The sequence below is a fragment of the Ammospiza caudacuta genome, chromosome 10, assembly GCF_027887145.1.
Source record: "Ammospiza caudacuta isolate bAmmCau1 chromosome 10, bAmmCau1.pri, whole genome shotgun sequence".
NCBI classification, from domain to species: domain Eukaryota; kingdom Metazoa; phylum Chordata; class Aves; order Passeriformes; family Passerellidae; genus Ammospiza; species Ammospiza caudacuta.
Genome location: NC_080602.1, coordinates 609,020 through 679,765, shown reverse-complemented (window position 1 = coordinate 679,765; position 70,746 = coordinate 609,020).

Here is a 70,746-nt window from a genome sequence, read left to right as displayed (position 1 = left end):
GCCTAGGGCTAGGATTTTTGAAACTAGGAAGCCCTTAGCTCCAGGCACACTGCAGCTGTTCAAGGCATCCCAAGGGGAGTACAAAAGTGCAACAACATGGCAGCTTTCACAGCTTTTTCCTTGGCACCATCCCTATACCTAGGCTGATTTATCTGCCTAGGGTTAGGGTTAGGGTTCAGCCTAGGGCTTGGATTTCTTTAACCAGGAAGCCCTGAGTTCCAGGCTTACTTCATCTGCCAAAGGCATCCCAAAGGGAGTGCAGAAGTGCCACAACATGGCTGCTTTCACGGCTTTTTCCTTGGCAAGAAGCCTAACATCAGGCTGATTTACTTTCCCAGGGTTACTGTTAGGCTTAGGCCTAGGGCTAGGATTTTTGAAACTAGGAAGCCCTTAGCTCCAGGCACACTGCAGCTGTTCAAGGCATCCCAAGGGGAGTACAAAAGTGCAACAACATGGCAGCTTTCACAGCTTTTTCCTTGGCACCATCCCTATACCTAGGCTGATTTATCTGCCTAGGGTTAGGGTTAGGGTTCAGCCTAGGGCTTGAATTTTTTTTACCAGGAAGCCCTGAGTTCCAGGCTTACTTCATCTGCCAAAGGCATCCCAAAGGGAGTGCAGAAGTGCCACAACATGGCTGCTTTCACGGCTTTTCCCTTAGGAAGAACCCTAATACCCGGCTGATTCACCTTCCTAGGGTTACTGTTAGGCTTAGGCCTAGGACTTTTAAAACCAGGAAGCCCTGGGCTCCAGGCACACTGCAGCTGCAAAAGGCATCCCAAGGGGAGCGCAAAAGTGACGCAACTTGGCTGCCACCACTGATATTTCCATGAGACCATCCCGAACCATAGGTTGATTTTCCTTCCTAGGGTTAAGGTTTGAGTTACGCCTAGGGTAAGGGTCTATTAACCAGAAAGCCCTGAGTTCCAAGAACACAGCAGCTGCGAAGGACTAGCCAAGAAGAGCGCAAAAGTACCACAACATGCCTGCCTCCACAGCTTTTTCCTTGGGGACATGCCTAATTCCTGGCTGATTTGCCTTTCTCGTCTTAGGGTTGGGGTTCGGCCTAGGGCTAGGATTTTTAAAAGCAGGAAGCCCTGAGTTCCAGGCACACTGGAGCTGTGAAAGGCATCCAAAAGGGAGTGCAAAAGTGCCACAACATGGCTGCTTTCACGGCTTTTTCCTTGGCAAGAAGCCTAACAGCAGGCTGATTTGCCTTCCCAGGGTTACTGTTAGGCTTAGGCCTAGGGCTAGGATTTTTAAAACTAGGAAGCCCTGGGCTCCAGGCACACTGCAGCTGTTCAAGGCATCCCAAGGGGAGTACAAAAGTGCAACAACATGGCAGCTTTCACAGCTTTTTCCTTGGCACCATCCCTATACCTAGGCTGATTTATCTGCCTAGGGTTAGGGTTAGGGTTCAGCCTAGGGCTTGAATTTTTTTTAACCAGGAAGCCCTGAGTTCCAGGCTTACTTCATCTGCCAAAGGCATCCCAAAGGGAGTGCAGAAGTGCCACAACATGGCTGCTTTCACGGCTTTTCCCTTAGGAAGAACCCTAATACCCGGCTGATTTACCTTCCTAGGGTTACTGTTAGGCTTAGGCCTAGGACTTTTAAAACCAGGAAGCCCTGGGCTCCAGGCACACTGCAGCTGTGAAAGGCATCCCAAGGGCAGCGCAAAAGTGACGCAACTTGGCTGCCACCACTGATATTTCCATGAGACCATCCCGAACCATAGGATGATTTTCCTTCCTAGGGTTAAGGTTTGAGTTACGCCTAGGGTAAGGGTTCTATTAACCAGAAAGCCCTGAGTTCCAAGAACACAGCAGCTGCGAAGGACTAGCCAAGAAGAGCGCAAAAGTACCACAACATGCCTGCCTCCACAGCTTTTTCCTTGGGGACATGCCTAATTCCTGGCTGATTTGCCTTTCTCGTCTTAGGGTTGGGGTTCGGCCTAGGGCTAGGATTTTTAAAATCAGGAAGCCCTGAGTTCCAGGCACACTGGAGCTGTGAAAGGCATCCAAAAGGGAGTGCAAAAGTGCCACAACATGGCTGCTTTCACGGCTTTTTCCTTGGCAAGAAGCCTAACATCAGGCTGATTTACTTTCCCAGGGTTACTGTTAGGCTTAGGCCTAGGGCTAGGATTTTTGAAACTAGGAAGCCCTTAGCTCCAGGCACACTGCAGCTGTTCAAGGCATCCCAAGGGGAGTACAAAAGTGCAACAACATGGCAGCTTTCACAGCTTTTTCCTTGGCACCATCCCTATACCTAGGCTGATTTATCTGCCTAGGGTTAGGGTTAGGGTTCAGCCTAGGGCTTGGATTTCTTTAACCAGGAAGCCCTGAGTTCCAGGCTTACTTCATCTGCCAAAGGCATCCCAAAGGGAGTGCAGAAGTGCCACAACATGGCTGCTTTCACGGCTTTTTCCTTGGCAAGAAGCCTAACATCAGGCTGATTTACTTTCCCAGGGTTACTGTTAGGCTTAGGCCTAGGGCTAGGATTTTTGAAACTAGGAAGCCCTTAGCTCCAGGCACACTGCAGCTGTTCAAGGCATCCCAAGGGGAGTACAAAAGTGCAACAACATGGCAGCTTTCACAGCTTTTTCCTTGGCACCATCCCTATACCTGGGCTGATTTATCTGCCTAGGGTTAGGGTTAGGGTTCAGCCTAGGGCTTGAATTTTTTTTACCAGGAAGCCCTGAGTTCCAGGCTTACTTCATCTGCCAAAGGCATCCCAAAGGGAGTGCAGAAGTGCCACAACATGGCTGCTTTCACGGCTTTTCCCTTAGGAAGAACCCTAATACCCGGCTGATTTACCTTCCTAGGGTTACTGTTAGGCTTAGGCCTAGGACTTTTAAAACCAGGAAGCCCTGGGCTCCAGGCACACTGCAGCTGCGAAAGGCATCCAAAGGGGAGCGCAAAAGTGACGCAACTTGGCTGCCACCACTGATATTTCCATGAGACCATCCCGAACCATAGGCTGATTTTCCTTCCTAGGGTTAAGGTTTGAGTTACGCCTAGGGTAAGGGCTCTATTAACCAGAAAGCCCTGAGTTCCAAGAACACAGCAGCTGCGAAGGACTAGCCAAGAAGAGCGCAAAAGTACCACAACATGCCTGCCTCCACAGCTTTTTCCTTGGGGACATGCCTAATTCCTGGCTGATTTGCCTTTCTCGTCATAGGGTTGGGGTTCGGCCTAGGGCTAGGATTTTTAAAAGCAGGAAGCCCTGAGTTCCAGGCACACTGGAGCTGTGAAAGGCATCCAAAAGGGAGTGCAGAAGTGCCACAACATGGCTGCTTTCACGGCTTGTTCCTTGGCAAGACGCCTAACACCAGGCTGACTTACCTTCCCAGGGTTACTATTAGGCTTAGGCCTAGGGCTAGGATTTTTAAAACTAGGAAGCCCTTAGCTCCAGGCACACTGCAGCTGTTCAAGGCATCCCAAGGGGAGTACAAAAGTGCAACAACATGGCAGCTTTCACAGCTTTTTCCTTGGCACCATCCCTATACCTAGGCTGATTTATCTGCCTAGGGTTAGGGTTAGGGTTCAGCCTAGGGCTTGAATTTCTTTAACCAGGAAGCCCTGAGTTCCAGGCTTACTTCATCTGCCAAAGGCATCCCAAAGGGAGTGCAGAAGTGCCACAACATGGCTGCTTTCACGGCTTTTCCCTTAGGAAGAACCCTAATACCCGGCTGATTTACCTTCCTAGGGTTACTGTTAGGCTTAGGCCTAGGACTTTTAAAACCAGGAAGCCCTGGGCTCCAGGCACACTGCAGCTGCAAAAGGCATCCCAAGGGGAGCGCAAAAGTGACGCAACTTGGCTGCCACCACTGATATTTCCATGAGACCATCCCGAACCATAGGTTGATTTTCCTTCCTAGGGTTAAGGTTTGAGTTACGCCTAGGGTAAGGGTCTATTAACCAGCAAGCCCTGAGTTCCAAGAACACAGCAGCTGCGAAGGACTAGCCAAGAAGAGCGCAAAAGTACCACAACATGCCTGCCTCCACAGCTTTTTCCTTGGGGACATGCCTAATTCCTGGCTGATTTGCCTTTCTCGTCTTAGGGTTGCGGTTCGGCTTAGGGCCAGGATTTTTAAAAGCAGGAAGCCCTGAGTTCCAGGCACACTGCAGCTGTGAAAGGCATCCAAAAGGGAGTGCAAAAGTGCCACAACATGGCTGCTTTCACGGCTTTTTCCTTGGCAAGAAGCCTAACACCAGGCTGATTTACTTTCCCAGGGTTACTGTTAGGCTTAGGCCTAGGGCTAGGATTTTTGAAACTAGGAGGCCCTTAGCTCCAGGCACACTGCAGCTGTTCAAGGCATCCCAAGGGGAGTAAAAAAGTGCAACAACATGGCAGCTTTCACAGCTTTTTCCTTGGCAAGAAGCCTAACACCAGGCTGATTTACTTTCCCAGGGTTACTGTTAGGCTTAGGCCTAGGGCTAGGATTTTTGAAACTAGGAGGCCCTTAGCTCCAGGCACACTGCAGCTGTTCAAGGCATCCCAAGGGGAGTACAAAAGTGCAACAACATGGCAGCTTTCACAGCTTTTTCCTTGGCACCATCCCTATACCTAGGCTGATTTATCTGCCTAGGGTTAGGGTTAGGGTTCAGCCTAGGGCTTGGATTTCTTTAACCAGGAAGCCCTGAGTTCCAGGCTTACTTCATCTGCCAAAGGCATCCCAAAGGGAGTGCAGAAGTGCCACAACATGGCTGTTTCACGGCTTTTTCCTTGGCAAGAAGCCTAACATAAGGCTGATTTACCTTCCCAGGGTTACTGTTAGGCTTAGGCCTAGGGCTAGGATTTTTTAAACTAGGAAGCCCTTAGCTCCAGGCACACTGCAGCTGTTCAAGGCATCCCAAGGGGACTACAAAAGTGCAACAACATGGCTGCTTTCACGGCTTTTCCCTTAGGAAGAACCCTAATACCCGGCTGATTTACCTTCCTAGGGTTACTGTTAGGCTTAGGCCTAGGACTTTTAAAACCAGGAAGCCCTGGGCTCCAGGCACACTGCAGCTGCGAAAGGCATCCAAAGGGGAGCGCAAAAGTGACGCAACTTGGCTGCCACCACTGATATTTCCATGAGACCATCCCGAACCATAGGCTGATTTTCCTTCCTAGGGTTAAGGTTTGAGTTACGCCTAGGGTAAGGGCTCTATTAACCAGAAAGCCCTGAGTTCCAAGAACACAGCAGCTGCGAAGGACTAGCCAAGAAGAGCGCAAAAGTACCACAACATGCCTGCCTCCACAGCTTTTTCCTTGGGGACATGCCTAATTCCTGGCTGATTTGCCTTTCTCGTCATAGGGTTGGGGTTCGGCCTAGGGCTAGGATTTTTAAAAGCAGGAAGCCCTGAGTTCCAGGCACACTGGAGCTGTGAAAGGCATCCAAAAGGGAGTGCAGAAGTGCCACAACATGGCTGCTTTCACGGCTTGTTCCTTGGCAAGACGCCTAACACCAGGCTGACTTACCTTCCCAGGGTTACTATTAGGCTTAGGCCTAGGGCTAGGATTTTTAAAACTAGGAAGCCCTTAGCTCCAGGCACACTGCAGCTGTTCAAGGCATCCCAAGGGGAGTACAAAAGTGCAACAACATGGCAGCTTTCACAGCTTTTTCCTTGGCACCATCCCTATACCTAGGCTGATTTATCTGCCTAGGGTTAGGGTTAGGGTTCAGCCTAGGGCTTGAATTTCTTTAACCAGGAAGCCCTGAGTACCAGGCTTACTTCATCTGCCAAAGGCATCCCAAAGGGAGTGCAGAAGTGCCACAACATGGCTGCTTTCACGGCTTTTCCCTTAGGAAGAACCCTAATACCCGGCTGATTTACCTTCCTAGGGTTACTGTTAGGCTTAGGCCTAGGACTTTTAAAACCAGGAAGCCCTGGGCTCCAGGCACACTGCAGCTGCAAAAGGCATCCCAAGGGGAGCGCAAAAGTGACGCAACTTGGCTGCCACCACTGATATTTCCATGAGACCATCCCGAACCATAGGTTGATTTTCCTTCCTAGGGTTAAGGTTTGAGTTACGCCTAGGGTAAGGGTCTATTAACCAGCAAGCCCTGAGTTCCAAGAACACAGCAGCTGCGAAGGACTAGCCAAGAAGAGCGCAAAAGTACCACAACATGCCTGCCTCCACAGCTTTTTCCTTGGGGACATGCCTAATTCCTGGCTGATTTGCCTTTCTCGTCTTAGGGTTGCGGTTCGGCTTAGGGCCAGGATTTTTAAAAGCAGGAAGCCCTGAGTTCCAGGCACACTGCAGCTGTGAAAGGCATCCAAAAGGGAGTGCAAAAGTGCCACAACATGGCTGCTTTCACGGCTTTTTCCTTGGCAAGAAGCCTAACACCAGGCTGATTTACTTTCCCAGGGTTACTGTTAGGCTTAGGCCTAGGGCTAGGATTTTTGAAACTAGGAGGCCCTTAGCTCCAGGCACACTGCAGCTGTTCAAGGCATCCCAAGGGGAGTAAAAAAGTGCAACAACATGGCAGCTTTCACAGCTTTTTCCTTGGCAAGAAGCCTAACACCAGGCTGATTTACTTTCCCAGGGTTACTGTTAGGCTTAGGCCTAGGGCTAGGATTTTTGAAACTAGGAGGCCCTTAGCTCCAGGCACACTGCAGCTGTTCAAGGCATCCCAAGGGGAGTACAAAAGTGCAACAACATGGCAGCTTTCACAGCTTTTTCCTTGGCACCATCCCTATACCTAGGCTGATTTATCTGCCTAGGGTTAGGGTTAGGGTTCAGCCTAGGGCTTGGATTTCTTTAACCAGGAAGCCCTGAGTTCCAGGCTTACTTCATCTGCCAAAGGCATCCCAAAGGGAGTGCAGAAGTGCCACAACATGGCTGTTTCACGGCTTTTTCCTTGGCAAGAAGCCTAACATAAGGCTGATTTACCTTCCCAGGGTTACTGTTAGGCTTAGGCCTAGGGCTAGGATTTTTTAAACTAGGAAGCCCTTAGCTCCAGGCACACTGCAGCTGTTCAAGGCATCCCAAGGGGACTACAAAAGTGCAACAACATGGCTGCTTTCACGGCTTTTCCCTTAGGAAGAACCCTAATACCCGGCTGATTTACCTTCCTAGGGTTACTGTTAGGCTTAGGCCTAGGACTTTTAAAACCAGGAAGCCCTGGGCTCCAGGCACACTGCAGCTGCGAAAGGCATCCCAAGGGGAGCGCAAAAGTGACGCAACTTGGCTGCCACCACTGATATTTCCATGAGACCATCCCGAACCATAGGTTGATTTTCCTTCCTAGGGTTAAGGTTTGAGTTACGCCTAGGGTAAGGGTTCTATTAACCAGAAAGCCCTGAGTTCCAAGAACACAGCAGCTGCGAAGGACTAGCCAAGAAGAGCGCAAAAGTACCACAACATGCCTGCCTCCACAGCTTTTTCCTTGGGGACATGCCTAATTCCTGGCTGATTTGCCTTTCTCGTCTTAGGGTTGCGGTTCGGCCTAGGGCTAGGATTTTTAAAAGCAGGAAGCCCTGAGTTCCAGGCACACTGCAGCTGTGAAAGGCATCCAAAAGGGAGTGCAAAAGTGCCACAACATGGCTGCTTTCACGGCTTTTTCCTTGGCAAGAAGCCTAACACCAGGCTGATTTGCCTTCCCAGGGTTACTGTTAGGCTTAGGCCTAGGGCTAGGATTTTTAAAACTAGGAAGCCCTGGGCTCCAGGCACACTGCAGCTGTTCAAGGCATCCCAAGGGGAGTACAAAAGTGCAACAACATGGCAGCTTTCACAGCTTTTTCCTTGGCACCATCCCTATACCTAGGCTGATTTATCTGCCTAGGGTTAGGGTTAGGGTTCAGCCTAGGGCTTGAATTTTTTTTAACCAGGAAGCCCTGAGTTCCAGGCTTACTTCATCTGCCAAAGGCATCCCAAAGGGAGTGCAGAAGTGCCACAACATGGCTGCTTTCACGGCTTTTCCCTTAGGAAGAACCCTAATACCCGGCTGATTTACCTTCCTAGGGTTACTGTTAGGCTTAGGCCTAGGACTTTTAAAACCAGGAAGCCCTGGGCTCCAGGCACACTGCAGCTGTGAAAGGCATCCCAAGGGGAGCGCAAAAGTGACGCAACTTGGCTGCCACCACTGATATTTCCATGAGACCATCCCGAACCATAGGCTGATTTTCCTTCCTAGGGTTAAGGTTTGAGTTACGCCTAGGGTAAGGGTTCTATTAACCAGAAAGCCCTGAGTTCCAAGAACACATCAGCTGCGAAGGACTAGCCAAGAAGAGCGCAAAAGTACCACAACATGCCTGCCTCCACAGCTTTTTCCTTGGGGACATGCCTAATTCCTGGCTGATTTGCCTTTCTCGTCTTAGGGTTGGGGTTCGGCCTAGGGCTAGGATTTTTAAAATCAGGAAGCCCTGAGTTCCAGGCACACTGCAGCTGTGAAAGGCATCCAAAAGGGAGTGCAAAAGTGCCACAACATGGCTGCTTTCACGGCTTTTTCCTTGGCAAGAAGCCTAACATCAGGCTGATTTACTTTCCCAGGGTTACTGTTAGGCTTAGGCCTAGGGCTAGGATTTTTGAAACTAGGAAGCCCTTAGCTCCAGGCACACTGCAGCTGTTCAAGGCATCCCAAGGGGAGTACAAAAGTGCAACAACATGGCAGCTTTCACAGCTTTTTCCTTGGCACCATCCCTATACCTAGGCTGATTTATCTGCCTAGGGTTAGGGTTAGGGTTCAGCCTAGGGCTTGGATTTCTTTAACCAGGAAGCCCTGAGTTCCAGGCTTACTTCATCTGCCAAAGGCATCCCAAAGGGAGTGCAGAAGTGCCACAACATGGCTGCTTTCACGGCTTTTTCCTTGGCAAGAAGCCTAACATCAGGCTGATTTACTTTCCCAGGGTTACTGTTAGGCTTAGGCCTAGGGCTAGGATTTTTGAAACTAGGAAGCCCTTAGCTCCAGGCACACTGCAGCTGTTCAAGGCATCCCAAGGGGAGTACAAAAGTGCAACAACATGGCAGCTTTCACAGCTTTTTCCTTGGCACCATCCCTATACCTGGGCTGATTTATCTGCCTAGGGTTAGGGTTAGGGTTCAGCCTAGGGCTTGAATTTTTTTAACCAGGAAGCCCTGAGTTCCAGGCTTACTTCATCTGCCAAAGGCATCCCAAAGGGAGTGCAGAAGTGCCACAACATGGCTGCTTTCACGGCTTTTCCCTTAGAAAGAACCCTAATACCCGGCTGATTTACCTTCCTAGGGTTACTGTTAGGCTTAGGCCTAGGACTTTTAAAACCAGGAAGCCCTGGGCTCCAGGCACACTGCAGCTGCGAAAGGCATCCCAAGGGCAGCGCAAAAGTGACGCAACTTGGCTGCCACCACTGATATTTCCATGAGACCATCCCGAACCATAGGTTGATTTTCCTTCCTAGGGTTAAGGTTTGAGTTACGCCTAGGGTAAGGGTTCTATTAACCAGAAAGCCCTGAGTTCCAAGAACACAGCAGCTGCGAAGGACTACCCAAGAAGAGCGCAAAAGTACCACAACATGCCTGCCTCCACAGCTTTTTCCTTGGGGACATGCCTAATTCCTGGCTGATTTGCCTTTCTCATCATAGGGTTGGGGTTCGGCCTAGGGCTAGGATTTTTAAAAGCAGGAAGCCCTGAGTTCCAGGCACACTGGAGCTGTGAAAGGCATCCAAAAGGGAGTGCAAAAGTGCCACAACATGGCTGCTTTCACGGCTTTTTCCTTGGCAAGAAGCCTAACACCAGGCTGACATACTTTCCCAGGGTTACTGTTAGGCTTAGGCCTAGGGCTAGGATTTTTGAAACTAGGAAGCCCTGGGCTCCAGGCACACTGCAGCTGTTCAAGGCATCCCAAGGGGAGTACAAAAGTGCAACAACATGGCAGCTTTCACAGCTTTTTCCTTGGCACCATCCCTATACCTAGGCTGATTTATCTGCCTAGGGTTAGGGTTAGGGTTCAGCCTAGGGCTTGGATTTCTTTAACCAGGAAGCCCTGAGTTCCAGGCTTACTTCATCTGCCAAAGGCATCCCAAAGGGAGTGCAGAAGTGCCACAACATGGCTGCTTTCACGGCTTTTCCCTTAGGAAGAACCCTAATACCCGGCTGATTTACCTTCCTAGGGTTACTGTTAGGCTTAGGCCTAGGACTTTTAAAACCAGGAAGCCCTGGGCTCCAGGCACACTGCAGCTGCGAAAGGCATCCCAAGGGGAGCGCAAAAGTGACGCAACTTGGCTGCCACCACTGATATTTCCATGAGACCATCCCGAACCATAGGCTGATTTTCCTTCCTAGGGTTAAGGTTTGAGTTACGCCTAGGGTAAGGGTTCTATTAACCAGAAAGCCCTGAGTTCCAAGAACACAGCAGCTGCGAAGGACTAGCCAAGAAGAGCGCAAAAGTACCACAACATGCCTGCCTCCACAGCTTTTTCCTTGGGGACATGCCTAATTCCTGGCTGATTTGCCTTTCTCGTCTTAGGGTTGGGGTTCGGCCTAGGGCTAGGATTTTTAAAATCAGGAAGCCCTGAGTTCCAGGCACACTGGAGCTGTGAAAGGCATCCAAAAGGGAGTGCAAAAGTGCCACAACATGGCTGCTTTCACGGCTTTTTCCTTGGCAAGAAGCCTAACATCAGGCTGATTTACTTTCCCAGGGTTACTGTTAGGCTTAGGCCTAGGGCTAGGATTTTTGAAACTAGGAAGCCCTTAGCTCCAGGCACACTGCAGCTGTTCAAGGCATCCCAAGGGGAGTACAAAAGTGCAACAACATGGCAGCTTTCACACCTTTTCCTTGGCACCATCCCTATACCTAGGCTGATTTATCTGCCTAGGGTTAGGGTTAGGGTTCAGCCTAGGGCTTGGATTTCTTTAACCAGGAAGCCCTGAGTTCCAGGCTTACTTCATCTGCCAAAGGCATCCCAAAGGGAGTGCAGAAGTGCCACAACATGGCTGCTTTCACGGCTTTTTCCTTGGCAAGAAGCCTAACATCAGGCTGATTTACTTTCCCAGGGTTACTGTTAGGCTTAGGCCTAGGGCTAGGATTTTTGAAACTAGGAAGCCCTTAGCTCCAGGCACACTGCAGCTGTTCAAGGCATCCCAAGGGGAGTACAAAAGTGCAACAACATGGCAGCTTTCACAGCTTTTTCCTTGGCACCATCCCTATACCTGGGCTGATTTATCTGCCTAGGGTTAGGGTTAGGGTTCAGCCTAGGGCTTGGATTTCTTTAACCAGGAAGCCCTGAGTTCCAGGCTTACTTCATCTGCCAAAGGCATCCCAAAGGGAGTGCAGAAGTGCCACAACATGGCTGCTTTCACGGCTTTTCCCTTAGGAAGAACCCTAATACCCGGCTGATTTACCTTCCTAGGGTTACTGTTAGGCTTAGGCCTAGGACTTTTAAAACCAGGAAGCCCTGGGCCCCAGGCACACTGCAGCTGCGAAAGGCATCCCAAGGGGAGCGCAAAAGTGACGCAACTTGGCTGCCACCACTGATATTTCCATGAGACCATCCCGAACCATAGCTTGATTTTCCTTCCTAGGGTTAAGGTTTGAGTTACGCCTAGGGTAAGGGTTCTATTAACCAGAAAGCCCTGAGTTCCAAGAACACAGCAGCTGCGAAGGACTAGCCAAGAAGAGCGCAAAAGTACCACAACATGCCTGCCTCCACAGCTTTTTCCTTGGGGACATGCCTAATTCCTGGCTGATTTGCCTTTCTCGTCATAGGGTTGGGGTTCGGCCTAGGGCTAGGATTTTTAAAATCAGGAAGCCCTGAGTTCCAGGCACACTGGAGCTGTGAAAGGCATCCAAAAGGGATTGCAGAAGTGCCACAACATGGCTGCTTTCACGGCTTTTTCCTTGGCAAGACGCCTAACACCAGGCTGACTTACCTTCCCAGGGTTACTATTAGGCTTAAGCCTAGGGCTACGATTTTTAAAACTAGGAAGCCCTTAGCTCCAGGCACACTGCAGCTGTTCAAGGCATCCCAAGGGGAGTACAAAAGTGCAACAACATGGCAGCTTTCACAGCTTTTTCCTTGGCACCATCCCTATACCTAGGCTGATTTAACTGCCTAGGGTTAGGGTTAGGGTTCAGCCTAGGGCTTGAATTTCTTTAACCAGGAAGCCCTGAGTTCCAGGCTTACTTCATCTGCCAAAGGCATCCCAAAGGGAGTGCAGAAGTGCCACAACATGGCTGCTTTCACGGCTTTTCCCTTAGGAAGAACCCTAATACCCGGCTGATTTACCTTCCTAGGGTTACTGTTAGGCTTAGGCCTAGGACTTTTAAAACCAGGAAGCCCTGGGCTCCAGGCACACTGCAGCTGCAAAAGGCATCCCAAGGGGAGCGCAAAAGTGACGCAACTTGGCTGCCACCACTGATATTTCCATGAGACCATCCCGAACCATAGGCTGATTTTCCTTCCTAGGGTTAAGGTTTGAGTTACGCCTAGGGTAAGGGTTCTATTAACCAGAAAGCCCTGAGTTCCAAGAACACAGCAGCTGCGAAGGACTAGCCAAGAAGAGCGCAAAAGTACCACAACATGCCTGCCTCCACAGCTTTTTCCTTGGGGACATGCCTAATTCCTGGCTGATTTGCCTTTCTCGTCTTAGGGTTGGGGTTCGGCCTAGGGCTAGGATTTTTAAAAGCAGGAAGCCCTGAGTTCCAGGCACACTGGAGCTGTGAAAGGCATCCAAAAGGGAGTGCAAAAGTGCCACAACATGGCTGCTTTCACGGCTTTTTCCTTGGCAAGAAGCCTAACATCAGGCTGATTTACTTTCCCAGGGTTACTGTTAGGCTTAGGCCTAGGGCTAGGATTTTTGAAACTAGGAAGCCCTGGGCTCCAGGCACACTGCAGCTGTTCAAGGCATCCCAAGGGGAGTACAAAAGTGCAACAACATGGCAGCTTTCACAGCTTTTTCCTTGGCACCATCCCTATACCTAGGCTGATTTATCTGCCTAGGGTTAGGGTTAGGGTTCAGCCTAGGGCTTGGATTTCTTTAACCAGGAAGCCCTGAGTTCCAGGCTTACTTCATCTGCCAAAGGCATCCCAAAGGGAGTGCAGAAGTGCCACAACATGGCTGCTTTCACGGCTTTTCCCTTAGGAAGAACCCTAATACCCGGCTGATTTACCTTCCTAGGGTTACTGTTAGGCTTAGGCCTAGGACTTTTAAAACCAGGAAGCCCTGGGCTCCAGGCACACTGCAGCTGCAAAAGGCATCCCAAGGGGAGCGCAAAAGTGACGCAACTTGGCTGCCACCACTGATATTTCCATGAGACCATCCCGAACCATAGGTTGATTTTCCTTCCTAGGGTTAAGGTTTGAGTTACGCCTAGGGTAAGGGTTCTATTAACCAGAAAGCCCTGAGTTCCAAGAACACAGCAGCTGCGAAGGACTAGCCAAGAAGAGCGCAAAAGTACCACAACATGCCTGCCTCCACAGCTTTTTCCTTGGGGACATGCCTAATTCCTGGCTGATTTGCCTTTCTCGTCTTAGGGTTGGGGTTCGGCCTAGGGCTAGGATTTTTAAAAGCAGGAAGCCCTGAGTTCCAGGCACACTGGAGCTGTGAAAGGCATCCAAAAGGGAGTGCAAAAGTGCCACAACATGGCTGTTTCACGGCTTTTTCCTTGGCAAGAAGCCTAAAATCAGGCTGATTTACTTTCCCAGGGTTACTGTTAGGCTTAGGCCTAGGGCTAGGATTTTTGAAACTAGGAAGCCCTTAGCTCCAGGCACACTGCAGCTGTTCAAGGCATCCCAAGGGGAGTACAAAAGTGCAACAACATGGCAGCTTTCACAGCTTTTTCCTTGGCACCATCCCTATACCTAGGCTGATTTATCTGCCTAGGGTTAGGGTTAGGGTTCAGCCTAGGGCTTGGATTTCTTTAACCAGGAAGCCCTGAGTTCCAGGCTTACTTCATCTGCCAAAGGCATCCCAAAGGGAGTGCAGAAGTGCCACAACATGGCTGCTTTCACGGCTTTTTCCTTGGCAAGAAGCCTAACACCAGGCTGACATACTTTCCCAGGGTTACTGTTAGGCTTAGGCCTAGGGCTAGGATTTTTGAAACTAGGAAGCCCTTAGCTCCAGGCACACTGCAGCTGTTCAAGGCATCCCAAGGGGAGTACAAAAGTGCAACAACATGGCAGCTTTCACAGCTTTTCCTTGGCACCATCCCTATACCTAGGCTGATTTATCTGCCTAGGGTTAGGGTTAGGGTTCAGCCTAGGGCTTGGATTTCTTTAACCAGGAAGCCCTGAGTTCCAGGCTTACTTCATCTGCCAAAGGCATCCCAAAGGGAGTGCAGAAGTGCCACAACATGGCTGCTTTCACGGCTTTTCCCTTAGGAAGAACCCTAATACCCGGCTGATTTACCTTCCTAGGGTTACTGTTAGGCTTAGGCCTAGGACTTTTAAAACCAGGAAGCCCTGGGCTCCAGGCACACTGCAGCTGCAAAAGGCATCCCAAGGGGAGCGCAAAAGTGACGCAACTTGGCTGCCACCACTGATATTTCCATGAGACCATCCCGAACCATAGGCTGATTTTCCTTCCTAGGGTTAAGGTTTGAGTTACGCCTAGGGTAAGGGTTCTATTAACCAGAAAGCCCTGAGTTCCAAGAACACAGCAGCTGCGAAGGACTAGCCAAGAAGAGCGCAAAAGTACCACAACATGCCTGCCTCCACAGCATTTTCCTTGGGGACATGCCTAATTCCTGGCTGATTTGCCTTTCTCGTCTTAGGGTTGGGGTTCGGCCTAGGGCTAGGATTTTTAAAAGCAGGAAGCCCTGAGTTCCAGGCACACTGGAGCTGTGAAAGGCATCCAAAAGGGAGTGCAAAAGTGCCACAACATGGCTGTTTCACGGCTTTTTCCTTGGCAAGAAGCCTAAAATCAGGCTGATTTACTTTCCCAGGGTTACTGTTAGGCTTAGGCCTAGGGCTAGGATTTTTGAAACTAGGAAGCCCTTAGCTCCAGGCACACTGCAGCTGTTCAAGGCATCCCAAGGGGAGTACAAAAGTGCAACAACATGGCAGCTTTCACAGCTTTTTCCTTGGCACCATCCCTATACCTAGGCTGATTTATCTGCCTAGGGTTAGGGTTAGGGTTCAGCCTAGGGCTTGGATTTCTTTAACCAGGAAGCCCTGAGTTCCAGGCTTACTTCATCTGCCAAAGGCATCCCAAAGGGAGTGCAGAAGTGCCACAACATGGCTGCTTTCACGGCTTTTTCCTTGGCAAGAAGCCTAACACCAGGCTGACATACTTTCCCAGGGTTACTGTTAGGCTTAGGCCTAGGGCTAGGATTTTTGAAACTAGGAAGCCCTTAGCTCCAGGCACACTGCAGCTGTTCAAGGCATCCCAAGGGGAGTACAAAAGTGCAACAACATGGCAGCTTTCACAGCTTTTCCTTGGCACCATCCCTATACCTAGGCTGATTTATCTGCCTAGGGTTAGGGTTAGGGTTCAGCCTAGGGCTTGGATTTCTTTAACCAGGAAGCCCTGAGTTCCAGGCTTACTTCATCTGCCAAAGGCATCCCAAAGGGAGTGCAGAAGTGCCACAACATGGCTGCTTTCACGGCTTTTCCCTTAGGAAGAACCCTAATACCCGGCTGATTTACCTTCCTAGGGTTACTGTTAGGCTTAGGCCTAGGACTTTTAAAACCAGGAAGCCCTGGGCTCCAGGCACACTGCAGCTGCAAAAGGCATCCCAAGGGGAGCGCAAAAGTGACGCAACTTGGCTGCCACCACTGATATTTCCATGAGACCATCCCGAACCATAGGCTGATTTTCCTTCCTAGGGTTAAGGTTTGAGTTACGCCTAGGGTAAGGGTTCTATTAACCAGAAAGCCCTGAGTTCCAAGAACACAGCAGCTGCGAAGGACTAGCCAAGAAGAGCGCAAAAGTACCACAACATGCCTGCCTCCACAGCTTTTTCCTTGGGGACATGCCTAATTCCTGGCTGATTTGCCTTTCTCGTCTTAGGGTTGGGGTTCGGCCTAGGGCTAGGATTTTTAAAAGCAGGAAGCCCTGAGTTCCAGGCACACTGCAGCTGTGAAAGGCATCCAAAAGGGAGTGCAAAAGTGCCACAACATGGCTGCTTTCACGGCTTTTTCCTTGGCAAGAAGCCTAACACCAGGCTGATTTGCCTTCCCAGGGTTACTGTTAGGCTTAGGCCTAGGGCTAGGATTTTTAAAACTAGGAAGCCCTGGGCTCCAGGCACACTGCAGCTGTTCAAGGCATCCCAAGGGGAGTACAAAAGTGCAACAACATGGCAGCTTTCACAGCTTTTTCCTTGGCACCATCCCTATACCTAGGCTGATTTATCTGCCTAGGGTTAGGGTTAGGGTTCAGCCTAGGGCTTGGATTTCTTTAACCAGGAAGCCCTGAGTTCCAGGCTTACTTCATCTGCCAAAGGCATCCCAAAGGGAGTGCAGAAGTGCCACAACATGGCTGCTTTCACGGCTTTTTCCTTGGCAAGAAGCCTAACATCAGGCTGATTTACTTTCCCAGGGTTACTGTTAGGCTTAGGCCTAGGGCTAGGATTTTTGAAACTAGGAAGCCCTTAGCTCCAGGCACACTGCAGCTGTTCAAGGCATCCCAAGGGGAGTACAATAGTGCAACAACATGGCAGCTTTCACAGCTTTTTCCTTGGCACCATCCCTATACCTGGGCTGATTTATCTGCCTAGGGTTAGGGTTAGGGTTCAGCCTAGGGCTTGAATTTTTTTAACCAGGAAGCCCTGAGTTCCAGGCTTACTTCATCTGCCAAAGGCATCCCAAAGGGAGTGCAGAAGTGCCACAACATGGCTGCTTTCACGGCTTTTCCCTTAGAAAGAACCCTAATACCCGGCTGATTTACCTTCCTAGGGTTACTGTTAGGCTTAGGCCTAGGACTTTTAAAACCAGGAAGCCCTGGGCTCCAGGCACACTGCAGCTGCAAAAGGCATCCCAAGGGGAGCGCAAAAGTGACGCAACTTGGCTGCCACCACTGATATTTCCATGAGACCATCCCGAACCATAGGCTGATTTTCCTTCCTAGGGTTAAGGTTTGAGTTACGCCTAGGGTAAGGGTCTATTAACCAGAAAGCCCTGAGTTCCAAGAACACAGCAGCTGCGAAGGACTAGCCAAGAAGAGCGCAAAAGTAGCACAACATGCCTGCCTCCACAGCTTTTTCCTTGGGGACATGCCTAATTCCTGGCTGATTTGCCTTTCTCGTCTTAGGGTTGGGGTTCGGCCTAGGGCTAGGATTTTTAAAATCAGGAAGCCCTGAGTTCCAGGCACACTGGAGCTGTGAAAGGCATCCAAAAGGGAGTGCAAAAGTGCCACAACATGGCTGTTTCATGGCTTTTTCCTTGGCAAGAAGCCTAACATCAGGCTGATTTACTTTCCCAGGGTTACTGTTAGGCTTAGGCCTAGGGCTAGGATTTTTGAAACTAGGAAGCCCTTAGCTCCAGGCACACTGCAGCTGTTCAAGGCATCCCAAGGGGAATACAAAAGTGCAACAACATGGCAGCTTTCACAGCTTTTTCCTTGGCACCATCCCTATACCTAGGCTGATTTATCTGCCTAGGGTTAGGGTTAGGGTTCAGCCTAGGGCTTGGATTTCTTTAACCAGGAAGCCCTGAGTTCCAGGCTTACTTCATCTGCCAAAGGCATCCCAAAGGGAGTGCAGAAGTGCCACAACATGGCTGCTTTCACGGCTTTTCCCTTAGGAAGAACCCTAATACCCGGCTGATTTACCTTCCTAGGGTTACTGTTAGGCTTAGGCCTAGGACTTTTAAAACCAGGAAGCCCTGGGCTCCAGGCACACTGCAGCTGCGAAAGGCATCCCAAGGGGAGCGCAAAAGTGACGCAACTTGGCTGCCACCACTGATATTTCCATGAGACCATCCCGAACCATAGGCTGATTTTCCTTCCTAGGGTTAAGGTTTGAGTTACGCCTAGGGTAAGGGTTCTATTAACCAGAAAGCCCTGAGTTCCAAGAACACAGCAGCTGCGAAGGACTAGCCAAGAAGAGCGCAAAAGTACCACAACATGCCTGCCTCCACAGCTTTTTCCTTGGGGACATGCCTAATTCCTGGCTGATTTGCCTTTCTCGTCTTAGGGTTGGGGTTCGGCCTAGGGCTAGGATTTTTAAAATCAGGAAGCCCTGAGTTCCAGGCACACTGGAGCTGGGAAAGGCATCCAAAAGGGAGTGCAAAAGTGCCACAACATGGCTGTTTCACGGCTTTTTCCTTGGCAAGAAGCCTAACATCAGGCTGATTTACTTTCCCAGGGTTACTGTTAGGCTTAGGCCTAGGGCTAGGATTTTTGAAACTAGGAAGCCCTTAGCTCCAGGCACACTGCAGCTGTTCAAGGCATCCCAAGGGGAGTACAAAAGTGCAACAACATGGCAGCTTTCACAGCTTTTTCCTTGGCACCATCCCTATACCTAGGCTGATTTATCTGCCTAGGGTTAGGGTTAGGGTTCAGCCTAGGGCTTGAATTTTTTTTACCAGGAAGCCCTGAGTTCCAGGCTTACTTCATCTGCCAAAGGCATCCCAAAGGGAGTGCAGAAGTGCCACAGCATGGCTGCTTTCACGGCTTTTCCCTTAGGAAGAACCCTAATACCCGGCTGATTTACCTTCCTAGGGTTACTGTTAGGCTTAGGCCTAGGACTTTTAAAACCAGGAAGCCCTGGGCTCCAGGCACACTGCAGCTGCAAAAGGCATCCCAAGGGGAGCGCAAAAGTGACGCAACTTGGCTGCCACCACTGATATTTCCATGAGACCATCCCGAACCATAGGCTGATTTTCCTTCCTAGGGTTAAGGTTTGAGTTACGCCTAGGGTAAGGGTCTATTAACCAGAAAGCCCTGAGTTCCAAGAACACAGCAGCTGCGAAGGACTAGCCAAGAAGAGCGCAAAAGTACCACAACATGCCTGCCTCCACAGCTTTTTCCTTGGGGACATGCCTAATTCCTGGCTGATTTGCCTTTCTCGTCATAGGGTTGGGGTTCGGCCTAGGGCTAGGATTTTTAAAAGCAGGAAGCCCTGAGTTCCAGGCACACTGGAGCTGTGAAAGGCATCCAAAAGGGAGTGCAAAAGTGCCACAACATGGCTGCTTTCACGGCTTTTTCCTTGGCAAGAAGCCTAACACCAGGCTGACATACTTTCCCAGGGTTACTGTTAGGCTTAGGCCTAGGGCTAGGATTTTTGAAACTAGGAAGCCCTGGGCTCCAGGCACACTGCAGCTGTTCAAGGCATCCCAAGGGGAGTACAAAAGTGCAACAACATGGCAGCTTTCACAGCTTTTTCCTTGGCACCATCCCTATACCTAGGCTGATTTATCTGCCTAGGGTTAGGGTTAGGGTTCAGCCTAGGGCTTGGATTTCTTTAACCAGGAAGCCCTGAGTTCCAGGCTTACTTCATCTGCCAAAGGCATCCCAAAGGGAGTGCAGAAGTGCCACAACATGGCTGCTTTCACGGCTTTTTCCTTGGCAAGAAGCCTAACACCAGGCTGATTTACTTTCCCAGGGTTACTGTTAGGCTTAGGCCTAGGGCTAGGATTTTTGAAACTAGGAAGCCCTTAGCTCCAGGCACACTGCAGCTGTTCAAGGCATCCCAAGGGGAGTGCAAAAGTGCAACAACATGGCAGCTTTCACAGCTTTTCCTTGGCACCATCCCTATACCTAGGCTGATTTATCTGCCTAGGGTTAGGGTTAAGGTTCAGCCTAGGGCTTGGATTTCTTTAACCAGGAAGCCCTGAGTTCCAGGCTTACTTCATCTGCCAAAGGCATCCCAAAGGGAGTGCAGAAGTGCCACAACATGGCTGCTTTCACGGCTTTTCCCTTAGGAAGAACCCTAATACCCGGCTGATTTACCTTCCTAGGGTTACTGTTAGGCTTAGGCCTAGGACTTTTAAAACCAGGAAGCCCTGGGCTCCAGGCACACTGCAGCTGCAAAAGGCATCCCAAGGGGAGCGCAAAAGTGACGCAACTTGGCTGCCACCACTGATATTTCCATGAGACCATCCCGAACCATAGGCTGATTTTCCTTCCTAGGGTTAAGGTTTGAGTTACGCCTAGGGTAAGGGTCTATTAACCAGAAAGCCCTGAGTTCCAAGAACACAGCAGCTGCGAAGGACTACCCAAGAAGAGCGCAAAAGTACCACAACATGCCTGCCTCCACAGCTTTTTCCTTGGGGACATGCCTAATTCCTGGCTGATTTGCCTTTCTCGTCTTAGGGTTGGGGTTCGGCCTAGGGCTAGGATTTTTAAAATCAGGAAGCCCTGAGTTCCAGGCACACTGGAGCTGTGAAAGGCATCCAAAAGGGAGTGCAAAAGTGCCACAACATGGCTGTTTCATGGCTTTTTCCTTGGCAAGAAGCCTAACATCAGGCTGATTTACTTTCCCAGGGTTACTGTTAGGCTTAGGCCTAGGGCTAGGATTTTTGAAACTAGGAAGCCCTTAGCTCCAGGCACACTGCAGCTGTTCAAGGCATCCCAAGGGGAGTACAATAGTGCAACAACATGGCAGCTTTCACAGCTTTTTCCTTGGCACCATCCCTATACCTGGGCTGATTTATCTGCCTAGGGTTAGGGTTAGGGTTCAGCCTAGGGCTTGAATTTTTTTAACCAGGAAGCCCTGAGTTCCAGGCTTACTTCATCTGCCAAAGGCATCCCAAAGGGAGTGCAGAAGTGCCACAACATGGCTGCTTTCACGGCTTTTCCCTTAGAAAGAACCCTAATACCCGGCTGATTTACCTTCCTAGGGTTACTGTTAGGCTTAGGCCTAGGACTTTTAAAACCAGGAAGCCCTGGGCTCCAGGCACACTGCAGCTGCAAAAGGCATCCCAAGGGGAGCGCAAAAGTGACGCAACTTGGCTGCCACCACTGATATTTCCATGAGACCATCCCGAACCATAGGCTGATTTTCCTTCCTAGGGTTAAGGTTTGAGTTACGCCTAGGGTAAGGGTCTATTAACCAGAAAGCCCTGAGTTCCAAGAACACAGCAGCTGCGAAGGACTAGCCAAGAAGAGCGCAAAAGTAGCACAACATGCCTGCCTCCACAGCTTTTTCCTTGGGGACATGCCTAATTCCTGGCTGATTTGCCTTTCTCGTCTTAGGGTTGGGGTTCGGCCTAGGGCTAGGATTTTTAAAATCAGGAAGCCCTGAGTTCCAGGCACACTGGAGCTGTGAAAGGCATCCAAAAGGGAGTGCAAAAGTGCCACAACATGGCTGTTTCATGGCTTTTTCCTTGGCAAGAAGCCTAACATCAGGCTGATTTACTTTCCCAGGGTTACTGTTAGGCTTAGGCCTAGGGCTAGGATTTTTGAAACTAGGAAGCCCTTAGCTCCAGGCACACTGCAGCTGTTCAAGGCATCCCAAGGGGAATACAAAAGTGCAACAACATGGCAGCTTTCACAGCTTTTTCCTTGGCACCATCCCTATACCTAGGCTGATTTATCTGCCTAGGGTTAGGGTTAGGGTTCAGCCTAGGGCTTGGATTTCTTTAACCAGGAAGCCCTGAGTTCCAGGCTTACTTCATCTGCCAAAGGCATCCCAAAGGGAGTGCAGAAGTGCCACAACATGGCTGCTTTCACGGCTTTTCCCTTAGGAAGAATCCTAATACCCGGCTGATTTACCTTCCTAGGGTTACTGTTAGGCTTAGGCCTAGGACTTTTAAAACCAGGAAGCCCTGGGCTCCAGGCACACTGCAGCTGCGAAAGGCATCCCAAGGGGAGCGCAAAAGTGACGCAACTTGGCTGCCACCACTGATATTTCCATGAGACCATCCCGAACCATAGGCTGATTTTCCTTCCTAGGGTTAAGGTTTGAGTTACGCCTAGGGTAAGGGTTCTATTAACCAGAAAGCCCTGAGTTCCAAGAACACAGCAGCTGCGAAGGACTAGCCAAGAAGAGCGCAAAAGTACCACAACATGCCTGCCTCCACAGCTTTTTCCTTGGGGACATGCCTAATTCCTGGCTGATTTGCCTTTCTCGTCTTAGGGTTGGGGTTCGGCCTAGGGCTAGGATTTTTAAAATCAGGAAGCCCTGAGTTCCAGGCACACTGGAGCTGGGAAAGGCATCCAAAAGGGAGTGCAAAAGTGCCACAACATGGCTGTTTCACGGCTTTTTCCTTGGCAAGAAGCCTAACATCAGGCTGATTTACTTTCCCAGGGTTACTGTTAGGCTTAGGCCTAGGGCTAGGATTTTTGAAACTAGGAAGCCCTTAGCTCCAGGCACACTGCAGCTGTTCAAGGCATCCCAAGGGGAGTACAAAAGTGCAACAACATGGCAGCTTTCACAGCTTTTTCCTTGGCACCATCCCTATACCTAGGCTGATTTATCTGCCTAGGGTTAGGGTTAGGGTTCAGCCTAGGGCTTGAATTTTTTTTACCAGGAAGCCCTGAGTTCCAGGCTTACTTCATCTGCCAAAGGCATCCCAAAGGGAGTGCAGAAGTGCCACAGCATGGCTGCTTTCACGGCTTTTCCCTTAGGAAGAACCCTAATACCCGGCTGATTTACCTTCCTAGGGTTACTGTTAGGCTTAGGCCTAGGACTTTTAAAACCAGGAAGCCCTGGGCTCCAGGCACACTGCAGCTGCAAAAGGCATCCCAAGGGGAGCGCAAAAGTGACGCAACTTGGCTGCCACCACTGATATTTCCATGAGACCATCCCGAACCATAGGCTGATTTTCCTTCCTAGGGTTAAGGTTTGAGTTACGCCTAGGGTAAGGGTCTATTAACCAGAAAGCCCTGAGTTCCAAGAACACAGCAGCTGCGAAGGACTAGCCAAGAAGAGCGCAAAAGTACCACAACATGCCTGCCTCCACAGCTTTTTCCTTGGGGACATGCCTAATTCCTGGCTGATTTGCCTTTCTCGTCATAGGGTTGGGGTTCGGCCTAGGGCTAGGATTTTTAAAAGCAGGAAGCCCTGAGTTCCAGGCACACTGGAGCTGTGAAAGGCATCCAAAAGGGAGTGCAAAAGTGCCACAACATGGCTGCTTTCACGGCTTTTTCCTTGGCAAGAAGCCTAACACCAGGCTGACATACTTTCCCAGGGTTACTGTTAGGCTTAGGCCTAGGGCTAGGATTTTTGAAACTAGGAAGCCCTGGGCTCCAGGCACACTGCAGCTGTTCAAGGCATCCCAAGGGGAGTACAAAAGTGCAACAACATGGCAGCTTTCACAGCTTTTTCCTTGGCACCATCCCTATACCTAGGCTGATTTATCTGCCTAGGGTTAGGGTTAGGGTTCAGCCTAGGGCTTGGATTTCTTTAACCAGGAAGCCCTGAGTTCCAGGCTTACTTCATCTGCCAAAGGCATCCCAAAGGGAGTGCAGAAGTGCCACAACATGGCTGCTTTCACGGCTTTTTCCTTGGCAAGAAGCCTAACACCAGGCTGATTTACTTTCCCAGGGTTACTGTTAGGCTTAGGCCTAGGGCTAGGATTTTTGAAACTAGGAAGCCCTTAGCTCCAGGCACACTGCAGCTGTTCAAGGCATCCCAAGGGGAGTGCAAAAGTGCAACAACATGGCAGCTTTCACAGCTTTTCCTTGGCACCATCCCTATACCTAGGCTGATTTATCTGCCTAGGGTTAGGGTTAGGGTTCAGCCTAGGGCTTGGATTTCTTTAACCAGGAAGCCCTGAGTTCCAGGCTTACTTCATCTGCCAAAGGCATCCCAAAGGGAGTGCAGAAGTGCCACAACATGGCTGCTTTCACGGCTTTTCCCTTAGGAAGAACCCTAATACCCGGCTGATTTACCTTCCTAGGGTTACTGTTAGGCTTAGGCCTAGGACTTTTAAAACCAGGAAGCCCTGGGCTCCAGGCACACTGCAGCTGCAAAAGGCATCCCAAGGGGAGCGCAAAAGTGACGCAACTTGGCTGCCACCACTGATATTTCCATGAGACCATCCCGAACCATAGGCTGATTTTCCTTCCTAGGGTTAAGGTTTGAGTTACGCCTAGGGTAAGGGTCTATTAACCAGAAAGCCCTGAGTTCCAAGAACACAGCAGCTGCGAAGGACTACCCAAGAAGAGCGCAAAAGTACCACAACATGCCTGCCTCCACAGCTTTTTCCTTGGGGACATGCCTAATTCCTGGCTGATTTGCCTTTCTCGTCTTAGGGTTGGGGTTCGGCCTAGGGCTAGGATTTTTAAAATCAGGAAGCCCTGAGTTCCAGGCACACTGGAGCTGTGAAAGGCATCCAAAAGGGAGTGCAAAAGTGCCACAACATGGCTGTTTCATGGCTTTTTCCTTGGCAAGAAGCCTAACATCAGGCTGATTTACTTTCCCAGGGTTACTGTTAGGCTTAGGCCTAGGGCTAGGATTTTTGAAACTAGGAAGCCCTTAGCTCCAGGCACACTGCAGCTGTTCAAGGCATCCCAAGGGGAGTACAAAAGTGCAACAACATGGCAGCTTTCACAGCTTTTTCCTTGGCACCATCCCTATACCTAGGCTGATTTATCTGCCTAGGGTTAGGGTTAGGGTTCAGCCTAGGGCTTGGATTTCTTTAACCAGGAAGCCCTGAGTTCCAGGCTTACTTCATCTGCCAAAGGCATCCCAAAGGGAGTGCAGAAGTGCCACAACATGGCTGCTTTCACGGCTTTTCCCTTAGGAAGAACCCTAATACCCGGCTGATTTACCTTCCTAGGGTTACTGTTAGGCTTAGGCCTAGGACTTTTAAAACCAGGAAGCCCTGGGCTCCAGGCACACTGCAGCTGCAAAAGGCATCCCAAGGGGAGCGCAAAAGTGACGCAACTTGGCTGCCACCACTGATATTTCCATGAGACCATCCCGAACCATAGGCTGATTTTCCTTCCTAGGGTTAAGGTTTGAGTTACGCCTAGGGTAAGGGTCTATTAACCAGAAAGCCCTGAGTTCCAAGAACACAGCAGCTGCGAAGGACTAGCCAAGAAGAGCGCAAAAGTACCACAACATGCCTGCCTCCACAGCTTTTTCCTTGTGGACATGCCTAATTCCTGGCTGATTTGCCTTTCTCGTCTTAGGGTTGGGGTTCGGCCTAGGGCTAGGATTTTTAAAAGCAGGAAGCCCTGAGTTCCAGGCACACTGGAGCTGTGAAAGTCATCCAAAAGGGAGTGCAAAAGTGCCACAACATGGCTGCTTTCACGGCTTTTTCCTTGGCAAGAAGCCTAACACCAGGCTGATTTACTTTCCCAGGGTTACTGTTAGGCTTAGGCCTAGGGCTAGGATTTTTGAAACTAGGAAGCCCTTAGCTCCAGGCACACTGCAGCTGTTCAAGGCATCCCAAGGGGAGTACAAAAGTGCAACAACATGGCAGCTTTCACAGCTTTTTCCTTGGCACCATCCCTATACCTAGGCTGATTTATCTGCCTAGGGTTAGGGTTAGGGTTCAGCCTAGGGCTTGGATTTCTTTAACCAGGAAGCCCTGAGTTCCAGGCTTACTTCATCTGCCAAAGGCATCCCAAAGGGAGTGCAGAAGTGCCACAACATGGCTGCTTTCACGGCTTTTTCCTTGGCAAGAAGCCTAACATCAGGCTGATTTACTTTCCCAGGGTTACTGTTAGGCTTAGGCCTAGGGCTAGGATTTTTGAAACTAGGAAGCCCTTAGCTCCAGGCACACTGCAGCTGTTCAAGGCATCCCAAGGGGAGTACAATAGTGCAACAACATGGCAGCTTTCACAGCTTTTTCCTTGGCACCATCCCTATACCTGGGCTGATTTATCTGCCTAGGGTTAGGGTTAGGGTTCAGCCTAGGGCTTGAATTTTTTTAACCAGGAAGCCCTGAGTTCCAGGCTTACTTCATCTGCCAAAGGCATCCCAAAGGGAGTGCAGAAGTGCCACAACATGGCTGCTTTCACGGCTTTTCCCTTAGGAAGAACCCTAATACCCGGCTGATTTACCTTCCTAGGGTTACTGTTAGGCTTAGGCCTAGGACTTTTAAAACCAGGAAGCCCTGGGCTCCAGGCACACTGCAGCTGCGAAAGGCATCCCAAGGGGAGCGCAAAAGTGACGCAACTTGGCTGCCACCACTGATATTTCCATGAGACCATCCCGAACCATAGGCTGATTTTCCTTCCTAGGGTTAAGGTTTGAGTTACGCCTAGGGTAAGGGTTCTATTAACCAGAAAGCCCTGAGTTCCAAGAACACAGCAGCTGCGAAGGACTACCCAAGAAGAGCGCAAAAGTACCACAACATGCCTGCCTCCACAGCTTTTTCCTTGGGGACATGCCTAATTCCTGGCTGATTTGCCTTTCTCGTCTTAGGGTTGGGGTTCGGCCTAGGGCTAGGATTTTTAAAAGCAGGAAGCCCTGAGTTCCAGGCACACTGGAGCTGTGAAAGGCATCCAAAAGGGATTGCAAAAGTGCCACAACATGGCTGCTTTCACGGCTTGTTCCTTGGCAAGACGCCTAACACCAGGCTGACTTACCTTCCCAGGGTTACTATTAGGCTTAGGCCTAGGGCTAGGATTTTTAAAACTAGGAAGCCCTTAGCTCCAGGCACACTGCAGCTGTTCAAGGCATCCCAAGGGGAGTACAAAAGTGCAACAACATGGCAGCTTTCACAGCTTTTTCCTTGGCACCATCCCTATACCTAGGCTGATTTATCTGCCTAGGGTTAGGGTTAGGGTTCAGCCTAGGGCTTGAATTTCTTTAACCAGGAAGCCCTGAGTTCCAGGCTTACTTCATCTGCCAAAGGCATCCCAAAGGGAGTGCAGAAGTGCCACAACATGGCTGCTTTCACGGCTTTTCCCTTAGGAAGAACCCTAATACCCGGCTGATTTACCTTCCTAGGGTTACTGTTAGGCTTAGGCCTAGGACTTTTAAAACCAGGAAGCCCTGGGCTCCAGGCACACTGCAGCTGCAAAAGGCATCCCAAGGGGAGCGCAAAAGTGACGCAACTTGGCTGCCACCACTGATATTTCCATGAGACCATCCCGAACCATAGGTTGATTTTCCTTCCTAGGGTTAAGGTTTGAGTTACGCCTAGGGTAAGGGTCTATTAACCAGAAAGCCCTGAGTTCCAAGAACACAGCAGCTGCGAAGGACTAGCCAAGAAGAGCGCAAAAGTACCACAACATGCCTGCCTCCACAGCTTTTTCCTTGGGGACATGCCTAATTCCTGGCTGATTTGCCTTTCTCGTCTTAGGGTTGCGGTTCGGCCTAGGGCCAGGATTTTTAAAAGCAGGAAGCCCTGAGTTCCAGGCACACTGCAGCTGTGAAAGGCATCCAAAAGGGAGTGCAAAAGTGCCACAACATGGCTGCTATCACGGCTTTTTCCTTGGCAAGAAGCCTAACACCAGGCTGATTTACTTTCCCAGGGTTACTGTTAGGCTTAGGCCTAGGGCTAGGATTTTTGAAACTAGCAGGCCCTTAGCTCCAGGCACACTGCAGCTGTTCAAGGCATCCCAAGGGGAGTACAAAAGTGCAACAACATGGCAGCTTTCACAGCTTTTTCCTTGGCACCATCCCTATACCTAGGCTGATTTATCTGCCTAGGGTTAGGGTTAGGGTTCAGCCTAGGGCTTGGATTTCTTTAACCAGGAAGCCCTGAGTTCCAGGCTTACTTCATCTGCCAAAGGCATCCCAAAGGGAGTGCAGAAGTGCCACAACATGGCTGCTTTCACGGCTTTTTCCTTGGCAAGAAGCCTAACATCAGGCTGATTTACTTTCCCAGGGTTACTGTTAGGCTTAGGCCTAGGGCTAGGATTTTTGAAACTAGGAAGCCCTTAGCTCCAGGCACACTGCAGCTGTTCAAGGCATCCCAAGGGGACTACAAAAGTGCAACAACATGGCTGCTTTCACGGCTTTTCCCTTAGGAAGAACCCTAATACCCGGCTGATTTACCTTCCTAGGGTTACTGTTAGGCTTAGGCCTAGGACTTTTAAAACCAGGAAGCCCTGGGCTCCAGGCACACTGCAGCTGCGAAAGGCATCCCAAGGGGAGCGCAAAAGTGACGCAACTTGGCTGCCACCACTGATATTTCCATGAGACCATCCCGAACCATAGGTTGATTTTCCTTCCTAGGGTTAAGGTTTGAGTTACGCCTAGGGTAAGGGTTCTATTAACCAGAAAGCCCTGAGTTCCAAGAACACAGCAGCTGCGAAGGACTAGCCAAGAAGAGCGCAAAAGTACCACAACATGCCTGCCTCCACAGCTTTTTCCTTGGGGACATGCCTAATTCCTGGCTGATTTGCCTTTCTCGTCTTAGGGTTGGGGTTCGGCCTAGGGCTAGGATTTTTAAAAGCAGGAAGCCCTGAGTTCCAGGCACACTGGAGCTGTGAAAGGCATCCAAAAGGGAGTGCAAAAGTGCCACAACATGGCTGCTTTCACGGCTTTTTCCTTGGCAAGAAGCCTAACACCAGGCTGATTTGCCTTCCCAGGGTTACTGTTAGGCTTAGGCCTAGGGCTAGGATTTTTAAAACTAGGAAGCCCTGGGCTCCAGGCACACTGCAGCTGTTCAAGGCATCCCAAGGGGAGTACAAAAGTGCAACAACATGGCAGCTTTCACAGCTTTTTCCTTGGCACCATCCCTATACCTAGGCTGATTTATCTGCCTAGGGTTAGGGTTAGGGTTCAGCCTAGGGCTTGAATTTTTTTTAACCAGGAAGCCCTGAGTTCCAGGCTTACTTCATCTGCCAAAGGCATCCCAAAGGGAGTGCAGAAGTGCCACAACATGGCTGCTTTCACGGCTTTTCCCTTAGGAAGAACCCTAATACCCGGCTGATTTACCTTCCTAGGGTTACTGTTAGGCTTAGGCCTAGGACTTTTAAAACCAGGAAGCCCTGGGCTCCAGGCACACTGCAGCTGTGAAAGGCATCCCAAGGGCAGCGCAAAAGTGACGCAACTTGGCTGCCACCACTGATATTTCCATGAGACCATCCCGAACCATAGGCTGATTTTCCTTCCTAGGGTTAAGGTTTGAGTTACGCCTAGGGTAAGGGTTCTATTAACCAGAAAGCCCTGAGTTCCAAGAACACAGCAGCTGCGAAGGACTAGCCAAGAAGAGCGCAAAAGTACCACAACATGCCTGCCTCCACAGCTTTTTCCTTGGGGACATGCCTAATTCCTGGCTGATTTGCCTTTCTCGTCTTAGGGTTGGGGTTCGGCCTAGGGCTAGGATTTTTAAAATCAGGAAGCCCTGAGTTCCAGGCACACTGGAGCTGTGAAAGGCATCCAAAAGGGAGTGCAAAAGTGCCACAACATGGCTGCTTTCACGGCTTTTTCCTTGGCAAGAAGCCTAATATCAGGCTGACATACTTTCCCAGGGTTACTGTTAGGCTTAGGCCTAGGGCTAGGATTTTTGAAACTAGGAAGCCCTTAGCTCCAGGCACACTGCAGCTGTTCAAGGCATCCCAAGGGGAGTACAAAAGTGCAACAACATGGCAGCTTTCACAGCTTTTTCCTTGGCACCATCCCTATACCTAGGCTGATTTATCTGCCTAGGGTTAGGGTTAGGGTTCAGCCTAGGGCTTGGATTTCTTTAACCAGGAAGCCCTGAGTTCCAGGCTTACTTCAGCTGCCAAAGGCATCCCAAAGGGAGTGCAGAAGTGCCACAACATGGCTGCTTTCACGGCTTGTTCCTTGGCAAGACGCCTAACACCAGGCTGACTTACCTTCCCAGGGTTACTATTAGGCTTAGGCCTAGGGCTAGGATTTTTAAAACTAGGAAGCCCTTAGCTCCAGGCACACTGCAGCTGTTCAAGGCATCCCAAGGGGAGTACAAAAGTGCAACAACATGGCAGCTTTCACAGCTTTTTCCTTGGCACCATCCCTATACCTAGGCTGATTTATCTGCCTAGAGTTAGGGTTAGGGTTCAGCCTAGGGCTTGAATTTCTTTAACCAGGAAGCCCTGAGTTCCAGGCTTACTTCATCTGCCAAAGGCATCCCAAAGGGAGTGCAGAAGTGCCACAACATGGCTGCTTTCACGGCTTTTCCCTTAGGAAGAACCCTAATACCCGGCTGATTTACCTTCCTAGGGTTACTGTTAGGCTTAGGCCTAGGACTTTTAAAACCAGGAAGCCCTGGGCTCCAGGCACACTGCAGCTGCAAAAGGCATCCCAAGGGGAGCGCAAAAGTGACGCAACTTGGCTGCCACCACTGATATTTCCATGAGACCATCCCGAACCATAGGTTGATTTTCCTTCCTAGGGTTAAGGTTTGAGTTACGCCTAGGGTAAGGGTCTATCAACCAGAAAGCCCTGAGTTCCAAGAACACAGCAGCTGCGAAGGACTAGCCAAGAAGAGCGCAAAAGTACCACAACATGCCTGCCTCCACAGCTTTTTCCTTGGGGACATGCCTAATTCCTGGCTGATTTGCCTTTCTCGTCTTAGGGTTGCGGTTCGGCCTAGGGCCAGGATTTTTAAAAGCAGGAAGCCCTGAGTTCCAGGCACACTGCAGCTGTGAAAGGCATCCAAAAGGGAGTGCAAAAGTGCCACAACATGGCTGCTTTCACGGCTTTTTCCTTGGCAAGAAGCCTAACACCAGGCTGATTTACTTTCCCAGGGTTACTGTTAGGCTTAGGCCTAGGGCTAGGATTTTTGAAACTAGGAGGCCCTGGGCTCCAGGCACACTGCAGCTGTTCAAGGCATCCCAAGGGGAGTACAAAAGTGCAACAACATGGCAGCTTTCACAGCTTTTTCCTTGGCAAGAAGCCTAACACCAGGCTGATTTACTTTCCCAGGGTTACTGTTAGGCTTAGGCCTAGGGCTAGGATTTTTGAAACTAGGAAGCCCTTAGCTCCAGGCACACTGCAGCTGTTCAAGGCATCCCAAGGGGAGTACAAAAGTGCAACAACATGGCAGCTTTCACAGCTTTTTCCTTGGCACCATCCCTATACCTAGGCTGATTTATCTGCCTAGGGTTAGGGTTAGGGTTCAGCCTAGGGCTTGGATTTCTTTAACCAGGAAGCCCTGAGTTCCAGGCTTACTTCATCTGCCAAAGGCATCCCAAAGGGGGTGCAGAAGTGCCACAACATGGCTGCTTTCACGGCTTTTTCCTTGGCAAGAAGCCTAACATCAGGCTGATTTACCTTCCCAGGGTTACTGTTAGGCTTAGGCCTAGGGCTAGGATTTTTGAAACTAGGAAGCCCTTAGCTCCAGGCACACTGCAGCTGTTCAAGGCATCCCAAGGGGACTACAAAAGTGCAACAACATGGCTGCTTTCACGGCTTTTCCCTTAGGAAGAACCCTAATACCCGGCTGATTTACCTTCCTAGGGTTACTGTTAGGCTTATGCCTAGGACTTTTAAAACCAGGAAGCCCTGGGCTCCAGGCACACTGCAGCTGCAAAAGGCATCCCAAGGGGAGCGCAAAAGTGACGCAACTTGGCTGCCACCACTGATATTTCCATGAGACCATCCCGAACCATAGGTTGATTTTCCTTCCTAGGGTTAAGGTTTGAGTTACGCCTAGGGTAAGGGTTCTATTAACCAGAAAGCCCTGAGTTCCAAGAACACAGCAGCTGCGAAGGACTAGCCAAGAAGAGCGCAAAAGTACCACAACATGCCTGCCTCCACAGCTTTTTCCTTGGGGACATGCCTAATTCCTGGCTGATTTGCCTTTCTCGTCTTAGGGTTGGGGTTCGGCCTAGGGCTAGGATTTTTAAAAGCAGGAAGCCCTGAGTTCCAGGCACACTGGAGCTGTGAAAGGCATCCAAAAGGGAGTGCAAAAGTGCCACAACATGGCTGCTTTCACGGCTTTTTCCTTGGCAAGAAGCCTAACACCAGGCTGATTTGCCTTCCCAGGGTTACTGTTAGGCTTAGGCCTAGGGCTAGGATTTTTAAAACTAGGAAGCCCTTAGCTCCAGGCACACTGCAGCTGTTCAAGGCATCCCAAGGGGAGTACAAAAGTGCAACAACATGGCAGCTTTCACAGCTTTTTCCTTGGCACCATCCCTATACCTAGGCTGATTTATCTGCCTAGGGTTAGGGTTAGGGTTCAGCCTAGGGCTTGGATTTCTTTAACCAGGAAGCCCTGAGTTCCAGGCTTACTTCATCTGCCAAAGGCATCCCAAAGGGAGTGCAGAAGTGCCACAACATGGCTGCTTTCACGGCTTTTCCCTTAGGAAGAACCCTAATACCCGGCTGATTTACCTTCCTAGGGTTACTGTTAGGCTTAGGCCTAGGACTTTTAAAACCAGGAAGCCCTGGGCTCCAGGCACACTGCAGCTGCAAAAGGCATCCCAAGGAGAGCGCAAAAGTGACGCAACTTGGCTGCCACCACTGATATTTCCATGAGACCATCCCGAACCATAGGCTGATTTTCCTTCCTAGGGTTAAGGTTTGAGTTACGCCTAGGGTAAGGGTTCTATTAACCAGAAAGCCCTGAGTTCCAAGAACACAGCAGCTGCGAAGGACTAGCCAAGAAGAGCGCAAAAGTACCACAACATGCCTGCCTCCACAGCTTTTTCCTTGTGGACATGCCTAATTCCTGGCTGATTTGCCTTTCTCGTCTTAGGGTTGGGGTTCGGCCTAGGGCTAGGATTTTTAAAAGCAGGAAGCCCTGAGTTCCAGGCACACTGGAGCTGTGAAAGGCATCCAAAAGGGAGTGCAAAAGTGCCACAACATGGCTGCTTTCACGGCTTTTTCCTTGGCAAGTAGCCTAACACCAGGCTGATTTACTTTCCCAGGGTTACTGTTAGGCTTAGGCCTAGGGCTAGGATTTTTGAAACTAGGAAGCCCTTAGCTCCAGGCACACTGCAGCTGTTCAAGGCATCCCAAGGGGAGTACAAAAGTGCAACAACATGGCAGCTTTCACAGCTTTTTCCTTGGCACCATCCCTATACCTAGGCTGATTTATCTGCCTAGGGTTAGGGTTAGGGTTCAGCCTAGGGCTTGGATTTCTTTAACCAGGAAGCCCTGAGTTCCAGGCTTACTTCATCTGCCAAAGGCATCCCAAAGGGAGTGCAGAAGTGCCACAACATGGCTGCTTTCACGGCTTTTTCCTTGGCAAGAAGCCTAACATCAGGCTGATTTACTTTCCCAGGGTTACTGTTAGGCTTAGGCCTAGGGCTAGGATTTTTGAAACTAGGAAGCCCTTAGCTCCAGGCACACTGCAGCTGTTCAAGGCATCCCAAGGGGAGTACAATAGTGCAACAACATGGCAGCTTTCACAGCTTTTTCCTTGGCACCATCCCTATACCTGGGCTGATTTATCTGCCTAGGGTTAGGGTTAGGGTTCAGCCTAGGGCTTGAATTTTTTTAACCAGGAAGCCCTGAGTTCCAGGCTTACTTCATCTGCCAAAGGCATCCCAAAGGGAGTGCAGAAGTGCCACAACATGGCTGCTTTCACGGCTTTTCCCTTAGGAAGAACCCTAATACCCGGCTGATTTACCTTCCTAGGGTTACTGTTAGGCTTAGGCCTAGGACTTTTAAAACCAGGAAGCCCTGGGCTCCAGGCACACTGCAGCTGCGAAAGGCATCCCAAGGGCAGCGCAAAAGTGACGCAACTTGGCTGCCACCACTGATATTTCCATGAGACCATTCCTAACCATAGGCTGATTTTCCTTCCTAGGGTTAAGGTTTGAGTTACGCCTAGGGTAAGGGTTCTATTAACCAGAAAGCCCTGAGTTCCAAGAACACAGCAGCTGCGAAGGACTAGCCAAGAAGAGCGCAAAAGTACCACAACATGCCTGCCTCCACAGCTTTTTCCTTGGGGACATGCCTAATTCCTGGCTGATTTGCCTTTCTCGTCATAGGGTTGGGGTTCGGCCTAGGGCTAGGATTTTTAAAAGCAGGAAGCCCTGAGTTCCAGGCACACTGGAGCTGTGAAAGGCATCCAAAAGGGATTGCAAAAGTGCCACAACATGGCTGCTTTCACGGCTTTTTCCTTGGCAAGACGCCTAACACCAGGCTGACTTACCTTCCCAGGGTTACTATTAGGCTTAGGCCTAGGGCTAGGATTTTTAAAACTAGGAAGCCCTTAGCTCCAGGCACACTGCAGCTGTTCAAGGCATCCCAAGGGGAGTACAAAAGTGCAACAACATGGCAGCTTTCACAGCTTTTTCCTTGGCACCATCCCTATACCTAGGCTGATTTATCTGCCTAGGGTTAGGGTTAGGGTTCAGCCTAGGGCTTGAATTTCTTTAACCAGGAAGCCCTGAGTTCCAGGCTTACTTCATCTGCCAAAGGCATCCCAAAGGGAGTGCAGAAGTGCCACAACATGGCTGCTTTCACGGCTTTTCCCTTAGGAAGAACCCTAATACCCGGCTGATTTACCTTCCTAGGGTTACTGTTAGGCTTAGGCCTAGGACTTTTAAAACCAGGAAGCCCTGGGCTCCAGGCACACTGCAGCTGCAAAAGGCATCCCAAGGGGAGCGCAAAAGTGACGCAACTTGGCTGCCACCACTGATATTTCCATGAGACCATCCCGAACCATAGGTTGATTTTCCTTCCTAGGGTTAAGGTTTGAGTTACGCCTAGGGTAAGGGTCTATTAACCAGAAAGCCCTGAGTTCCAAGAACACAGCAGCTGCGAAGGACTACCCAAGAAGAGCGCAAAAGTACCACAACATGCCTGCCTCCACAGCTTTTTCCTTGGGGACATGCCTAATTCCTGGCTGATTTGCCTTTCTCGTCTTAGGGTTGCGGTTCGGCCTAGGGCCAGGATTTTTAAAAGCAGGAAGCCCTGAGTTCCAGGCACACTGCAGCTGTGAAAGGCATCCAAAAGGGAGTGCAAAAGTGCCACAACATGGCTGCTTTCACGGCTTTTTCCTTGGCAAGAATCTTAACACCAGGCTGATTTACTTTCCCAGGGTTACTGTTAGGCTTAGGCCTAGGGCTAGGATTTTTGAAACTAGGAGGCCCTTAGCTCCAGGCACACTGCAGCTGTTCAAGGCATCCCAAGGGGAGTACAAAAGTGCAACAACATGGCTGCTTTCACAGCTTTTTCCTTGGCAAGAAGCCTAACACCAGGCTGATTTACTTTCCCAGGGTTACTGTTAGGCTTAGGCCTAGGGCTAGGATTTTTGAAACTAGGAAGCCCTTAGCTCCAGGCACACTGCAGCTGTTCAAGGCATCCCAAGGGGAGTACAAAAGTGCAACAACATGGCAGCTTTCACAGCTTTTTCCTTGGCACCATCCCTATACCTAGGCTGATTTATCTGCCTAGGGTTAGGGTTAGGGTTCAGCCTAGGGCTTGGATTTCTTTAACCAGGAAGCCCTGAGTTCCAGGCTTACTTCATCTGCCAAAGGCATCCCAAAGGGAGTGCAGAAGTGCCACAACATGGCTGCTTTCATGGCTTTTTCCTTGGCAAGAAGCCTAACATCAGGCTGATTTACCTTCCCAGGGTTACTGTTAGGCTTAGGCCTAGGGCTAGGATTTTTGAAACTAGGAAGCCCTTAGCTCCAGGCACACTGCAGCTGTTCAAGGCATCCCAAGGGGACTACAAAAGTGCAACAACATGGCTGCTTTCACGGCTTTTCCCTTAGGAAGAACCCTAATACCCGGCTGATTTACCTTCCTAGGGTTACTGTTAGGCTTAGGCCTAGGACTTTTAAAACCAGGAAGCCCTGGGCTCCAGGCACACTGCAGCTGCGAAAGGCATCCCAAGGGGAGCACAAAAGTGACGCAACTTGGCTGCCACCACTGATATTTTCATGAGACCATCCCGAACCATAGGTTGATTTTCCTTCCTAGGGTTAAGGTTTGAGTTACGCCTAGGGTAAGGGTTCTATTAACCAGAAAGCCCTGAGTTCCAAGAACACAGCAGCTGCGAAGGACTAGCCAAGAAGAGCGCAAAAGTACCACAACATGCCTGCCTCCACAGCTTTTTCCTTGGGGACATGCCTAATTCCTGGCTGATTTGCCTTTCTCGTCTTAGGGTTGGGGTTCGGCCTAGGGCTAGGATTTTTAAAAGCAGGAAGCCCTGAGTTCCAGGCACACTGGAGCTGTGAAAGGCATCCAAAAGGGAGTGCAAAAGTGCCACAACATGGCTGCTTTCACGGCTTTTTCCTTGGCAAGAAGCCTAACACCAGGCTGATTTGCCTTCCCAGGGTTACTGTTAGGCTTAGGCCTAGGGCTAGGATTTTTAAAACTAGGAAGCCCTGGGCTCCAGGCACACTGCAGCTGTTCAAGGCATCCCAAGGGGAGTACAAAAGTGCAACAACATGGCAGCTTTCACAGCTTTTTCCTTGGCACCATCCCTATACCTAGGCTGATTTATCTGCCTAGGGTTAGGGTTAGGGTTCAGCCTAGGGCTTGAATTTTTTTTAACCAGGAAGCCCTGAGTTCCAGGCTTACTTCATCTGCCAAAGGCATCCCAAAGGGAGTGCAGAAGTGCCACAACATGGCTGCTTTCACGGCTTTTCCCTTAGGAAGAAGCCTAATACCCGGCTGATTTACCTTCCTAGGGTTACTGTTAGGCTTAGGCCTAGGACTTTTAAAACCAGGAAGCCCTGGGCTCCAGGCACACTGCAGCTGTGAAAGGCATCCCAAGGGCAGCGCAAAAGTGACGCAACTTGGCTGCCACCACTGATATTTCCATGAGACCATCCCGAACCATAGGCTGATTTTCCTTCCTAGGGTTAAGGTTTGAGTTACGCCTAGGGTAAGGGTTCTATTAACCAGAAAGCCCTGAGTTCCAAGAACACAGCAGCTGCGAAGGACTAGCCAAGAAGAGCGCAAAAGTACCACAACATGCCTGCCTCCACAGCTTTTTCCTTGGGGACATGCCTAATTCCTGGCTGATTTGCCTTTCTCGTCTTAGGGTTGGGGTTCGGCCTAGGGCTAGGATTTTTAAAATCAGGAAGCCCTGAGTTCCAGGCACACTGGAGCTGTGAAAGGCATCCAAAAGGGAGTGCAAAAGTGCCACAACATGGCTGCTTTCACGGCTTTTTCCTTGGCAAGAAGCCTAACATCAGGCTGATTTACTTTCCCAGGGTTACTGTTAGGCTTAGGCCTAGGGCTAGGATTTTTGAAACTAGGAAGCCCTTAGCTCCAGGCACACTGCAGCTCTTCAAGGCATCCCAAGGGGAGTACAAAAGTGCAACAACATGGCAGCTTTCACAGCTTTTTTCTTGGCACCATCCCTATACCTAGGCTGATTTATCTGCCTAGGGTTAGGGTTAGGGTTCAGCCTAGGGCTTGAATTTTTTTAACCAGGAAGCCCTGAGTTCCAGGCTTACTTCATCTGCCAAAGGCATCCCAAAGGGAGTGCAAAAGTGCCACAACATGGCTGCTCTCACGGCTTTTTCCTTGGCAAGAAGCCTAACATCAGGCTGATTTACTTTCCCAGGGTTACTGTTAGGCTTAGGCCTAGGGCTAGGATTTTTGAAACTAGGGAGCCCTTAGCTCCAGGCACACTGCAGCTGTTCAAGGCATCCCAAGGGGAGTACAAAAGTGCAACAACATGGCAGCTTTCACAGCTTTTTCCTTGGCACCATCCCTATACCTAGGCTGATTTATCTGCCTAGGGTTAGGGTTAGGGTTCAGCCTAGGGCTTGAATTTTTTTTACCAGGAAGCCCTGAGTTCCAGGCTTACTTCATCTGCCAAAGGCATCCCAAAGGGAGTGCAGAAGTGCCACAACATGGCTGCTTTCACGGCTTGTTCCTTGGCAAGACGCCTAACACCAGGCTGACTTACCTTCCCAGGGTTACTATTAGGCTTAGGCCTAGGGCTAGGATTTTTAAAACTAGGAAGCCCTTAGCTCCAGGCACACTGCAGCTGTTCAAGGCATCCCAAGGGGAGTACAAAAGTGCAACAACATGGCAGCTTTCACAGCTTTTTCCTTGGCACCATCCCTATACCTAGGCTGATTTATCTGCCTAGGGTTAGGGTTAGGGTTCAGCCTAGGGCTTGAATTTCTTTAACCAGGAAGCCCTGAGTTCCAGGCTTACTTCATCTGCCAAAGGCATCCCAAAGGGAGTGCAGAAGTGCCACAACATGGCTGCTTTCACGGCTTTTCCCTTAGGAAGAACCCTAATACCCGGCTGATTTACCTTCCTAGGGTTACTGTTAGGCTTAGGCCTAGGACTTTTAAAACCAGGAAGCCCTGGGCTCCAGGCACACTGCAGCTGCAAAAGGCATCCCAAGGGGAGCGCAAAAGTGACGCAACTTGGCTGCCACCACTGATATTTCCATGAGACCATCCCGAACCATAGGTTGATTTTCCTTCCTAGGGTTAAGGTTTGAGTTACGCCTAGGGTAAGGGTCTATTAACCAGAAAGCCCTGAGTTCCAAGAACACAGCAGCTGCGAAGGACTACCCAAGAAGAGCGCAAAAGTACCACAACATGCCTGCCTCCACAGCTTTTTCCTTGGGGACATGCCTAATTCCTGGCTGATTTGCCTTTCTCGTCTTAGGGTTGCGGTTCGGCCTAGGGCCAGGATTTTTAAAAGCAGGAAGCCCTGAGTTCCAGGCACACTGCAGCTGTGAAAGGCATCCAAAAGGGAGTGCAAAAGTGCCACAACATGGCTGCTTTCACGGCTTTTTCCTTGGCAAGAAGCCTAACACCAGGCTGATTTACTTTCCCAGGGTTACTGTTAGGCTTAGGCCTAGGGCTAGGATTTTTGAAACTAGGAGGCCCTTAGCTCCAGGCACACTGCAGCTGTTCATGGCATCCCAAGGGGAGTACAAAAGTGCAACAACATGGCAGCTTTCACAGCTTTTTCCTTGGCAAGAAGCCTAACACCAGGCTGATTTACTTTCCCAGGGTTACTGTTAGGCTTAGGCCTAGGGCTAGGATTTTTGAAACTAGGAAGCCCTTAGCTCCAGGCACACTGCAGCTGTTCAAGGCATCCCAAGGGGAGTACAAAAGTGCAACAACATGGCAGCTTTCACAGCTTTTTCCTTGGCACCATCCCTATACCTAGGCTGATTTATCTGCCTAGGGTTAGGGTTAGGGTTCAGCCTAGGGCTTGGATTTCTTTAACCAGGAAGCCCTGAGTTCCAGGCTTACTTCATCTGCCAAAGGCATCCCAAAGGGAGTGCAGAAGTGCCACAACATGGCTGCTTTCACGGCTTTTTCCTTGGCAAGAAGCCTAACACCAGGCTGATTTGCCTTCCCAGGGTTACTGTTAGGCTTAGGCCTAGGGCTAGGATTTTTAAAACTAGGAAGCCCTGGGCTCCAGGCACACTGCAGCTGTTCAAGGCATCCCAAGGGGAGTACAAAAGTGCAACAACATGGCAGCTTTCACAGCTTTTTCCTTGGCACCATCCCTATACCTAGGCTGATTTATCTGCCTAGGGTTAGGGTTAGGGTTCAGCCTAGGGCTTGAATTTTTTTTAACCAGGAAGCCCTGAGTTCCAGGCTTACTTCATCTGCCAAAGGCATCCCAAAGGGAGTGCAGAAGTGCCACAACATGGCTGCTTTCACGGCTTTTCCCTTAGGAAGAACCCTAATACCCGGCTGATTTACCTTCCTAGGGTTACTGTTAGGCTTAGGCCTAGGACTTTTAAAACCAGGAAGCCCTGGGCTCCAGGCACACTGCAGCTGTGAAAGGCATCCCAAGGGCAGCGCAAAAGTGACGCAACTTGGCTGCCACCACTGATATTTCCATGAGACCATCCCGAACCATAGGTTGATTTTCCTTCCTAGGGTTAAGGTTTGAGTTACGCCTAGGGTAAGGGTTCTATTAACCAGAAAGCCCTGAGTTCCAAGAACACAGCAGCTGCGAAGGACTAGCCAAGAAGAGCGCAAAAGTACCACAACATGCCTGCCTCCACAGCTTTTTCCTTGGGGACATGCCTAATTCCTGGCTGATTTGCCTTTCTCGTCTTAGGGTTGGGGTTCGGCCTAGGGCTAGGATTTTTAAAAGCAGGAAGCCCTGAGTTCCAGGCACACTGCAGCTGTGAAAGGCATCCAAAAGGGAGTGCAAAAGTGCCACAACATGGCTGCTTTCACGGCTTTTTCCTTGGCAAGAAGCCTAACACCAGGCTGATTTGCCTTCCCAGGGTTACTGTTAGGCTTAGGCCTAGGGCTAGGATTTTTAAAACTAGGAAGCCCTGGGCTCCAGGCACACTGCAGCTGTTCAAGGCATCCCAAGGGGAGTACAAAAGTGCAACAACATGGCAGCTTTCACAGCTTTTTCCTTGGCACCATCCCTATACCTAGGCTGATTTATCTGCCTAGGGTTAGGGTTAGGGTTCAGCCTAGGGCTTGAATTTTTTTTAACCAGGAAGCCCTGAGTTCCAGGCTTACTTCATCTGCCAAAGGCATCCCAAAGGGAGTGCAGAAGTGCCACAACATGGCTGCTTTCACGGCTTTTCCCTTAGGAAGAACCCTAATACCCGGCTGATTTACCTTCCTAGGGTTACTGTTAGGCTTAGGCCTAGGACTTTTAAAACCAGGAAGCCCTGGGCTCCAGGCACACTGCAGCTGTGAAAGGCATCCCAAGGGCAGCGCAAAAGTGACGCAACTTGGCTGCCACCACTGATATTTCCATGAGACCATCCCGAACCATAGGATGATTTTCCTTCCTAGGGTTAAGGTTTGAGTTACGCCTAGGGTAAGGGTTCTATTAACCAGAAAGCCCTGAGTTCCAAGAACACAGCAGCTGCGAAGGACTAGCCAAGAAGAGCGCAAAAGTACCACAACATGCCTGCCTCCACAGCTTTTTCCTTGGGGACATGCCTAATTCCTGGCTGATTTGCCTTTCTCGTCTTAGGGTTGGGGTTCGGCCTAGGGCTAGGATTTTTAAAATCAGGAAGCCCTGAGTTCCAGGCACACTGGAGCTGTGAAAGGCATCCAAAAGGGAGTGCAAAAGTGCCACAACATGGCTGCTTTCACGGCTTTTTCCTTGGCAAGTAGCCTAACATCAGGCTGATTTACTTTCCCAGGGTTACTGTTAGGCTTAGGCCTAGGGCTAGGATTTTTGAAACTAGGAAGCCCTTAGCTCCAGGCACACTGCAGCTGTTCAAGGCATCCCAAGGGGAGTACAAAAGTGCAACAACATGGCAGCTTTCACAGCTTTTTCCTTGGCATCATCCCTATACCTAGGCTGATTTATCTGCCTAGGGTTAGGGTTAGGCTTCAGCCTAGGGCTTGGATTTCTTTAACCAGGAAGCCCTGAGTTCCAGGCTTACTTCATCTGCCAAAGGCATCCCAAAGGGAGTGCAGAAGTGCCACAACATGGCTGCTTTCACGGCTTTTTCCTTGGCAAGAAGCCTAACATCAGGCTGATTTACTTTCCCAGGGTTACTGTTAGGCTTAGGCCTAGGGCTAGGATTTTTGAAACTAGGAAGCCCTTAGCTCCAGGCACACTGCAGCTGTTCAAGGCATCCCAAGGGGAGTACAAAAGTGCAACAACATGGCAGCTTTCACAGCTTTTTCCTTGGCACCATCCCTATACCTGGGCTGATTTATCTGCCTAGGGTTAGGGTTAGGGTTCAGCCTAGGGCTTGAATTTTTTTTACCAGGAAGCCCTGAGTTCCAGGCTTACTTCATCTGCCAAAGGCATCCCAAAGGGAGTGCAGAAGTGCCACAACATGGCTGCTTTCACGGCTTTTCCCTTAGGAAGAACCCTAATACCCGGCTGATTTACCTTCCTAGGGTTACTGTTAGGCTTAGGCCTAGGACTTTTAAAACCAGGAAGCCCTGGGCTCCAGGCACACTGCAGCTGCGAAAGGCATCCCAAGGGGAGCGCAAAAGTGACGCAACTTGGCTGCCACCACTGATATTTCCATGAGACCATCCCGAACCATAGGTTGATTTTCCTTCCTAGGGTTAAGGTTTGAGTTACGCCTAGGGTAAGGGTCTATTAACCAGAAAGCCCTGAGTTCCAAGAACACAGCAGCTGCGAAGGACTAGCCAAGAAGAGCGCAAAAGTACCACAACATGCCTGCCTCCACAGCTTTTTCCTTGGGGACATGCCTAATTCCTGGCTGATTTGCCTTTCTCGTCTTAGGGTTGGGGTTCGGCCTAGGGCTAGGATTTTTAAAAGCAGGAAGCCCTGAGTTCCAGGCACACTGGAGCTGTGAAAGGCATCCAAAAGGGAGTGCAAAAGTGCCACAACATGGCTGCTTTCACGGCTTTTTCCTTGGCAAGAAGCCTAACACCAGGCTGACATACTTTCCCAGGGTTACTGTTAGGCTTAGGCCTAGGGCTAGGATTTTTGAAACTAGGAAGCCCTGGGCTCCAGGCACACTGCAGCTGTTCAAGGCATCCCAAGGGGAGTACAAAAGTGCAACAACATGGCAGCTTTCACAGCTTTTTCCTTGGCACCATCCCTATACCTAGGCTGATTTATCTGCCTAGGGTTAGGGTTAGGGTTCAGCCTAGGGCTTGGATTTCTTTAACCAGGAAGCCCTGAGTTCCAGGCTTACTTCATCTGCCAAAGGCATCCCAAAGGGAGTGCAGAAGTGCCACAACATGGCTGCTTTCACGGCTTTTCCCTTAGGAAGAACCCTAATACCCGGCTGATTTACCTTCCTAGGGTTACTGTTAGGCTTAGGCCTAGGACTTTTAAAACCAGGAAGCCCTGGGCTCCAGGCACACTGCAGCTGCGAAAGGCATCCCAAGGGGAGCGCAAAAGTGACGCAACTTGGCTGCCACCACTGATATTTCCATGAGACCATCCCGAACCATAGGCTGATTTTCCTTCCTAGGGTTAAGGTTTGAGTTACGCCTAGGGTAAGGGTTCTATTAACCAGAAAGCCCTGAGTTCCAAGAACACAGCAGCTGCGAAGGACTAGCCAAGAAGAGCGCAAAAGTACCACAACATGCCTGCCTCCACAGCTTTTTCCTTGGGGACATGCCTAATTCCTGGCTGATTTGCCTTTCTCGTCTTAGGGTTGGGGTTCGGCCTAGGGCTAGGATTTTTAAAATCAGGAAGCCCTGAGTTCCAGGCACACTGGAGCTGTGAAAGGCATCCAAAAGGGAGTGCAAAAGTGCCACAACATGGCTGTTTCACGGCTTTTTCCTTGGCAAGAAGCCTAACATCAGGCTGATTTACTTTCCCAGGGTTACTGTTAGGCTTAGGCCTAGGGCTAGGATTTTTGAAACTAGGAAGCCCTTAGCTCCAGGCACACTGCAGCTGTTCAAGGCATCCCAAGGGGAGTACAAAAGTGCAACAACATGGCAGCTTTCACAGCTTTTTCCTTGGCACCATCCCTATACCTAGGCTGATTTATCTGCCTAGGGTTAGGGTTAGGGTTCAGCCTAGGGCTTGGATTTCTTTAACCAGGAAGCCCTGAGTTCCAGGCTTACTTCATCTGCCAAAGGCATCCAAAAGGGAGTGCAGAAGTGCCACAACATGGCTGCTTTCACGGCTTTTTCCTTGGCAAGAAGCCTAACATCAGGCTGATTTACTTTCCCAGGGTTACTGTTAGGCTTAGGCCTAGGGCTAGGATTTTTGAAACTAGGAAGCCCTTAGCTCCAGGCACACTGCAGCTGTTCAAGGCATCCCAAGGGGAGTACAAAAGTGCAACAACATGGAAGCTTTCACAGCTTTTTCCTTGGCACCATCCCTATACCTGGGCTGATTTATCTGCCTAGGGTTAGGGTTCAGCCTAGGGCTTGAATTTTTTTACCAGGAAGCCCTGAGTTCCAGGCTTACTTCATCTGCCAAAGGCATCCCAAAGGGAGTGCAGAAGTGCCACAACATGGCTGCTTTCACGGCTTTTCCCTTAGGAAGAACCCTAATACCCGGCTGATTTACCTTCCTAGGGTTACTGTTAGGCTTAGGCCTAGGACTTTTAAAACCAGGAAGCCCTGGGCCCCAGGCACACTGCAGCTGCGAAAGGCATCCCAAGGGGAGCGCAAAAGTGACGCAACTTGGCTGCCACCACTGATATTTCCATGAGACCATCCCGAACCATAGGTTGATTTTCCTTCCTAGGGTTAAGGTTTGAGTTACGCCTAGGGTAAGGGTTCTATTAACCAGAAAGCCCTGAGTTCCAAGAACACAGCAGCTGCGAAGGACTAGCCAAGAAGAGCGCAAAAGTACCACAACATGCCTGCCTCCACAGCTTTTTCCTTGGGGACATGCCTAATTCCTGGCTGATTTGCCTTTCTCGTCTTAGGGTTGCGGTTCGGCCTAGGGCTAGGATTTTTAAAAGCAGGAAGCCCTGAGTTCCAGGCACACTGGAGCTGTGAAAGGCATCCAAAAGGGAGTGCAAAAGTGCCACAACATGGCTGCTTTCACGGCTTTTTCCTTGGCAAGAAGCCTAACACCAGGCTGACATACTTTCCCAGGGTTACTGTTAGGCTTAGGCCTAGGGCTAGGATTTTTGAAACTAGGAAGCCCTGGGCTCCAGGCACACTGCAGCTGTTCAAGGCATCCCAAGGGGAGTACAAAAGTGCAACAACATGGCAGCTTTCACAGCTTTTTCCTTGGCACCATCCCTATACCTAGGCTGATTTATCTGCCTAGGGTTAGGGTTAGGGTTCAGCCTAGGGCTTGGATTTCTTTAACCAGGAAGCCCTGAGTTCCAGGCTTACTTCATCTGCCAAAGGCATCCCAAAGGGAGTGCAGAAGTGCCACAACATGGCTGCTTTCACGGCTTTTCCCTTAGGAAGAACCCTAATACCCGGCTGATTTACCTTCCTAGGGTTACTGTTAGGCTTAGGCCTAGGACTTTTAAAACCAGGAAGCCCTGGGCTCCAGGCACACTGCAGCTGCAAAAGGCATCCCAAGGGGAGCGCAAAAGTGACGCAACTTGGCTGCCACCACTGATATTTCCATGAGACCATCCCGAACCATAGGCTGATTTTCCTTCCTAGGGTTAAGGTTTGAGTTACGCCTAGGGTAAGGGTTCTATTAACCAGAAAGCCCTGAGTTCCAAGAACACAGCAGCTGCGAAGGACTAGCCAAGAAGAGCGCAAAAGTACCACAACATGCCTGCCTCCACAGCTTTTTCCTTGGGGACATGCCTAATTCCTGGCTGATTTGCCTTTCTCGTCTTAGGGTTGGGGTTCGGCCTAGGGCTAGGATTTTTAAAATCAGGAAGCCCTGAGTTCCAGGCACACTGGAGCTGTGAAAGGCATCCAAAAGGGAGTGCAAAAGTGCCACAACATGGCTGTTTCACGGCTTTTTCCTTGGCAAGAAGCCTAACATCAGGCTGATTTACTTTCCCAGGGTTACTGTTAGGCTTAGGCCTAGGGCTAGGATTTTTGAAACTAGGAAGCCCTTAGCTCCAGGCACACTGCAGCTGTTCAAGGCATCCCAAGGGGAGTACAAAAGTGCAACAACATGGCAGCTTTCACAGCTTTTTCCTTGGCACCATCCCTATACCTAGGCTGATTTATCTGCCTAGGGTTAGGGTTAGGGTTCAGCCTAGGGCTTGGATTTCTTTAACCAGGAAGCCCTGAGTTCCAGGCTTACTTCATCTGCCAAAGGCATCCCAAAGGGAGTGCAGAAGTGCCACAACATGGCTGCTTTCACGGCTTTTTCCTTGGCAAGAAGCCTAACATCAGGCTGATTTACTTTCCCAGGGTTACTGTTAGGCTTAGGCCTAGGGCTAGGATTTTTGAAACTAGGAAGCCCTTAGCTCCAGGCACACTGCAGCTGTTCAAGGCATCCCAAGGGGAGTACAAAAGTGCAACAACATGGCAGCTTTCACAGCTTTTTCCTTGGCACCATCCCTATACCTAGGCTGATTTATCTGCCTAGGGTTAGGGTTAGGGTTCAGCCTAGGGCTTGAATTTTTTTTAACCAGGAAGCCCTGAGTTCCAGGCTTACTTCATCTGCCAAAGGCATCCCAAAGGGAGTGCAGAAGTGCCACAACATGGCTGCTTTCACGGCTTTTCCCTTAGGAAGAACCCTAATACCCGGCTGATTTACCTTCCTAGGGTTACTGTTAGGCTTAGGCCTAGGACTTTTAAAACCAGGAAGCCCTGGGCCCCAGGAACACTGCAGCTGCGAAAGGCATCCCAAGGGGAGCGCAAAAGTGACGCAACTTGGCTGCCACCACTGATATTTCCATGAGACCATCCCGAACCATAGGTTGATTTTCCTTCCTAGGGTTAAGGTTTGAGTTACGCCTAGGGTAAGGGTTCTATTAACCAGAAAGCCCTGAGTTCCAAGAACACAGCAGCTGCGAAGGACTAGCCAAGAAGAGCGCAAAAGTACCACAACATGCCTGCCTCCACAGCTTTTTCCTTGGGGACATGCCTAATTCCTGGCTGATTTGCCTTTCTCGTCATAGGGTTGGGGTTCGGCCTAGGGCTAGGATTTTTAAAAGCAGGAAGCCCTGAGTTCCAGGCACACTGGAGCTGTGAAAGGCATCCAAAAGGGATTGCAAAAGTGCCACAACATGGCTGCTTTCACGGCTTTTTCCTTGGCAAGACGCCTAACACCAGGCTGACTTACCTTCCCAGGGTTACTATTAGGCTTAAGCCTAGGGCTAGGATTTTTAAAACTAGGAAGCCCTTAGCTCCAGGCACACTGCAGCTGTTCAAGGCATCCCAAGGGGAGTACAAAAGTGCAACAACATGGCAGCTTTCACAGCTTTTTCCTTGGCACCATCCCTATACCTAGGCTGATTTATCTGCCTAGGGTTAGGGTTAGGGTTCAGCCTAGGGCTTGGATTTCTTTAACCAGGAAGCCCTGAGTTCCAGGCTTACTTCATCTGCCAAAGGCATCCCAAAGGGAGTGCAGAAGTGCCACAACATGGCTGCTTTCACGGCTTTTCCCTTAGGAAGAACCCTAATACCCGGCTGATTTACCTTCCTAGGGTTACTGTTAGGCTTAGGCCTAGGACTTTTAAAACCAGGAAGCCCTGGGCTCCAGGCACACTGCAGCTGCAAAAGGCATCCCAAGGGGAGCGCAAAAGTGACGCAACTTGGCTGCCACCACTGATATTTCCATGAGACCATCCGGAACCATAGGTTGATTTTCCTTCCTAGGGTTAAGGTTTGAGTTACGCCTAGGGTAAGGGTCTATTAACCAGAAAGCCCTGAGTTCCAAGAACACAGCAGCTGCGAAGGACTAGCCAAGAAGAGCGCAAAAGTACCACAACATGCCTGCCTCCACAGCTTTTTCCTTGGGGACATGCCTAATTCCTGGCTGATTTGCCTTTCTCGTCTTAGGGTTGGGGTTCGGCCTAGGGCTAGGATTTTTAAAAGCAGGAAGCCCTGAGTTCCAGGCACACTGGAGCTGTGAAAGGCATCCAAAAGGGAGTGCAAAAGTGCCACAACATGGCTGCTTTCACGGCTTTTTCCTTGGCAAGAAGCCTAACACCAGGCTGATTTGCCTTCCCAGGGTTACTGTTAGGCTTAGGCCTAGGGCTAGGATTTTTAAAACTAGGAAGCCCTGGGCTCCAGGCACACTGCAGCTGTTCAAGGCATCCCAAGGGGAGTACAAAAGTGCAACAACATGGCAGCTTTCACAGCTTTTTCCTTGGCACCATCCCTATACCTAGGCTGATTTATCTGCCTAGGGTTAGGGTTAGGGTTCAGCCTAGGGCTTGGATTTCTTTAACCAGGAAGCCCTGAGTTCCAGGCTTACTTCATCTGCCAAAGGCATCCCAAAGGGAGTGCAGAAGTGCCACAACATGGCTGCTTTCACGGCTTTTTCCTTGGCAAGAAGCCTAACATCAGGCTGATTTACTTTCCCAGGGTTACTGTTAGGCTTAGGCCTAGGGCTAGGATTTTTGAAACTAGGAAGCCCTTAGCTCCAGGCACACTGCAGCTGTTCAAGGCATCCCAAGGGGAGTACAATAGTGCAACAACATGGCAGCTTTCACAGCTTTTTCCTTGGCACCATCCCTATACCTGGGCTGATTTATCTGCCTAGGGTTAGGGTTAGGGTTCAGCCTAGGGCTTGAATTTTTTTAACCAGGAAGCCCTGAGTTCCAGGCTTACTTCATCTGCCAAAGGCATCCCAAAGGGAGTGCAGAAGTGCCACAACATGGCTGCTTTCACGGCTTTTCCCTTAGGAAGAACCCTAATACCCGGCTGATTTACCTTCCTAGGGTTACTGTTAGGCTTAGGCCTAGGACTTTTAAAACCAGGAAGCCCTGGGCTCCAGGCACACTGCAGCTGCGAAAGGCATCCCAAGGGGAGCGCAAAAGTGACGCAACTTGGCTGCCACCGCTGATATTTCCATGAGACCATCCGGAACCATAGGCTGATTTTCCTTCCTAGGGTTAAGGTTTGAGTTACGCCTAGGGTAAGGGTTCTATTAACCAGAAAGCCCTGAGTTCCAAGAACACAGCAGCTGCGAAGGACTAGCCAAGAAGAGCGCAAAAGTACCACAACATGCCTGCCTCCACAGCTTTTTCCTTGGGGACATGCCTAATTCCTGGCTGATTTGCCTTTCTCGTCTTAGGGTTGGGGTTCGGCCTAGGGCTAGGATTTTTAAAAGCAGGAAGCCCTGAGTTCCAGGCACACTGGAGCTGTGAAAGGCATCCAAAAGGGAGTGCAAAAGTGCCACAACATGGCTGCTTTCACGGCTTTTTCCTTGGCAAGAAGCCTAACACCAGGCTGATTTACTTTCCCAGGGTTACTGCTAGGCTTAGGCCTAGGGCTAGGATTTTTGAAACTAGGAGGCCCTTAGCTCCAGGCACACTGCAGCTGTTCAAGGCATCCCAAGGGGAGTACAAAAGTGCAACAACATGGCAGCTTTCACAGCTTTTTCCTTGGCACCATCCCTATACCTAGGCTGATTTATCTGCCTAGGGTTAGGGTTAGGGTTCAGCCTAGGGCTTGGATTTCTTTAACCAGGAAGCCCTGAGTTCCAGGCTTACTTCATCTGCCAAAGGCATCCCAAAGGGAGTGCAGAAGTGCCACAACATGGCTGCTTTCACGGCTTTTTCCTTGGCAAGAAGCCTAACATCAGGCTGATTTACCTTCCAAGGGTTACTGTTAGGCTTAGGCCTAGGGCTAGGATTTTTGAAACTAGGAAGCCCTTAGCTCCAGGCACACTGCAGCTGTTCAAGGCATCCCAAGGGGACTACAAAAGTGCAACAACATGGCAGCTTTCACAGCTTTTTCCTTGGCACCATCCCTATACCTGGGCTGATTTATCTGCCTAGGGTTAGGGTTAGGGTTCAGCCTAGGGCTTGAATTTTTTTTACCAGGAAGCCCTGAGTTCCAGGCTTACTTCATCTGCCAAAGGCATCCCAAAGGGAGTGCAGAAGTGCCACAACATGGCTGCTTTCACGGCTTTTCCCTTAGGAAGAACCCTAATACCCGGCTGATTTACCTTCCTAGGGTTACTGTTAGGCTTAGGCCTAGGACTTTTAAAACCAGGAAGCCCTGGGCCCCAGGCACACTGCAGCTGCGAAAGGCATCCCAAGGGGAGCGCAAAAGTGACGCAACTTGGCTGCCACCACTGATATTTCCATGAGACCATCCCGAACCATAGGCTGATTTTCCTTCCTAGGGTTAAGGTTTGAGTTACGCCTAGGGTAAGGGTTCTATTAACCAGAAAGCCCTGAGTTCCAAGAACACAGCAGCTGCGAAGGACTAGCCAAGAAGAGCGCAAAAGTACCACAACATGCCTGCCTCCACAGCTTTTTCCTTGGGGACATGCCTAATTCCTGGCTGATTTGCCTTTCTCGTCATAGGGTTGGGGTTCGGCCTAGGGCTAGGATTTTTAAAATCAGGAAGCCCTGAGTTCCAGGCACACTGGAGCTGTGAAAGGCATCCAAAAGGGATTGCAAAAGTGCCACAACATGGCTGCTTTCACGGCTTTTTCCTTGGCAAGACGCCTAACACCAGGCTGACTTACCTTCCCAGGGTTACTATTAGGCTTAAGCCTAGGGCTACGATTTTTAAAACTAGGAAGCCCTTAGCTCCAGGCACACTGCAGCTGTTCAAGGCATCCCAAGGGGAGTACAAAAGTGCAACAACATGGCAGCTTTCACGGCTTTTTCCTTGGCACCATCCCTATACCTAGGCTGATTTATCTGCCTAGGGTTAGGGTTAGGGTTCAGCCTAGGGCTTGAATTTCTTTAACCAGGAAGCCCTGAGTTCCAGGCTTACTTCATCTGCCAAAGGCATCCCAAAGGGAGTGCAGAAGTGCCACAACATGGCTGCTTTCACGGCTTTTCCCTTAGGAAGAACCCTAATACCCGGCTGATTTACCTTCCTAGGGTTACTGTTAGGCTTAGGCCTAGGACTTTTAAAACCAGGAAGCCCTGGGCTCCAGGCACACTGCAGCTGCAAAAGGCATCCCAAGGGGAGCGCAAAAGTGACGCAACTTGGCTGCCACCACTGATATTTCCATGAGACCATCCCGAACCATAGGCTGATTTTCCTTCCTAGGGTTAAGGTTTGAGTTACGCCTAGGGTAAGGGTTCTATTAACCAGAAAGCCCTGAGTTCCAAGAACACAGCAGCTGCGAAGGACTAGCCAAGAAGAGCGCAAAAGTAGCACAACATGCCTGCCTCCACAGCTTTTTCCTTGGGGACATGCCTAATTCCTGGCTGATTTGCCTTTCTCGTCTTAGGGTTGGGGTTCGGCCTAGGGCTAGGATTTTTAAAAGCAGGAAGCCCTGAGTTCCAGGCACACTGGAGCTGTGAAAGGCATCCAAAAGGGAGTGCAAAAGTGCCACAACATGGCTGTTTCACGGCTTTTTCTTTGGCAAGAAGCCTAACATCAGGCTGATTTGCCTTCCCAGGGTTACTGTTAGGCTTAGGCCTAGGGCTAGGATTTTTGAAACTAGGAAGCCCTTAGCTCCAGGCACACTGCAGCTGTTCAAGGCATCCCAAGGGGAGTACAAAAGTGCAACAACATGGCAGCTTTCACAGCTTTTTCCTTGGCACCATCCCTATACCTAGGCTGATTTATCTGCCTAGGGTTAGGGTTAGGGTTCAGCCTAGGGCTTGGATTTCTTTAACCAGGAAGCCCTGAGTTCCAGGCTTACTTCATCTGCCAAAGGCATCCCAAAGGGAGTGCAGAAGTGCCACAACATGGCTGCTTTCACGGCTTTTCCCTTAGGAAGAACCCTAATACCCGGCTGATTTACCTTCCTAGGGTTACTGTTAGGCTTAGGCCTAGGACTTTTAAAACCAGGAAGCCCTGGGCTCCAGGCACACTGCAGCTGCAAAAGGCATCCCAAGGGGAGCGCAAAAGTGACGCAACTTGGCTGCCACCACTGATATTTCCATGAGACCATCCCGAACCATAGGTTGATTTTCCTTCCTAGGGTTAAGGTTTGAGTTACGCCTAGGGTAAGGGTCTATTAACCAGAAAGCCCTGAGTTCCAGGAACACAGCAGCTGCGAAGGACTAGCCAAGAAGAGCGCAAAAGTACCACAAAATGCCTGCCTCCACAGCTTTTTCCTTGGGGACATGCCTAATTCCTGGCTGATTTGCCTTTCTCGTCTTAGGGTTGGGGTTCGGCCTAGGGCTAGGATTTTTAAAAGCAGGAAGCCCTGAGTTCCAGGCACACTGGAGCTGTGAAAGGCATCCCAAGGGGAGTACAAAAGTGCAACAACATGGCAGCTTTCACGGCTTTTTCCTTGGCAAGAAGCCTAACACCAGGCTGATTTACTTTCCCAGGGTTACTGTGAGGCTTAGGCCTAGGGCTAGGATTTTTGAAACTAGGAAGCCCTGGGCTCCAGGCACACTGCAGCTGTTCAAGGCATCCCAAGGGGAGTACAAAAGTGCAACAACATGGCAGCTTTCACAGCTTTTTCCTTGGCACCATCCCTATACCTAGGCTGATTTATCTGCCTAGGGTTAGGGTTAGGGTTCAGCCTAGGGCTTGGATTTCTTTAACCAGGAAGCCCTGAGTTCCAGGCTTACTTCATCTGCCAAAGGCATCCCAAAGGGAGTGCAGAAGTGCCACAACATGGCTGCTTTCACGGCTTTTTCCTTGGCATGAAGCCTAACATCAGGATGATTTACCTTCCTAGGGTTACTGTTCGGCTTAGGCCTAGGGCTAGGATTTTTGAAACTAGGAAGCCCTTAGCTCCAGGCACACTGCAGCTGTTCAAGGCATCCCAAGGGGACTACAAAAGTGCAACAACATGGCTGCTTTCACGGCTTTTCCCTTAGGAAGAACCCTAATACCCGGCTGATTTACCTTCCTAGGGTTACTGTTATGCTTAGGCCTAGGACTTTTAAAACCAGGAAGCCCTGGGCTCCAGGCACACTGCAGCTGCGAAAGGCATCCCAAGGGGAGCGCAAAAGTGACGCAACTTGGCTGCCACCACTGATATTTCCATGAGACCATCCCGAACCATAGGTTGATTTTCCTTCCTAGGGTTAAGGTTTGAGTTACGCCTAGGGTAAGGGCTCTATTAACCAGAAAGCCCTGAGTTCCAAGAACACAGCAGCTGCGAAGGACTAGCCAAGAAGAGCGCAAAAGTACCACAACATGCCTGCCTCCACAGCTTTTTCCTTGGGGACATGCCTAATTCCTGGCTGATTTGCCTTTCTCGTCTTAGGGTTGGGGTTCGGCCTAGGGCTAGGATTTTTAAAAGCAGGAAGCCCTGAGTTCCAGGCACACTGGAGCTGTGAAAGGCATCCAAAAGGGAGTGCAAAAGTGCCACAACATGGCTGCTTTCACGGCTTTTTCCTTGGCAAGAAGCCTAACATCAGGCTGATTTACTTTCCCAGGGTTACTGTTAGGCTTAGGCCTAGGGCTAGGATTTTTGAAACTAGGAAGCCCTTAGCTCCAGGCACACTGCAGCTGTTCAAGGCATCCCAAGGGGAGTACAAAAGTGCAACAACATGGCAGCTTTCACAGCTTTTTCCTTGGCACCATCCCTATACCTAGGCTGATTTATCTGCCTAGGGTTAGGGTTAGGGTTCAGCCTAGGGCTTGGATTTCTTTAACCAGGAAGCCCTGAGTTCCAGGCTTACTTCATCTGCCAAAGGCATCCCAAAGGGAGTGCAGAAGTGCCACAACATGGCTGCTTTCACGGCTTTTTCCTTGGCAAGAAGCCTAACATCAGGCTGATTTACTTTCCCAGGGTTACTGTTAGGCTTAGGCCTAGGGCTAGGATTTTTGAAACTAGGAAGCCCTTAGCTCCAGGCACACTGCAGCTGTTCAAGGCATCCCAAGGGGAGTACAAAAGTGCAACAACATGGCAGCTTTCACAGCTTTTTCCTTGGCACCATCCCTATACCTAGGCTGATTTATCTGCCTAGGGTTAGGGTTAGGGTTCAGCCTAGGGCTTGAATTTTTTTTACCAGGAAGCCCTGAGTTCCAGGCTTACTTCATCTGCCAAAGGCATCCCAAAGGGAGTGCAGAAGTGCCACAACATGGCTGCTTTCACGGCTTTTCCCTTAGGAAGAACCCTAATACCCGGCTGATTTACCTTCCTAGGGTTACTGTTAGGCTTAGGCCTAGGACTTTTAAAACCAGGAAGCCCTGGGCCCCAGGCACACTGCAGCTGCGAAAGGCATCCCAAGGGGAGCGCAAAAGTGACGCAACTTGGCTGCCACCACTGATATTTCCATGAGACCATCCCGAACCATAGGTTGATTTTCCTTCCTAGGGTTAAGGTTTGAGTTACGCCTAGGGTAAGGGTTCTATTAACCAGAAAGCCCTGAGTTCCAAGAACACAGCAGCTGCGAAGGACTAGCCAAGAAGAGCGCAAAAGTACCACAACATGCCTGCCTCCACAGCTTTTTCCTTGGGGACATGCCTAATTCCTGGCTGATTTGCCTTTCTCGTCTTAGGGTTGCGGTTCGGCCTAGGGCTAGGATTTTTAAAAGCAGGAAGCCCTGAGTTCCAGGCACACTGGAGCTGTGAAAGGCATCCAAAAGGGATTGCAAAAGTGCCACAACATGGCTGCTTTCACGGCTTTTTCCTTGGCAAGACGCCTAACACCAGGCTGACTTACCTTCCCAGGGTTACTATTAGGCTTAAGCCTAGGGCTACGATTTTTAAAACTAGGAAGCCCTTAGCTCCAGGCACACTGCAGCTGTTCAAGGCATCCCAAGGGGAGTACAAAAGTGCAACAACATGGCAGCTTTCACAGCTTTTTCCTTGGCACCATCCCTATACCTAGGCTGATTTATCTGCCTAGGGTTAGGGTTAGGGTTCAGCCTAGGGCTTGGATTTCTTTAACCAGGAAGCCCTGAGTTCCAGGCTTACTTCATCTGCCAAAGGCATCCCAAAGGGAGTGCAGAAGTGCCACAACATGGCTGCTTTCACGGCTTTTCCCTTAGGAAGAACCCTAATACCCGGCTGATTTACCTTCCTAGGGTTACTGTTAGGCTTAGGCCTAGGACTTTTAAAACCAGGAAGCCCTGGGCTCCAGGCACACTGCAGCTGCAAAAGGCATCCCAAGGGGAGCGCAAAAGTGACGCAACTTGGCTGCCACCACTGATATTTCCATGAGACCATCCTGAACCATAGGCTGATTTTCCTTCCTAGGGTTAAGGTTTGAGTTACGCCTAGGGTAAGGGTCTATTAACCAGAAAGCCCTGAGTTCCAAGAACACAGCAGCTGCGAAGGACTAGCCAAGAAGAGCGCAAAAGTAGCACAACATGCCTGCCTCCACAGCTTTTTCCTTGGGGACATGCCTAATTCCTGGCTGATTTGCCTTTCTCGTCTTAGGGTTGGGGTTCGGCCTAGGGCTAGGATTTTTAAAAGCAGGAAGCCCTGAGTTCCAGGCACACTGCAGCTGTGAAAGGCATCCAAAAGGGAGTGCAAAAGTGCCACAACATGGCTGCTTTCACGGCTTTTTCCTTGGCAAGAAACCTAACATCAGGCTGATTTACTTTCCCAGGGTTACTGTTAGGCTTAGGCCTAGGGCTAGGATTTTTGAAACTAGGAAGCCCTGGGCTCCAGGCACACTGCAGCTGTTCAAGGCATCCCAAGGGGAGTACAAAAGTGCAACAACATGGCAGCTTTCACAGCTTTTTCCTTGGCACCATCCCTATACCTAGGCTGATTTATCTGCCTAGGGTTAGGGTTAGGGTTCAGCCTAGGGCTTGGATTTCTTTAACCAGGAAGCCCTGAGTTCCAGGCTTACTTCATCTGCCAAAGGCATCCCAAAGGGAGTGCAGAAGTGCCACAACATGGCTGCTTTCACGGCTTTTCCCTTAGGAAGAACCCTAATACCCGGCTGATTTACCTTCCTAGGGTTACTGTTAGGCTTAGGCCTAGGACTTTTAAAACCAGGAAGCCCTGGGCTCCAGGCACACTGCAGCTGCAAAAGGCATCCCAAGGGGAGCGCAAAAGTGACGCAACTTGGCTGCCACCACTGATATTTCCATGAGACCATCCCGAACCATAGGCTGATTTTCCTTCCTAGGGTTAAGGTTTGAGTTACGCCTAGGGTAAGGGTTCTATTAACCAGAAAGCCCTGAGTTCCAAGAACACAGCAGCTGCGAAGGACTAGCCAAGAAGAGCGCAAAAGTACCACAACATGCCTGCCTCCACAGCTTTTTCCTTGGGGACATGCCTAATTCCTGGCTGATTTGCCTTTCTCGTCTTAGGGTTGCGGTTCGGCCTAGGGCTAGGATTTTTAAAAGCAGGAAGCCCTGAGTTCCAGGCACACTGGAGCTGTGAAAGGCATCCAAAAGGGAGTGCAAAAGTGCCACAACATGGCTGTTTCACGGCTTTTTCCTTGGCAAGAAGCCTAACATCAGGCTGATTTACTTTCCCAGGGTTACTGTTAGGCTTAGGCCTAGGGCTAGGAGTTTTGAAACTAGGAAGCCCTTAGCTCCAGGCACACTGCAGCTGTTCAAGGCATCCCAAGGGGAGTACAAAAGTGCAACAACATGGCAGCTTTCACAGCTTTTTCCTTGGCACCATCCCTATACCTAGGCTGATTTATCTGCCTAGGGTTAGGGTTAGGGTTCAGCCTAGGGCTTGGATTTCTTTAACCAGGAAGCCCTGAGTTCCAGGCTTACTTCATCTGCCAAAGGCATCCCAAAGGGAGTGCAGAAGTGCCACAACATGGCTGCTTTCACGGCTTTTCCCTTAGGAAGAACCCTAATACCCGGCTGATTTACCTTCCTAGGGTTACTGTTAGGCTTAGGCCTAGGACTTTTAAAACCAGGAAGCCCTGGGCTCCAGGCACACTGCAGCTGCGAAAGGCATCCCAAGGGGAGCGCAAAAGTGACGCAACTTGGCTGCCACCACTGATATTTCCATGAGACCATCCCTAACCATAGGTTGATTTTCCTTCCTAGGGTTAAGGTTTGAGTTACGCCTAGGGTAAGGGCTCTATTAACCAGAAAGCCCTGAGTTCCAAGAACACAGCAGCTGCGAAGGACTAGCCAAGAAGAGCGCAAAAGTACCACAACATGCCTGCCTCCACAGCTTTTTCCTTGGGGACATGCCTAATTCCTGGCTGATTTGCCTTTCTCGTCTTAGGGTTGGGGTTCGGCCTAGGGCTAGGATTTTTAAAAGCAGGAAGCCCTGAGTTCCAGGCACACTGGAGCTGTGAAAGGCATCCAAAAGGGAGTGCAAAAGTGCCACAACATGGCTGCTTTCACGGCTTTTTCCTTGGCAAGAAGCCTAACATCAGGCTGACATACTTTCCCAGGGTTACTGTTAGGCTTAGGCCTAGGGCTAGGATTTTTGAAACTAGGAAGCCCTGGGCTCCAGGCACACTGCAGCTGTTCAAGGCATCCCAAGGGGAGTACAAAAGTGCAACAACATGGCAGCTTTCACAGCTTTTTCCTTGGCACCATCCCTATACCTAGGCTGATTTATCTGCCTAGGGTTAGGGTTAGGGTTCAGCCTAGGGCTTGGATTTCTTTAACCAGGAAGCCCTGAGTTCCAGGCTTACTTCATCTGCCAAAGGCATCCCAAAGGGAGTGCAGAAGTGCCACAACATGGCTGCTTTCACGGCTTTTCCCTTAGGAAGAACCCTAATACCCGGCTGATTTACCTTCCTAGGGTTACTGTTAGGCTTAGGCCTAGGACTTTTAAAACCAGGAAGCCCTGGGCTCCAGGCACACTGCAGCTGCGAAAGGCATCCCAAGGGGAGCGCAAAAGTGACGCAACTTGGCTGCCACCACTGATATTTCCATGAGACCATCCCGAACCATAGGCTGATTTTCCTTCCTAGGGTTAAGGTTTGAGTTACGCCTAGGGTATGGGTCTATTAACCAGAAAGCCCTGAGTTCCAAGAACACAGCAGCTGCGAAGGACTAGCCAAGAAGAGCGCAAAAGTACCACAACATGCCTGCCTCCACAGCTTTTTCCTTGGGGACATGCCTAATTCCTGGCTGATTTGCCTTTCTCGTCTTAGGGTTGGGGTTCGGCCTAGGGCTAGGATTTTTAAAATCAGGAAGCCCTGAGTTCCAGGCACACTGGAGCTGTGAAAGGCATCCAAAAGGGAGTGCAAAAGTGCCACAACATGGCTGCTTTCACAGCTTTTTCCTTGGCAAGAAACCTAACATCAGGCTGATTTACTTTCCCAGGGTTACTGTTAGGCTTAGGCCTAGGGCTAGGATTTTTGAAACTAGGAAGCCCTGGGCTCCAGGCACACTGCAGCTGTTCAAGGCATCCCAAGGGGAGTACAAAAGTGCAACAACATGGCAGCTTTCACAGCTTTTTCCTTGGCACCATCCCTATACCTAGGCTGATTTATCTGCCTAGGGTTAGGGTTAGGGTTCAGCCTAGGGCTTGGATTTCTTTAACCAGGAAGCCCTGAGTTCCAGGCTTACTTCATCTGCCAAAGGCATCCCAAAGGGAGTGCAGAAGTGCCACAACATGGCTGCTTTCACGGCTTTTCCCTTAGGAAGAACCCTAATACCCGGCTGATTTACCTTCCTAGGGTTACTGTTAGGCTTAGGCCTAGGACTTTTAAAACCAGGAAGCCCTGGGCTCCAGGCACACTGCAGCTGCAAAAGGCATCCCAAGGGGAGCGCAAAAGTGACGCAACTTGGCTGCCACCACTGATATTTCCATGAGACCATCCCGAACCATAGGCTGATTTTCCTTCCTAGGGTTAAGGTTTGAGTTACGCCTAGGGTAAGGGTTCTATTAACCAGAAAGCCCTGAGTTCCAAGAACACAGCAGCTGCGAAGGACTAGCCAAGAAGAGCGCAAAAGTACCACAACATGCCTGCCTCCACAGCTTTTTCCTTGGGGACATGCCTAATTCCTGGCTGATTTGCCTTTCTCGTCATAGGGTTGGGGTTCGGCCTAGGGCTAGGATTTTTAAAATCAGGAAGCCCTGAGTTCCAGGCACACTGGAGCTGTGAAAGGCATCCAAAAGGGAGTGCAAAAGTGCCACAACATGGCTGCTTTCACGGCTTTTTCCTTGGCAAGAAGCCTAACATCAGGCTGATTTACTTTCCCAGGGTTACTGTTAGGCTTAGGCCTAGGGCTAGGATTTTTGAAACTAGGAAGCCCTTAGCTCCAGGCACACTGCAGCTGTTCAAGGCATCCCAAGGGGAGTACAAAAGTGCAACAACATGGCAGCTTTCACAGCTTTTTCCTTGGCACCATCCCTATACCTAGGCTGATTTATCTGCCTAGGGTTAGGGTTAGGGTTCAGCCTAGGGCTTGAATTTTTTTTACCAGGAAGCCCTGAGTTCCAGGCTTACTTCATCTGCCAAAGGCATCCCAAAGGGAGTGCAGAAGTGCCACAACATGGCTGCTTTCACGGCTTTTCCCTTAGGAAGAACCCTAATACCCGGCTGATTTACCTTCCTAGGGTTACTGTTAGGCTTAGGCCTAGGACTTTTAAAACCAGGAAGCCCTGGGCTCCAGGCACACTGCAGCTGCGAAAGGCATCCCAAGGGCAGCGCAAAAGTGACGCAACTTGGCTGCCACCACTGATATTTCCATGAGAGCATCCCGAACCATAGGTTGATTTTCCTTCCTAGGGTTAAGGTTTGAGTTACGCCTAGGGTAAGGGTTCTATTAACCAGAAAGCCCTGAGTTCCAAGAACACAGCAGCTGCGAAGGACTAGCCAAGAAGAGCGCAAAAGTACCACAACATGCCTGCCTCCACAGCTTTTTCCTTGGGGACATGCCTAATTCCTGGCTGATTTGCCTTTCTCGTCTTAGGGTTGGGGTTCGGCCTAGGGCTAGGATTTTTAAAATCAGGAAGCCCTGAGTTCCAGGCACACTGCAGCTGTGAAAGGCATCCAAAAGGGAGTGCAAAAGTGCCACAACATGGCTGCTTTCACGGCTTTTTCCTTGGCAAGAAACCTAACATCAGGCTGATTTACTTTCCCAGGGTTACTGTTAGGCTTAGGCCTAGGGCTAGGATTTTTGAAACTAGGAAGCCCTGGGCTCCAGGCACACTGCAGCTGTTCAAGGCCTCCCAAGGGGAGTACAAAAGTGCAACAACATGGCAGCTTTCACAGCTTTTTCCTTGGCACCATCCCTATACCTAGGCTGATTTATCTGCCTAGGGTTAGGGTTAGGGTTCAGCCTAGGGCTTGAATTTTTTTAACCAGGAAGCCCTGAGTTCCAGGCTTACTTCATCTGCCAAAGGCATCCCAAAGGGAGTGCAGAAGTGCCACAACATGGCTGCTTTCACGGCTTTTCCCTTAGGAAGAACCCTAATACCCGGCTGATTTACCTTCCTAGGGTTACTGTTAGGCTTAGGCCTAGGACTTTTAAAACCAGGAAGCCCTGGGCTCCAGGCACACTGCAGCTGCGAAAGGCATCCCAAGGGGAGCGCAAAAGTGACGCAACTTGGCTGCCACCACTGATATTTCCATGAGACCATCCCGAACCATAGGTTGATTTTCCTTCCTAGGGTTAAGGTTTGAGTTACGCCTAGGGTAAGGGCTCTATTAACCAGAAAGCCCTGAGTTCCAAGAACACAGCAGCTGCGAAGGACTAGCCAAGAAGAGCGCAAAAGTACCACAACATGCCTGCCTCCACAGCTTTTTCCTTGTGGACATGCCTAATTCCTGGCTGATTTGCCTTTCTCGTCATAGGGTTGGGGTTCGGCCTAGGGCTAGGATTTTTAAAATCAGGAAGCCCTGAGTTCCAGGCACACTGGAGCTGTGAAAGGCATCCAAAAGGGAGTGCAAAAGTGCCACAACATGGCTGCTTTCACGGCTTTTTCCTTGGCAAGACGCCTAACACCAGGCTGATTTACCTTCCCAGGGTTACTGTTAGGCTTAGGCCTAGGGCTAGGATTTTTAAAACTAGGAAGCCCTTAGCTCCAGGCACACTGCAGCTGTTCAAGGCATCCCAAGGGGAGTACAAAAGTGCAACAACATGGCAGCTTTCACAGCTTTTTCCTTGGCACCATCCCTATACCTAGGCTGATTTATCTGCCTAGGGTTAGGGTTAGGGTTCAGCCTAGGGCTTGAATTTCTTTAACCAGGAAGCCCTGAGTTCCAGGCTTACTTCATCTGCCAAAGGCATCCCAAAGGGAGCGCAGAAGTGCCACAACATGGCTGCTTTCACGGCTTTTCCCTTAGGAAGAACCCTAATACCCGGCTGATTTACCTTCCTAGGGTTACTGTTAGGCTTAGGCCTAGGACTTTTAAAACCAGGAAGCCCTGGGCTCCAGGCACACTGCAGCTGCAAAAGGCATCCCAAGGGGAGCGCAAAAGTGACGCAACTTGGCTGCCACCACTGATATTTCCATGAGACCATCCCGAACCATAGGATGATTTTCCTTCCTAGGGTTAAGGTTTGAGTTACGCCTAGGGTAAGGGTTCTATTAACCAGAAAGCCCTGAGTTCCAAGAACACAGCAGCTGCGAAGGACTAGCCAAGAAGAGCGCAAAAGTACCACAACATGCCTGCCTCCACAGCTTTTTCCTTGGGGACATGCCTAATTCCTGGCTGATTTGCCTTTCTCGTCATAGGGTTGGGGTTCGGCCTAGGGCTAGGATTTTTAAAATCAGGAAGCCCTGAGCTCCAGGCACACTGGAGCTGTGAAAGGCATCCAAAAGGGAGTGCAAAAGTGCCACAACATGGCTGCTTTCACGGCTTTTTCCTTGGCAAGAAGCCTAACACCAGGCTGATTTACTTTCCCAGGGTTACTGTTAGGCTTAGGCCTAGGGCTAGGATTTTTGAAACTAGGAAGCCCTTAGCTCCAGGCACACTGCAGCTGTTCAAGGCATCCCAAGGGGAGTACAAAAGTGCAACAACATGGCAGCTTTCACAGCTTTTTCCTTGGCACCATCCATATACCTAGGCTGATTTATCTGCCTAGGGTTAGGGTTAGGGTTCAGCCTAGGGCTTGGATTTCTTTAACCAGGAGGCCCTGAGTTCCAGGCTTACTTCATCTGCCAAAGGCATCCCAGAGCGAGTGCAGAAGTGCCACAACATGGCTGCTTTCACGGCTTTTTCCTTGGCAAGAAGCCTAACATCAGGCTGGTTTACCTTCCCAGGGTTACTGTTAGGCTTAGGCCTAGGGCTAGGATTTTTGAAACTAGGAAGCCCTTAGCTCCAGGCACACTGCAGCTGTTCAAGGCATCCCAAGGGGAGTACAAAAGTGCAACAACATGGCAGCTTTCACAGCTTTTTCCTTGGCACCATCCCTATACCTAGGCTGATTTATCTGCCTAGGGTTAGGGTTAGGGTTCAGCCTAGGGCTTGAATTTTTTTAACCAGGAAGCCCTGAGTTCCAGGCTTACTTCATCTGCCAAAGGCATCCCAAAGGGAGTGCAGAAGTGCCACAACATGGCTGCTTTCACGGCTTTTCCCTTAGGAAGAACCCTAATACCCGTCTGATTTACCTTCCTAGGGTTACTGTTAGGCTTAGGCCTAGGACTTTTAAAACCAGGAAGCCCTGGCCTCCAGGCACACTGCAGCTGCGAAAGGCATCCCAAGGGGAGCGCAAAAGTGACGCAACTTGGCTGCCACCACTGATATTTCCATGAGACCATCCCGAACCATAGGTTGATTTTCCTTCCTAGGGTTAAGGTTTGAGTTACGCCTAGGGTAAGGGCTCTATTAACCAGAAAGCCCTGAGTTCCAAGAACACAGCAGCTGCGAAGGACTAGCCAAGAAGAGCGCAAAAGTACCACAACATGCCTGCCTCCACAGCTTTTTCCTTGTGGACATGCCTAATTCCTGGCTGATTTCCTTTTCTCGTCATAGGGTTGGGGTTCGGCCTAGGGCTAGGATTTTTAAAATCAGGAAGCCCTGAGTTCCAGGCACACTGGAGCTGTGAAAGGCATCCAAAAGGGAGTGCAAAAGTGCCACAACATGGCTGCTTTCACGGCTTTTTCCTTGGCAAGACGCCTAACACCAGGCTGATTTACCTTCCCAGGGTTACTGTTAGGCTTAGGCCTAGGGCTAGGATTTTTAAAACTAGGAAGCCCTTAGCTCCAGGCACACTGCAGCTGTTCAAGGCATCCCAAGGGGAGTACAAAAGTGCAACAACATGGCAGCTTTCACAGCTTTTTCCTTGGCACCATCCCTATACCTAGGCTGATTTATCTGCCTAGGGTTAGGGTTAGGGTTCAGCCTAGGGCTTGAATTTCTTTAACCAGGAAGCCCTGAGTTCCAGGCTTACTTCATCTGCCAAAGGCATCCCAAAGGGAGTGCAGAAGTGCCACAACATGGCTGCTTTCACGGCTTTTCCCTTAGGAAGAACCCTAATACCCGGCTGATTTACCTTCCTAGGGTTACTGTTAGGCTTAGGCCTAGGGCTAGGATTTTTGAAACTAGGAAGCCCTTAGCTCCAGGCACACTGCAGCTGTTCAAGGCATCCAAGGGGAGTACAAAAGTGCAACAACATGGCAGCTTTCACAGCTTTTTCCTTGGCACCATCCCTATACCTAGGCTGATTTATCTGCCTAGGGTTAGGGTTAGGGTTCAGCCTAGGGCTTGGATTTCTTTAACCAGGAAGCCCTGAGTTCCAGGCTTACTTCATCTGCCAAAGGCATCCCAAAGGGAGTGCAGAAGTGCCACAACATGGCTGCTTTCACGGCTTTTTCCTTGGCAGGAAGCCTAACATCAGGCTGATTTACCTTCCCAGGGTTACTGTTAGGCTTAGGCCTAGGGCTAGGATTTTTGAAACTAGGAAGCCCTTAGCTCCAGGCACACTGCAGCTGTTCAAGGCATCCCAAGGGGAGTACAAAAGTGCAACAACATGGCAGCTTTCACAGCTTTTTTCTTGGCACCATCCCTATACCTAGGCTGATTTATCTGCCTAGGGTTAGGGTTAGGGTTCAGCCTAGGGCTTGGATTTCTTTAACCAGGAAGCCCTGAGTTCCAGGCTTACTTCATCTGCCAAAGGCATCCCAAAGGGAGTGCAGAAGTGCCACAACATGGCTGCTTTCACGGCTTTTCCCTTAGGAAGAACCCTAATACCCGGCTGATTTACCTTCCTAGGGTTACTGTTAGGCTTAGGCCTAGGACTTTTAAAACCAGGAAGCCCTGGGCTCCAGGCACACTGCAGCTGCGAAAGGCATCCCAAGGGCAGCGCAAAAGTGACGCAACTTGGCTGCCACCACTGATATTTCCATGAGACCATCCCGAACCATAGGTTGATTTTCCTTCCTAGGGTTAAGGTTTGAGTTACGCCTAGGGTAAGGGTTCTATTAACCAGAAAGCCCTGAGTTCCAAGAACACAGCAGCTGCAAAGGACTAGCCAAGAAGAGCGCAAAAGTACCACAACATGCCTGCCTCCACAGCTTTTTCCTTGGGGACATGCCTAATTCCTGGCTGATTTGCCTTTCTCGTCATAGGGTTGCGGTTCGGCCTAGGGCTAGGATTTTTAAAATCAGGAAGCCCTAAGTTCCAGGCACACTGGAGCTGTGAAAGGCATCCAAAAGGGAGTGCAAAAGTGCCACAACATGGCTGCTTTCACGGCTTTTTCCTTGGCAAGAAGCCTAACACCAGGCTGATTTACTTTCCCAGGGTTACTGTTAGGCTTAGGCCTAGGGCTAGGATTTTTGAAACTAGGAAGCCCTTAGCTCCAGGCACACTGCAGCTGTTCAAGGCATCCCAAGGGGAGTACAAAAGTGCAACAACATGGCAGTTTTCACAGCTTTTTCCTTGGCAAGAAGCCTAACATCAGGCTGATTTACTTTCCCAGGGTTACTGTTAGGCTTAGGCCTAGGGCTAGGATTTTTAAAACTAGGAAGCCCTTAGCTCCAGGCACACTGCAGCTGTTCAAGGCATCCCAAGGGGAGTACAAAAGTGCAACAACATGGCAGCTTTCACAGCTTTTTCCTTGGCACCATCCCTATACCTAGGCTGATTTATCTGCCTAGGGTTAGGGTTAGGGTTCAGCCTAGGGCTTGGATTTCTTTAACCAGGAAGCCCTGAGTTCCAGGCTTACTTCATCTGCCAAAGGCATCCCAAAGGGAGTGCAGAAGTGCCACAACATGGCTGCTTTCACGGCTTTTTCCTTGGCAAGAAGCCTAACATCAGGCTGATTTACCTTCCCAGGGTTACTGTTAGGCTTAGGCCTAGGGCTAGGATTTTTAAAACTAGGAAGCCTTGGCTCCAGGCACACTGCAGCTGTTCAAGGCATCCCAAGGGGAGTACAAAAGTGCAACAACATGGCAGCTTTCACAGCTTTTTCCTTGGCACCATCCCTATACCTAGGCTGATTTATCTGCCTAGGGTTAGGGTTAGGGTTCAGCCTAGGGCTTGAATTTTTTTAACCAGGAAGCCCTGAGTTCCAGGCTTACTTCATCTGCCAAAGGCATCCCAAAGGGAGTGCAGAAGTGCCACAACATGGCTGCTTTCACGGCTTTTCCCTTAGGAAGAACCCTAATACCCGGCTGATTTACCTTCCTAGGGTTACTGTTAGGCTTAGGCCTAGGACTTTTAAAACCAGGAAGCCCTGGGCTCCAGGCACACTGCAGCTGCGAAAGGCATCCCAAGGGGAGCGCAAAAGTGACGCAACTTGGCTGCCACCACTGATATTTCCATGAGACCATCCCGAACCATAGGTTGATTTTCCTTCCTAGGGTTAAGGTTTGAGTTACGCCTAGGGTAAGGGTTCTATTAACCAGAAAGCCCTGAGTTCCAAGAACACAGCAGCTGCGAAGGACTAGCCAAGAAGAGCGCAAAAGTACCACAACATGCCTGCCTCCACAGCTTTTTCCTTGGGGACATGCCTAATTCCTGGCTGATTTGCCTTTCTCGTCATAGGGTTGGGGTTCGGCCTAGGGCTAGGATTGTTAAAAGCAGGAAGCCCTGAGTTCCAGGCACACTGGAGCTGTGAAAGGCATCCAAAAGGGAGTGCAAAAGTGCCACAACATGGCTGCTTTCACGGCTTTTTCCTTGGCAAGACGCCTAACACCAGGCTGATTTACCTTCCCAGGGTTACTGTTAGGCTTAGGCCTAGGGCTAGGATTTTTAAAACTAGGAAGCCCTTAGCTCCAGGCACACTGCAGCTGTTCAAGGCATCCCAAGGGGAGTACAAAAGTGCAACAACATGGCAGCTTTCACAGCTTTTTCCTTGGCACCATCCCTATACCTAGGCTGATTTATCTGCCTAGGGTTAGGGTTAGGGTTCAGCCTAGGGCTTGAATTTCTTTAACCAGGAAGCCCTGAGTTCCAGGCTTACTTCATCTGCCAAAGGCATCCCAAAGGGAGTGCAGAAGTGCCACAACATGGCTGCTTTAACGGCTTTTCCCTTAGGAAGAACCCTAATACCCGGCTGATTTACCTTCCTAGGGTTACTGTTAGGCTTAGGCCTAGGACTTGTAAAACCAGGAAGCCCTGGGCTCCAGGCACACTGCAGCTGCGAAAGGCATCCCAAGGGGAGCGCAAAAGTGACGCAACTTGGCTGCCACCACTGATATTTCCATGAGAGCATCCCGAACCATAGGCTGATTTCCCTTCCTAGGGTTAAGGTTTGAGTTACGCCTAGGGTAAGGGCTCTATTAACCAGAAAGCCCTGAGTTCCAAGAACACAGCAGCTGCGAAGGACTAGCCAAGAAGAGCGCAAAAGTAGCACAACATGCCTGCCTCCACAGCTTTTTCCTTGGGGACATGCCTAATTCCTGGCTGATTTGCCTTTCTCGTCTTAGGGTTGGGGTTCGGCCTAGGGCTAGGATTTTTAAAAGCAGGAAGCCCTGAGTTCCAGGCACACTGGAGCTGTGAAAGGCATCCAAAAGGGAGTGCAAAAGTGCCACAATATGGCTGCTTTCACAGCTTTTTCCTTGGCAAGAAGCCTAACACCAGGCTGACATACTTTCCCAGGGTTACTGTTAGGCTTAGGCCTAGGGCTAGGATTTTTGAAACTAGGAAGCCCTGGGCTCCAGGCACACTGCAGCTGTTCAAGGCATCCCAAGGGGAGTACAAAAGTGCAACAACATGGCAGCTTTCACAGCTTTTTCCTTGGCACCATCCCTATACCTAGGCTGATTTATCTGCCTAGGGTTAGGGTTAGGGTTCAGCCTAGGGCTTGGATTTCTTTAACCAGGAAGCCCTGAGTTCCAGGCTTACTTCATCTGCCAAAGGCATCCCAAAGGGAGTGCAGAAGTGCCACAACATGGCTGCTTTCACGGCTTTTTCCTTGGCAAGAAGCCTAACATCAGGCTGATTTACTTTCCCAGGGTTACTGTTAGGCTTAGGCCTAGGGCTAGGATTTTTGAAACTAGGAAGCCCTTAGCTCCAGGCACACTGCAGCTGTTCAAGGCATCCAAGGGGAGTACAAAAGTGCAACAACATGGCAGCTTTCACAGCTTTTTCCTTGGCACCATCCCTATACCTAGGCTGATTTATCTGCCTAGGGTTAGGGTTAGGGTTCAGCCTAGGGCTTGGATTTCTTTAACCAGGAAGCCCTGAGTTCCAGGCTTACTTCATCTGCCAAAGGCATCCCAAAGGGAGTGCAAAAGTGCCACAACATGGCTGCTTTCACGGCTTTTTCCTTGGCAAGAAGCCTAACATCAGGCTGATTTACTTTCCCAGGGTTACTGTTAGGCTTAGGCCTAGGGCTAGGATTTTTGAAACTAGGAAGCCCTTAGCTCCAGGCACACTGCAGCTCTTCAAGGCATCCCAAGGGGAGTACAAAAGTGCAACAACATGGCAGCTTTCACAGCTTTTTTCTTGGCACCATCCCTATACCTAGGCTGATTTATCTGCCTAGGGTTAGGGTTAGGGTTCAGCCTAGGGCTTGAATTTTTTTAACCAGGAAGCCCTGAGTTCCAGGCTTACTTCATCTGCCAAAGGCATCCCAAAGGGAGTGCAGAAGTGCCACAACATGGCTGCTTTCACGGCTTTTCCCTTAGGAAGAACCCTAATACCCGGCTGATTTACCTTCCTAGGGTTACTGTTAGGCTTAGGCCTAGGACTTTTAAAACCAGGAAGCCCTGGGCTCCAGGCACACTGCAGCTGCGAAAGGCATCCCAAGGGGAGCGCAAAAGTGACGCAACTTGGCTGCCACCACTGATATTTCCATGAGACCATCCCGAACCATAGGTTGATTTTCCTTCCTAGGGTTAAGGTTTGAGTTACGCCTAGGGTAATGGTTCTATTAACCAGAAAGCCCTGAGTTCCAAGAACACAGCAGCTGCGAAGGACTAGCCAAGAAGAGCGCAAAAGTACCACAACATGCCTGCCTCCACAGCTTTTTCCTTGGGGACATGCCTAATTCCTGGCTGATTTGCCTTTCTCGTCTTAGGGTTGCGGTTCGGCCTAGGGCTAGGATTTTTAAAAGCAGGAAGCCCTGAGTTCCAGGCACACTGGAGCTGTGAAAGGCATCCAAAAGGGAGTGCAAAAGTGCCACAACATGGCTGCTTTCACGGCTTTTTCCTTGGCAAGACGCCTAACACCAGGCTGACTTACCTTCCCAGGGTTACTGTTAGGCTTAGGCCTAGGGCTAGGATTTTTAAAACTAGGAAGCCCTGGGCTCCAGGCACACTGCAGCTGTTCAAGGCATCCCAAGGGGAGTACAAAAGTGCAACAACATGGCAGCTTTCACAGCTTTTTCCTTGGCACCATCCCTATACCTAGGCTGATTTATCTGCCTAGGGTTAGGGTTAGGGTTCAGCCTAGGGCTTGGATTTCTTTAACCAGGAAGCCCTGAGTTCCAGGCTTACTTCATCTGCCAAAGGCATCCCAAAGGGAGTGCAGAAGTGCCACAACATGGCTGCTTTCACGGCTTTTCCCTTAGGAAGAACCCTAATACCCGGCTGATTTACCTTCCTAGGGTTACTGTTAGGCTTAGGCCTAGGACTTTTAAAACCAGGAAGCCCTGGGCTCCAGGCACACTGCAGCTGCGAAAGGCATCCCAAGGGGAGCGCAAAAGTGACGCAACTTGGCTGCCACCACTGATATTTCCATGAGACCATCCCGAACCATAGGCTGATTTTCCTTCCTAGGGTTAAGGTTTGAGTTACGCCTAGGGTAAGGGTTCTATTAACCAGAAAGCCCTGAGTTCCAAGAACACAGCAGCTGCGAAGGACTAGCCAAGAAGAGCGCAAAAGTACCACAACATGCCTGCCTCCACAGCTTTTTCCTTGGGGACATGCCTAATTCCTGGCTGATTTGCCTTTCTCGTCTTAGGGTTGGGGTTCGGCCTAGGGCTAGGATTTTTAAAAGCAGGAAGCCCTGAGTTCCAGGCACACTGGAGCTGTGAAAGGCATCCAAAAGGGAGTGCAAAAGTGCCACAACATGGCTGCTTTCACGGCTTTTTCCTTGGCAAGAAGCCTAACATCAGGCTGATTTACTTTCCCAGGGTTACTGTTAGGCTTAGGCCTAGGGCTAGGATTTTTGAAACTAGGAAGCCCTTAGCTCCAGGCACACTGCAGCTGTTCAAGGCATCCCAAGGGGAGTACAAAAGTGCAACAACATGGCAGCTTTCACAGCTTTTTCCTTGGCACCATCCCTATACCTAGGCTGATTTATCTGCCTAAGGTTAGGGTTAGGGTTCAGCCTAGGGCTTGGATTTCTTTAACCAGGAAGCCCTGAGTTCCAGGCTTACTTCATCTGCCAAAGGCATCCCAAAGGGAGTGCAGAAGTGCCACAACATGGCTGCTTTCACGCCTTTTTCCTTGGCAAGACGCCTAACACCAGGCTGACTTACCTTCCCAGGGTTACTGTTAGGCTTAGGCCTAGGGCTAGGATTTTTAAAACTAGGAAGCCCTTAGCTCCAGGCACACTGCAGCTGTTCAAGGCATCCCAAGGGGAGTACAAAAGTGCAAAAACATGGCAGCTTTCACAGCTTTTTCCTTGGCACCATCCCTATACCTAGGCTGATTTATCTGCCTAGGGTTAGGGTTAGGGTTCAGCCTAGGGCTTGAATTTCTTTAACCAGGAAGCCCTGAGTTCCAGGCTTACTTCATCTGCCAAAGGCATCCCAAAGGGAGTGCAGAAGTGCCACAACATGGCTGCTTTCATGTTGTTGTTATCTTATTGTATTTCATATTTCTGGAGTCCCATCTTAAAGTCCATACCTTCTTGCTGGTCCTATTATGCAGCTCCTCTCTGCAGCACAGTTCCTCATGGCTTCCATAGGGGCTCCTCCTGGGCTCTCGACCCAACCCCCTTTTATCCCAGAGGCCTTCATGAGCTACAGCTGCTACCCAACCAAGGATCCCACAGCTGTAGCTCATCCAGAGCAACAGGACCCACCTATCTAATACATAGGACTCTCACTACATATATATATTCACAAGGACTCCTTTATAACAATACATATATTCAGGCCCCTACATTTCCCCCCTTTTCTTTTAACAATTTCTCAATTACACAGTTACAATATCCATATCTGTCCCAGCTCCCAGGCTGCCACAGCTCTCGGCTGTCCTATCTTCCACTGTCCCAGCTCTCCAGCTGCCACAGCTCTCGGCTGTCCGGGGGATTCCATACCTAATACATATATTCAGGCCCCTACATTTCCCCCCTTTTCTTTTAACAATTTCTCCATTACACAGTTACAATATCCATATCTGTCCCAGCTCTCAGGCTGCCACAGCTCTCAGCTGTCCTATCTTCATCTGTCCCAGCTCTCAGGCTGCCACAGCTCTCGGCTGTCCTATATTCCACTGTCCCAGCTCTCCGGCTGCCACAGCTCTCGGCTGTCCGGGGGATTCCATACCTAATACATATATTCAGGCCCCTACATTATTGTTGTTGTTATCTTATTGTATTTCATATTTCTGGAGTCCCATCTTAAAGTCCATACCTTCTTGCTGGTCCTATTATGCAGCTCCTCTCTGCAGCACAGTTCCTCATGGCTTCCATAGGGGCTCCTTCTGGGCTCTCGACCCAACCCCCTTTTATCCCAGAGGCCTTCATGAGCTACAGCTGCTACCCAACCAAGGATCCCACAGCTGTAGCTCATCCAGAGCAACAGGACCCACCTATCTAATACATAGGACTCTCACTACATATATATATATTCACAAGGACTCCTTTATAACAATACATATATTCAGGCCCCTACATTTCCCCCCTTTTCTTTTAACAATTTCTCAATTACACAGTTACAATATCCATATCTGTCCCAGCTCCCAGGCTGCCACAGCTCTCGGCTGTCCTATCTTCCACTGTCCCAGCTCTCCGGCTGCCACAGCTCTCAGCTGTCCGGGGGATTCCATACCTAATACATATATTCAGGCCCCTACATTTCCCCCCTTTTCTTTTAACAATTTCTCAATTACACAGTTACAATATCCATATCTGTCCCAGCTCTCAGGCTGCCACAGCTCTCAGCTGTCCTATCTTCCACTGTCCCAGCTCTCCGGCTGCCACAGCTCTCGGCTGTCCAGGGGAGTCCATACCTTCTCCTTGGCTGCATGTTCTTTATCACGTCGCGGTCACCAATTGTTGTTGTTATCTTATTGTATTTCATATTTCTGGAGTCCCATCTTAAAGTCCATACCTTCTTGCTGGTCCTATTATGCAGCTCCTCTCTGCAGCACAGTTCCTCATGGCTTCCATAGGGGCTCCTTCTGGGCTCTCGACCCAACCCCCTTTTATCCCAGAGGCCTTCATGAGCTACAGCTGCTACCCAACCAAGGATCCCACAGCTGTAGCTCATCCAGAGCAACAGGACCCACCTATCTAATACATAGGACTCTCACTACATATATATATATTCACAAGGACTCCTTTATAACAATACATATATTCAGGCCCCTACACTTTCACGGCTTTTCCCTTAGGAAGAACCCTAATACCCGGCTGATTTACCTTCCTAGGGTTACTGTTAGGC